Source organism: Rhea americana, unplaced genomic scaffold (assembly GCF_003343005.1).
Source record: "Rhea americana isolate MKP2758 unplaced genomic scaffold, rheAme1 scaffold_336, whole genome shotgun sequence".
Taxonomy (NCBI): Eukaryota; Metazoa; Chordata; class Aves; order Rheiformes; family Rheidae; genus Rhea; species Rhea americana.
This window is the reverse complement of record NW_028186464.1, coordinates 654,517-720,656: the sequence shown is the minus strand read 5'-3', so window position 1 is coordinate 720,656 and position 66,140 is coordinate 654,517. Positions and strand designations below refer to the sequence as shown.

Here is a 66,140-nt window from a genome sequence, read left to right as displayed (position 1 = left end):
GAGGCTCTTGGAGTACAGCAGCACACACAGCGGGAAGCTGCGCGATGCTCGCCTCTAAGCATCGGCAGATAGAAGCGCAAGGGAGGCGCTTGCTCTCGTTTTTGTCCCGGCCCTGGAAAGAAGCACTCTGTGTGCCCAGAATACATCCCGCTGTATGCTGCCTAACGCGGGGTGGCTTCTGAGCATGCAGGCATGCCTAAAAGCAAACTGAGAGGAGACTTTGCCTAAGAGTCATGGAAGAGGCTGTGTATATTCCCTCGGCAGGCAGAATCACTCCTGGTGTGCCTAGAATGCTTCCCTTAGCGCCCTGCTTTGTTTGGAATCTGAATGAGTACAGCAGCACACAGAGCGGGATGCTGCATGATGACTGGTGCACTTCTGTCTTTTTCTCTCACAGCTCATTCTGGATGCCATCTCCAAGCTTATGGATGAATGCAAGGTGATCAGGAGTTGTCAGCATGGATTCACGAAGGAGAAAACATGCTTAAGGGGAAATCTGATAGCCTTCTATGATGGCATGACTGGCTGGGTAGATGAGAGAAGAGCAGTGTACGCGGTGTACCTTGACTTCAGCAAGGCTTTCAACACTGTCTCCCGTAACATCCTCCCAGGCAAGCTCAGGAAGTGTGTGTTGGATGAGTGGACTGTGAGGTGGATTGAGGACTGAGAACTGGCTGAACRGTAGAGCTCAGAGCGTTGTTGTCCATTGCGTGGAGTCTAGTTGGAGGCCTGCGGCTAGTGGAGTTCCCCAAGGCTCAGGACTGGGTCCCATCCAGTTCAACTTCTTCATCAGTGAGCTGGTTGAAGGGACAGAGTGCCTCCTCAGCATGTTTGCCAATGATACCAAGCTGGGAGGAGTGACTGATAYAGTTGAGGGCTGTGCTGCCATTCAGAGATACAAGGGCAAGTGCAGAGTACTGCACCTAGGGAAAAATAACCCTAGGCATCAGTACAAGCTGGGCGCTGACCTTCTGGAGAACAGCTGTGCAGAGAAGGACCTGGCAGTGCTGGTGGATGAGAAGTTGACCAGGAGCCAGAAATGTGCCCTTGTGGCCAAGGCAGCCAATGGTATGCTTGGGTGTAATGGGAAGAGTGTTGCTAGCAGGTCGAGGGAGGTGATCCTGCCCCTCTACTCAGCCCTGCAGAGGCCTTATCTTGAGAACTTCGTCCAGTTCTGGGCTCCCCAGTACAAGAAAGTCATGGAGCTACTGGAGAGAGTCCAGCATAGGGCTACAAAGATGATCAGAGGGCTGGAGTACCTGCCCTATGAGGAACGGCTGCGAGAGCTGAGCCTCTTTAGCCTGGGGAAAAGAAGACTGAGGGAGGATCTTATCAATGTGTACAAGTATCTGAAGGGAGGGTGTCAAGAGGATGGAGCCAAACTCTTTTCAGTTGTCCTGTATGACAGGGCAAGAGGCAATGGGCAGAAGTTGAAGCACAGAAGTTGTGCCTGAATGTGAGGGGGAATTTCTTCCCTGTGAGAGTGACAGAGCACTGGCACAGGTTGCCCACATAGGTTGTGGAGTCTCCTTCTCTGGAGATATTCATGGCCTGCCTGGATGCAACCCTGTCTAACATGCTCTAGGTGACTCTGCTTGAGTGGGGAGGTTGGACTAGATGATCTCCAGAGGTCCCTTCCAACCTTACTGAGTCCATGATTCTATGATTCTCTCCTTCTCCCGCTCTCTCCCACTCCTTTCTTCTCTTCTTTTTCTCTCTTGCTTTTCTCGTCTCTTACCTTGTCTCCCCATCTCTTTCCCTTTTACCTTTCCCTCTCTTTATTTCTCTTGCTTTTATTCATTCTTCCTCTCTCTCTCTTGCTTTCTCTCTTCCTTCTTTTCCTTCTTCTCTTTCTCTCTCCTCTCCCTCCTTCTCTGTTCTTCTCCCCCTCTGTCTCCTTCTCTGTCCCCTTCTATTACTTGCTGTTCCTCTGTCCTTCTGCATTTCTCATCTCCTGCTGTTTCCCTCTCTGCTTTCTGTTTCACTTTTTTCTCTCCCCTTCACTCTTGCTTTCTTTTCCTCTCCCTTTCTCTCTCTCCCTCTCCCTTTCTCTACCTCTCTTTCTCTTGTTTTTCTTTATCTCCAATCTGGCCATCCTTCTCTCTCCCTCTCTTTTGCCCTCTCTTTGCCTCTCTCTCCTTCTTCTTCTTTCTCCCTTTCATTCTCTTGTACTCTTTCTCTCCTCTTCTTTCTCTCATTCTCCCTTTGGCTCTTTCCCTCTCTTTCTCTCTCTTTCTGTCACCTCCCTTTYCTAGTCTTTCTCCTCCCTTTTTCTTTCATCTACCTTCCTTACTCCCTCTCCCTTCCTTGCTTCTCTTCCCATCTTGTCTCGTCTCTCCTCTCCCATTGCCTCCCCTCCGCTTTCCTCTTTCCTCTCCTCTTTCTCTGTCTTTCTTCTCACCTTCTCTCCTTCTCCCTCTCTAGTCTGCTTTCCCTTTTTGTCCTTCTTTCTCTCCCTTCCCTCTTATTCTTCTTGTGCTTTCTCATTCGCCTTTTCTCTCCCTTTCTCTCCCTCTTTCTCTCYCTGTCTTTCTCCCTCTCTCTCCTTGTCTTCTTCACTCTTATCTCTTTTTTCTCTTTCTCTCCCTTTCTCCCTCCTTCTCTGTCTTCCTGCTCCCTCTCTTCTTCCTCTCTTTTTTCTATCTCCCACTTTCTCCTTCTCTCTCCTTTCTCCCTTGCTCYCATTTCTTCTCTTTTCTCTTTCTCTGACTCTTTCTCTCTCCATTTCCATCTCCTCTGGCTCTTTCTCTCCCTTTCCATTTCTTTTCTTCTCTTCTGCCTCCATCTCTTTCTGTTTCTCTCTCTTCTCTCTCCTTGGCTCCCTTCTTCTCTCCCTCTTTTTCGCTCTCTTATCGCTCCCTTCCTCTCTCCTATTCTCTTTTTCTCTTGCTCTCTCTCTCCTTCTCCACGTTTTCCCTTTCCCTTTCTCTCTCTTGCTTTCTGTGCCTTCCCTTCCCTTCCCTTCCCTTCCCTTCCCTTCCCTTCCCTTCCCTTCCCTTCCCTTCCCTTCCCCTTTCCCCTTTCCCCTTTCCCCTCCCCCTTCCCCTTTCCCCTTTCCCCTTTCCTCTCCTCTCCTCGCCTCTCCTTTCCTTTTTCATTCTTTTTTTATTTTTTCCTTTTTCTTTTTCTTTCTTTTTTTCTGCCTCCTTTCTCCCTTTTCTCTATTTCTGCTCTCTCCCTTTCTCCCCCCTCTCTTTCCCTAGCTCACATTATACATCTTTCTCTCGCCAACTCATCTCATTTTTCTTTCCTCCCCTTTTGTTCCTTCCTTCCTCCCTCCCTGCCTTTCTTTCTCTTCTTCCTTTCTCAGTTTCTCTCTGCTTTTCTGTATTTCTCACCTTCTCTTTTTTTCTGTTCCTCTTTTTCTCTTCCTTTTTCTCTCTCTTCCTCTCTCTGCTATTCTCTCCCTCTTTCCCTCTTTCTCACTTCCTTTCGTTCTCTTGTTCTCTTTCTCTTCCCTCTCTCTCCTTTTGTCTCTTTCTCTCACTCTTTCCTTCTTTCTCTCTCCCTTTCCTTCTTTCTCCCCCTTGTCTTCTGGCTCTTTTTCTTTCTCCTCATCTATCCCTGCCTATTTCTCTTCCTTTCTCACACTCTTTCTGTTGCTTTCTCTCTTCTCTCACTTTTGCTTCTTACTCTTTCTTTCTGCTTCCTTCCTCCTTTTCTTCTTGCTTTACCTCACTTTCCCTCTCTCTTCCCCCTCTTATTTTTTTTTCTCCCTCACTCTCTCTCTCCTTCCCTTTCCTTTTCCCTCTCTCTTTCTCCCTCCCCTTCTCTCCTGCTCCTTTGCCTTCCGCAGGGCCCTGCAGCAGTGCTGAGGGGCAGCAGGAGCTCGGTGGCCCTGAGGGGTGGCCCTGGGTGGGCGGCATTGCCAGTTGTGGCTGCAGCAGGGCCGGGCTGGGCTGGAGCTGGTGGAGCCCCAGGGCTGCCAGCAGCGGGGCCGCCAGTGCCCAGGGGCCGAATGAGCCAGCCAGGCCAGGGCGACAGGGCTGGGGGGGGGGTCTCTCCACATGGGCCTGGGAGCCACGGGGACCCGTCCTCACACAGGGCTGCCCCAGGGGGCTCTCGCTGGGCCCTCTGCCTCCCTCCACCCCAAACAGGCACACCCCCCCACCCCGGGCCTCCGTTTTTGCAGTGAAACAGCCAGAATCACCTCTCTTTCCAAGCCCCCAAAATGCAGGCTCCATTTCTGGCCCCAAACATGTGGGACTTCGCCTCTGCTTTTGCTCCCCAAAACACTCCATCTCCCCTCCCTTTTCATGTCCCAAATCCACACGTCTCATTCTCTGTTTCATGACCTAAAAACTGAGGCTTCAGTCACTGCTGCCGACTGCCAAAGCAGCCAGCTACAAGCTCCTGTTTCTGGCCCAAATGCAGGACTTCACAGCCTCTTTTCAGACACTACACAGCCAACTAAGGCTCCATTTCTGCTCCTCAAATGGGCCCAACTAGCCTGGGTTTACAGTCCCAGAAACACAGCATTTAGGCCCCATTTTGGACTCAAAAACGGGGAATTCAGTCTCTGCTCTCAACCAGGAAAACAGATGGTTATGACCCTCCCACCGCATTTCTGAGCTCAAAACCACATCTCCAGGTCTCCGTTTTCAGCCTCAAGACTTCACGACTTTCCCTGCCTGCTGCCCTGGGAGATGGCAACAGAAGCCTCCGTTTTGGGGCTGCAACCTCCGCTCGCCCCTGCCTGCCGGCCCACATGCAGGGCTTGGGCCCCAATCCCCACTCGCCCCCAGGTGCCTCTGGCCCCCCACTGCCCCCACTTACCCCATGCTCCCTCCTCTCCCCAAGGGTTCCTGGGGCTCCTCTCATCCTCCATCACACTCCATTGTCTCCCAGTATTCCCAGTGCTCCCTGGTGGCCTCAGATCCCCAGGTGCCTCCCAGTGTCCCTAGTACCCCCAGGCACCATTCAGTGCCCTCCAGTGCCCCCCAGTGTCCCCAGGCACCTCCTGGTTCCTTCCTCACCCCCATCGACCCCGACTCTGCCCTGGTCTCCCTGCTCCCCCGTGTCCCTGGTGAGGGCAGGTCTGAGGGCACCAGGGCCATGTTCTGGGGGCAGCAGGGCTGAGGCTGGCACCAGACCCCTGCAGAACCCAGACATGGCCACTGCTTTCCCTACGCGCATGGAGCTTTATTGCCCTCCTGCCCCAGGGAGCTGGGGCCCCCTGGCACAGGGTCCTGGCGCTGCTTCCTGCTGTGCGTGGGGGGCCTCGGCACGCTGCCTCCTCCGCTGAGCTGCAATGACGATGCAGGGGGTCACCTCAGGGCTCAGCACCATTTACCCCATGGCCCCCAGTGCCCCACAGCACCCATTTGGGGGTGGCTTCTCCAGCCAGGAGCCTGGGGTCTGTCCGAGCCCTCTCTCCCCATGCAAGTCCACAGTTTTGGCACCAGCATCCCTGGACCAGCACCCACGGGGCCCCCAGATGCCTTCCCAGGCCTTTGGGGTGGGAGCGTAGCTACCATTACCTACCTCTCACCAGGAACGCCAGGTCCTGCTGCTGCAGCCACTCGGCTGGCACTGTGTCCAAGAGGACGCCTGGCACATAGAAAAGGCAGCTCTCAGGGCATGGTCATGGACCCAATCCCCCACCCTGGCCACAGACCCACAGCCCCACCCTGGCTGGGGGGAGGCAGCCAGGAACAGCGCCAGTGCCCAGTGCTGCCTCTGAGCCAGTACAGTGATGGCTGCTGCCTGCGATGCCTGGGAGCTCCCTGTGTAGCAGCTCTGGGATGTGCTGAAGAGCCTCTGCAGCAGTGCAGGACAGTTGGGCCTGGGGAAAGCAGGGACTGGGGCGCTCATCTCAGGCTGCAAACACCCCTCTGTCTGCCCACAGCCTGCTGGCACTGTGGCGCAGTGGCCATGCGCTAGGCAGCCCATCGCAGGGATGTAGGACCCAGTGCAGAGCTCACTCACCAGGTGACTGTAGACCTCGTCCTGCAGCTCGACGGCGCTCAGCCCGGTGCTCACAGTGATGTGCTGCTGCAGCCTCTTTGACCCCAGGAATGGGACGCACAGCTGCAGAGCCACCATACATGTCTGGAAAAGAGCGTCAGGCCCTGTCACAGGGACACTGCACACCTGCCTGGTGTGCTGAGGGAGAAACCTCGCTGCGGCAGTGCCAGTCAGGGTCTCCAGAGACATTGTCAGCCCTACGTGGACAGCAGCAGCACTACAGCTCTGCTGGCACTGTGGGGCTTTCCGCAAGATGCTCTGGGGGTTCTTACATTGGAGATGGCTGGGGCCAAGTCCCGGAGGTGCAGCACCAGGCTGGGAAAGGCTTCCTCCACCTCTCTGTGGAAGAAGGACCTCCTCCCCGAGGCAGACGAGGCCAGGACACCGTAGAGGGCGAAGGCCATGCAGTGCAGGACCTCTTCCTCCTGCCATGGAGAAACCCTGTCTGGCAGGCTGCTAACGAGGCTGCCATGTACAGACCGTGTGGCAGCAGTGGGTTGCTGCTGCAGGGCATGGCAGCGCCAGGATGGCTCTCGTCCACCCACAGGAGAGCGAGCAGTTTCACTTACCGCCCCCAAGAAGGCCCGAGTGGACCTGGTGATCTCTTCAAAGGCACAGCCCATGGCTCTCGCCTTCAGCTGCCCTACCACCTTCGCCAGCACCAGCAGGCTCTCAGCAGCCACTTCCACGCCTGCCATGTCCTCCAGGCCCCAGAACAGCACCTCCACCACGGCCGCCTTGAGCCTCTGCAGCTGCAAAGCCACAGGCACACGAGCGGCTCACTATCCCCACCTCTCACCGGGGCTCTGCACCACTGCACCTAAAGCTGTGCTTCCTAGAGCAAGCCCAGAGCAGACCACAGACCAGGYAGCCCCAGCTTGCACCCAGCATCCCCTCTGCCCCCCTGTGAACATCAGAGTGAGGAGTGTGGTCTTTGCACAGCCTGGAGTCGGCCTCAGCTCATCTGTCCAGGCTCCTCTAGGCCCAGGCAGCTCTCCACCAGCAGCCATTGAGTTTGGGCTGTGCTCAAAGCCCAGCAAAGGCCGTCTCACCTTTGTGGGTGCTCCTATGGCCATGTTTCCCATGCCTCTCATGGCCGTTTGCTGAACCATGCTGATGGGGTCGCATGATCGCTCCCCAAAGGCCTTTAACAGGGGCTTCAGGACCTTCCTCTCCTCCGCTACTTGGTCCTTCATCAGCTGTAATACAGCCACATACAGCTGCTAGCATCAAGACGTGATTCACACCAGGCAAAAAACATAGGAAACCTCTCAAGCCCTGCCCCGCCTGCTGCCTCACCTCAGCAAAGAAAGCCGTGGCTGTGAGACGCAGGTTTCCTGAACGCGAATTCAGTCACGGGAAGAGGCTCTGCACCAGGCGCTGTGAGATGAGCTCTGCGCGGATCAGCATGTTGTGCACAGAGCACATGCAGGCTCATGACACGCAGGATAGTCATGGGCTGAGACGCCCAACGTCTTCCGCTCTGACATGGACGCTGCTCTGCACCACGGCAGAGCTCCCAGGTCCCCAGGAAGGTCTCTGAAGCCCTTTCCCCGCAATGCAATGCAGGGCGCATTCCAGGGGCTCTCACCTCACCAGGAGACACACACCGGTGCTGTGACCCTGGGACTCTGCAAGGGACACCCACGCTCCCCGCTCCTGGAGCAGCTGCAGCCAGTGCTCCTCCAGGCACTTTGCCAGTACCAGCTCCAACGCCGCCACAAAAAGCCTGGTGAAAAAAACGAGGAAATCTCCAGAGGTTTGAGAGGAGATTTCTCTTTAGCACAGCTAAACCAGCTCAGCTGCTATGGAAGCCATTCGCTTGCTCATCGTAAACTTCACCGAGGGAGAGGCAAAGCACCCTTGAAATGACACTCTGCAGTCTCCAAGTCTCAAGCTAACCAAAAACTGGCATTTCTGTCCTTTGTCCTGCCCCAAACCCATGGCCACTAGAAGAAAAACCAGGGTCCCTTGGCTGACTCCATGCCAGGCGCCAAGGCAATTGCCTCAATGCAAAGACCTGGGCTCCGGGCCAACCCCTGCCCCTGCCCTGCTGCTCCTCACTTGCCTGGCGGGTCAGCGCTCCTTGGCTCTGCAGGGGACTGCGCCATCTCCTCCCCCAGCGTCTCACTGACCTGCCCCTGGAGGCCAGGAAGCAGGTCTGGAAGCAGGTGCTGCACCAGTGTCTTGCTCCACAGCACAGACACCACCTAGCAGAGGGCGCGGGTGATTGACAAAGAAATTCAGCCAAGAACCCCCGGGGAAAACAAGGGCTTTTCACACCCTCCACGTCCCCCTCCCTCCCCCCCCCACTACCCTGGGGGGCTTTTTCCATCACCAATTCTCACTGTGGCAACAGCCTTGCAGCCCCGCAACAGGAAACTGTCCTGGCACCCCATACCGCTAATGCTGCCACTACCCAGGCACAGCACCTATGAGGCTGCTTCAGCACTTGCGAAGAGCACAAAACTCCCTTGCGCTGAAGCACCACTTGAAAAGAAGATGCGAGGCAGCACTAATGCCTCTGCTGCTGACTGTACCGTGCAAAGCTCCAGGGCAGCCTGGCTGCTGCCCAGCTCCTGAATGCAGCAGTTGCTCCTGCAGCTGCTTTCTCCAGCTGCCCTGAATACGTCGGCTAAATGCTCCAAGATTTGGCATTCCAGGGCGCTTCTCCYGAGGCTCCTCCACACCTCCACCGTGTCGCTGCAAGGGAACAGACACTTGCCCATGAACCCCTCTCCTCAGGTACCCGCAACGTCCTCACAGGAGCCCAAATGCTCTCCTCATCACCAGCAGCCGGCAATTCCTGGGTCTGGACAGAGACACGAGCCCACTATCCTGCAGTGCTCAGCCTTTCCCAGGGAAAAAACACTTGCTTCCACCTGGGACCCCCACACAGACCTGCCCTGGGGCTATGTCTGATGCCAGAGGCAAGGGTGAGGTCACAGACCTGTCTGTGGGCACGTGCTTCTGTTGCACTGGTTGTTGGTGAGAGCGGGGCAGGAGGAACATCGCCCACAGCACAAAGCGCCTGGGGGTGCTCTGCCGGGTGCTCCGCAGGCAGGTGTCAAGGATGTTCACAATTTCAGGCATCTGAGAGGAGGAAGGCGAGAAAGAATGGCTTGGTGAGTCCTTTCCCCATCCTGCTTCTGAGTCAATAGCCAACATCAGAGAGCAGCCAAAGGCGAATGCAAAAAATGCCTCTCACTCCTCCTGCAATAGCTGCTCTTTGCACTCCCCCAGAAACGTGAGCRCCCAGTGCCCGGCAGCCTGTGCACACACAGGCCTGGCACACAGCAAGTGCTCCATGATAGTGCTCAGGAAGTCTGTGGCCTGGCCTAGGGGGAAGGATTTGCAAACAAGTTGGGGAGAAATCAGAAACACAAGAGGCTACCTTACAGGCTGCTCAGATCCTAAACTCAAGTCCTGACAGCAGCACTCTCACACACACGCACACATATCAGGGCATCTGCTCCTTTYGCCCTGGGCCCAAAGGACAGACCTGTCTCCAGCCTGCTGCTGCATGCTCACGCCACATGTCCCCATGCAACAGCTTGYTCAGGGAATGGCACGAGATGCTGCTGGGAGCAGGGAGACAGGCAGGAGCCTGTCACCAGGCCCCCACCCTACTTTTCAGGGCCACTGACCTTCGCGATGTTGGCAGAAGTTGCCAGCAGAGATTCTGAGGTGACGGCACTGAGCCTCTGCTGCAGGCACCCCATCTCCTTGGTCCGGGGTGCCACGTCTGTGCTCTTGGCTGGAGCCACGAGAAAGGAGAGTCATGTTTGCAGAGAGCCAACCTCTGACCCCACGGGTGGATCGCGAGGATCCAGGGAAGGGCAGCGAAGGCCATGAGAGGCCAGGGCCCCCCAAATGCAGTGCTGTGGATTCACGAGCCTGGCAATGTGCCAGCCACAGAGTGGGACAGCCCCTGGTGCTGGGGAAGACATCCTGCCCTCAGACAGCAGCAAGGACAGGCCCGCACCGCTCTCCTCACCTCTGATTTGGAGCAGGCAGCCGAGGCAGGTCACTGTCTGCTGTCGGGATGTGGCCGAGGTGTCGCATGTCAGAGGCCCCAGCAGTCCCGCCAGGGAGCCGAACTGCTCACAGATGCAGTCGTGCTGCGGGAGCAAGAGGCAGGCAAAAAGGTCACCGGCAGCTCCGCAACCACTAGCCCTCTCTTGGTTGGGCCACCCAAGTCCGGTACTCGTCTGCACAGAGCCCTGGTGCCTGGGGTCCCTGCTCACCCTGTGCTCATGTTCCTCTTTGTATGTGCCCAGCAGCTGGATGCACACCTGCAGGGCCCTCTCCCGCTCGCATGCATGGGCAGAGGCCAACCAGTGGTGCAGGACCTGCCAGGGGCAGACCTGTCTCACCACAGGCATCTTGCTGCCCAATGCCCCTCGCCGGCCCCCTCCCTTCCTGGCCCTGCTGCCTCCATGGCCCCAATGGCTCTGAGTGCCCGGGCCCCAGGGAGGAGCCCTTCCCAATGGGAACTTCCCTGCAGGACACTGCAAGCAGCCTGCAAGGAAGCTGCAGCCAATGGGAAAATCTTGCATGTGCAGTTAAGAAAGGTGTTACACCTAGTTACAGGGAAGCTCCCCTCCTTGGAACAGCCCCGCAGATGGGATCCCCATGGCTCTGCCCCGCTCTGCCAGCAGTGAGGCTTTCCCCATCACCCTGGGGACACTCACCTGCATCACATCCTTGAGGCGGACGGGAGCTAGCTCTGCATGGAGAAGGGCTGCCATGAGCTGGCCCAGCGCTCGCAGGGACACCTGCACACCCTGACACCAGAAACAGGGACTGAGGCCGGGCAGCCCATGCAGATGTCAGCAGAGCTAGCAGCTGCCTCAGCATGAGGTGCCCAGAGCTGGGACCCCACCGAGGGGCAGCCCAGAAGGGCCAGCAGTGGTGCACGTGGAGCAGCTGCCACCATCTCTCCTCTCCCTTCTGTCTGCTCTGGGCGGCGAAGGCTCATGATGCCCTGGCAGCACTAACCCAGGAAGCTGCAGCTCTCCTCCCTGCTCAGATGGGGCTTCAGCTTGCTGCCAGAAGAAAGAAGGGAGAGGAGACAAAGAGGGGCTTACTAGGCGCTCTGCACAGCGAGTCAGAGGATGACTGCCTTTGTCCCAATCCACGGCCCCAGATCCAACACCCACGGCACCAGCCAGATAAGCCAGCTCTGCTGGGACACACAATGATTCCCACAGCCTCAGGGACAGACCCTACCTCAAATACTCCATAGCCACCATGGGCCAGGGGCACACTGGGGACTGCTGGGGCTCCCCCTGAATCACCTCCTGCAAGTCAGAGGGAGAGAGAGACACGTGCAAGGTGTGCAGCATGCAGGGGCACTCAAGAGACTTCTTGCGGGCCCAAGTGATGGGCTCTCCTGCTAGACCCCACAGGCACAGGCCCCAACACACCCACACCCCCTACAAGAGTCCTACAGGAAGAGGTAGCAGATCCCTGGCACACAGATGCACCACGTTCCCCTGCCACGGCCCTGAGCACCAGCACCCAAGCGCCCCATTGATTGGGGACATGGCTTGGGGCCCCAGGAGACCATTGTGCCTCTGAGGAAACTTGCCCAACAGCAGAGCCAAAAGTTCCCCTGCATGACAGCCCCAGCTCCAAGCACTCACCAGCAGAGTCTGCTGAGCACTTGAGGCTGAGCTCAAACCAGGGGCAGGCACCCACAGCCTGGATGGCAAGGTTGATCTCAGTGATGCTCTGCACCAGGGAGAACTTCAGCTGTGCATCCTGATCCCAGGGGAGAAGAACACACTTTGGGCTCTTGCAAGGGCTGAGGGCAGAAAGAGCAGTGTGGCTGAGGGGAATCTGCCTCCAAGCACAGCGCAGGGAGGAGACTGCACCCTCCCGGCACCCAGTGGACTCCACACCTGCACCCCAGGACAGAAACCTCTCCATCCCTGGGAAGGAGCCTCCCACAGCAGGGGAAGCAGCTGTCCCGGCTGCCAGCCAGAAAGACGCCACAGACCCCAGCCCAGGGGAACAGGGCAAGCAGTGCTGGCCCAGCTGCGATGGGAGAGGTATGCATATGAAGGGCGAGGAGGGGCTGGAGCTGGCAGCACCCGACCAGCTCCGCCTCGTGCCCCAAGCACCCACCTGGCAGCCTTCTTGGTAGAGCTGCAGGATGTTCCCCACGTCTCTCTCCACATGGGCCAGCAGCTGCTCCCTGGGGGTGCGCAGTGCCATCCTGCCATACATCACCATCAACAAAGCATGAGCAGCCAGGTCCTCACTGAGTGCCTCCGCCGGGGGTTCGCCGGAGAAGCACTGAGACTTCAGCCCACAGCCCCACTATGTCCGGGACTCTGCGCACTCCAGCGCCTGGAGCTGCCCCATGCCCAACCGGTGCCTCAGCTCCCCACGCACCTCCTGGCAGCTCCCCACAGCGACACCCAGGCCCTTCTGGTGTTTCAAAGTCCCTGTGAACTCCTGCACCAAGGACAAGGCCAGTTGGAAGTGGCTCTCGGCACAGCGGGACACAACTGAAACCATTCCCTGCAATCCAGCAGAAACGGGGAGTCGCTCCAGCCCTGAGGCCTGGCCCTAGCCAGCCCCACCAGCTGTCCAGGATCTTTCCYGAGGGAAACAGCAGTGAACAGAAAAGCAGCAAGGGCTGCAGCAGGGCATGCAGAACCCCTCCACCCTGGGGACACACAGGGGACATGCAGGAGACACTCAGGAAAGCAAGGCAACACAAGGAGACCTCACCCTTGCCTCCCACAGCTCCAGGAAGTTGGCTGCTTTGAGATGCTTCAGGGTCTGCTCTGTCACATGGCTGAGACACCCACACGCTGCCAGGGCCATCCCAAGAGCCTTGTACAGGAACCGCTGCAAGAAAAGAGGACGAGCCCCAGCTGCGGTGACAGCCTAGCCTGGTGGCACGGGGCCAGGTCGCAGTGGCCTCACTGTGCCGGGACACACTGACATGCTGCAGGCAACAAACCTGCTCCCAGGACCAGTGGGGAGAGCTGCCCAGCTGCCGGCTCAGCTCCCGGCTCAGCTCCATGGTCCAGGTCTTGTTCCTGATGAGCTCCAGAGATGCTCGCAGGAACTAGGGTGCAGCAGGAGGTGAAGCAAACACTCCCCTACTCTTGGCCAGGGCCTTTTGCACATCCAGGTGGCCCTGGAGACTGTCAGGGCAGAGCTCCCCCTCGCTACAGCCCGTCTCCCGCCTGCCCCTGCTCTTGTAACCTGCCTCTCACTCTTACCTAATGTGCCACGCGAGACCCTGGGCTCAGCCCATGCCAAAGGAGGCAGTGCCATGGCATGGGGCTGCACCAGAGGGCTCTGTTCTGGCCTTTGGCTGCCTTCGTGCTCAGCCATGCCCACACATTGAGCATGGCTCCTTTGAGCAAGCAGCTCTCATGGCTGGGGCGGGTGCCAGGGGCTCCGGAAGTGTCTGCGCTGCTCTGTGCCCAAACAGGGAGCCCCCACGTTTCTCCCACCGCTTGTCCTGTCCCCTTTTGCCCTATGCAGCTGGGGCCCTGCAGGGATACTACACCTCCAGCAGAAGGTTCTCCCACTCTGCCACCTCACAGCTATTCCTGCAAAGCCAGAGGAAGCAAAAGCCCTCGCTGCTATTTCAGCGAGCACCACAGAAGAGCCGAGGCGGCTCCTTTGCAGTGCACCACCCCAAAGCCTCAGGCCATTCAGCTGGCAAGTGCCGGCAAACCCAGGACATGGGTTGTCCCCTGCCAGGCTGGGGAGCTGCAGGTATTTTGCTGCCCCCTCCGCCCCCAGACTCTGCCTCCCACTGGCACTTTACCTGCCAGGTGCTGCAGCAGCAGGGGGATCTCTGCAGCGCAGCTTGCCCCCACAGATCCATGGACCATGCCGCAAAGTGCCTGCAGCAGCTGCAGGGCCACGACTCCAGGGCCACCAGCCACGTGCGGAGCCACTGCTGCCACCACCTCGGTCAGGGCAGGAGAGAGACGGGCTGGCACCTGCTCCAGGAGCTATGGCCACCCTGCAGGCAGCCAGGCAGGGACGGAGGTCGGCGCTGCCCTGGCCAGCAGCAGACAGCCGATGGCTGCTCCTGGGTGCTGCTGTCCCCCAGGAGAAGCAGGAGGCCCTGACAGGCAGGGGAGGCTTGGACACCCTCTGACATGCTCCTGCCTTCTCCTGAGGTGCTCAGCACCAGCTGCAGCACCATCTCCCCCAGCATCTCCCCTTGCCCCGGCCACAGAAGCTCTTTCCCCGGGGCCCCGCTACTCAACAGCAGGCGAGCCAGCAGGGCCTGGAGAGATGGCAATGGGGCTGCGGCACAAAGAAAGGCTCCATGAGACACCCACCTGCCATGCCCTGCCCACCCCATGTCCCACATTCCTGTATGGGCTGAGGGGACCCCAGCCGCACCGCCTCCTTGCCAGTCCCACTCCACACTCTGCCCTGCACTGCCCTGGCCTCCTGCACGGGGCTGGCGGGGGACACAGGGACGCARGCTGCCCTGCACCCACCTGGCCCAGCACAGGAACCCGGGACTTTCCGCTCCCCACCTTGCTCCTCAGGCTCCAGGGCATTGGGTGACACCTCTTCTTCCTCGTGCTCGGCTCTCTCCCATTTCTCGGCTAGGGCACGCTGGCAGTGGCACAGTGGGACCAGCATGCCCATATACTGGGCAGGCACCACGTACCGCAGCAGCCTCAGCTGCAGGAGTTGTGTGTAAGAACCAGGCCATGCAATACGACGGCATTTCCACCTCTCCTTCCCAGTTCTCCTGTCACTGATGCTTCTCCAGCACTGGACCAGCCCCTCGGCCCTGTTCCTTCCCTAACCCACTCTCACCCTGGCTTCCTCCTCCACCCTCCCTCCTGCTTGCCTCCCTTGCTTCATGCCCCTTTCCCCTCCCTTTGGCTGCCCATTTGGGGAGAGCTGCTGGCACAGCTCACCCCCAGGGCTAGGTCACCTCCCCACTACAAGGGGATGCAGGATCCGCATGGCCCCACCAATCCCTATATCTCATTTATGGGACGCAGCCAAGACATGTGCCCAGCAGTGCCCAATTCAGTCACAGCATTTACTGAACAACCAGGTCTGGCCCCACAGAGCTCAAGCCCAGCTCTTCTTGGCTGCTTCAGTTTCTGTGAGCCACGTGAGCCCTGCAGCATGTCAGGGCAGACATTTGGGCCACTGTCAGGGCAAGGAAAAGTGTCCCCAGACAACAAGTAGCGGCATGCAGAGAATGACTTACTTTGGCCACTGCTTCTGCAGAGAGGTCCAGTGTGCCCAGCACGTGTGCGCACAGGCACTGAACAGCCCTTTCTCCCTGGGCTTCCACCACACAAAGGTTTCCTGTTGCCTACAACACAGAAGTGGGGAAAGGTAGGAAACACCCACCACCGCCTGTCCCCACAGCTGCTGGTGCACTACATGGCCAGGCTGCTCACACACTAGCACTGATGCTGCTGGTCCTGCTGCACCAGTCTCCCCGCTGCCAGGGACGCCCACTGCAGCACAGCACTGCTGGGGCATGGGATGCAGCCCCAGCACCACACTCGGCCCTCACCAGTCTGCCCGAGGCCTGGCTGAACTCACTGAAGATGTGCCCCACCACGTCCCACATCTAGCAGCCCGGGGCAYTGGAGTGCAACAGCTTCCCAATGAAATGCAGAACTGCCCTTCTCACCTGCCAGGGAAACTGCAATTAGCACCTCAGCCCAAAGATCCAGGGGAGTTGCCTTCGCAGAGCTGCAGCCCTTCTGGCTGGGCTGAGATGACGAGGGCATAGCAGCAGCCCTCCCTCCCCAGCCGCTACCAGGCCCTGCCTTTGCCTACAGCTATGGCCTTGCCAAGGTCTGCCCCAGGGAAAGGGCTGCTCTGCCCCCATGGTGGCACTATCCCTGCCCAAACCAGCTCACCTGGGCCTTGGAGTCGCAGCTCACAGACTGTGCCAGCTTTGCAAACAGGGGCAGCTGCTCCCTCATGCCCGGGGCTGCAAGAGACACGGAGAAGTGGGTGCTGAGGCTGAGCTCCCATTCCCAGCAGGATTTCTCACAGCTCCACAGCCTTTTGTACACAAGGGGGTCAGAAAAGTGGGGCCAGCTTGTGACACTAGAGGAAGCAGCAGCATCCCAGAGGGACTCCATTTCTCCAGCCCATGTTACTGACCGTCAGAGTGGACCAGAGCTTGCAGCATTTCCAGGGCTCYGACGCGATCGGCCTTGCTCCCATTCCTAAGTTTGCAGTATAGGAAGACGATCATCCCCTCCAGGCAAATCTGAGCTGTGGAGAAGGAATCACAATTAGAGACCAGCATCTACCCACATGGTCAGGTTTGCAAGGGAGCTGCCAGGACACGGYGGCATGGCGCTGGCTCTCCTCTCCTTACCCTGCAGCACAATGCAGCGGCTCAGCTCTGCTCGGTGCTCTGGGCTGGGTGGCTCCATCTCATCACAGAACTGGGGGAATAAGGTGCATTTCACAGAAAGATGGATCAGCGTGGAGATGGGTGGAAAAGGAACTGCGCTGTCAGCTCTCATCTCACGACCACCTCTCAGAGCTGTGCAGCAGCCAAGGATGCCCAGGCACCCCAGGTCAGTGACACGGTGTCAGGCCTTACATGCTGGTGCATAGCAGCATTGATGGCTACAATCTTAGCTGGGGTATAAGGGTCTGAACACCTGCCAGGGCCTCCAGGAAACAGCCAAGACTCTGCAAGGGGGTGCAGGAAGGAGAGGAGAGCTGTCACCACGAGCCATCCAGAAAGGGAGAAACCAGCATCGCCATGGCCTGAAGCCACTTCAGGGAAACCCCAGCCCTGCATGGTGCTTCYGCCTCGTCCTTCCTGCAGAGTGGCACCGAGAGGTCTCTCTCCCCCATGCAGCCCCGCCAGGATGGCCTTTCCCAGCCTGTCGCCCCCTCACACCTCTCCTCATCACAGGGGCTGGACACAGACCTGGGTGCCCAGGCAGAGGTCCTTGCGTACCCCCAGCCCTAGGAGGCGCAGCCTCCCCTCCTGAGCCGCTCGCCCCAGCGAATCTCCGCTCCCTCTGGGCCTTCTGGCCCTGCTTGTTTCCTGCAGCCAGAGCCCAGGAAGCCTCAGGCCCCTGTTCCCCAATTCTGCTCGAAGGGACACAGCTCCTCCCGGCCCTCTCACGACTCCTTGACACCTCACAGCACCCTGACGGCCCATAACCCATGGCTGTGCCATGCCCCTTGCAACACCTCACCCTGGTCACTCCAAAAGGGTCCCAGACTTCCTGATACTGGTGCAGCAGCCAGAGGAGCTGATCCCAGGCATGCTGGCAGTGTTCCTCTGTGCAGCAGGACACCCAGCATGGCACCCATTGCCCTGAGCACAGCCTACTTGACCTGCCAAGCCACGGGACACGTCATGTTGAACACTGAGGGTCTCTGCAGTGCTCTCTTGTCCCAGACACAAGCCTGCCCTTCCCGCACAGGGGCTTTCCCTTCCCCTTGGCCCCTGAAGAGAAGGGCCTGCTTCCCAGCACAGGAAGCATTTCCTCCTGGCACCCCTAGACTGCCGCATTGAAAGTTCCCAGGATGTGGCCACTTCCCAGCATGGAGGCCCCAGCCTCCGGGCTCCTGGCTCAGGGCCGCCATGGGCAGCTGCTGCTGCCCACAGCTGCAAGACCCCCAACGCTCACCTCTTCCTGCTCAAAGCCCCGACAGCTCCTGCACACATAGCACAGGAGCGGGTGAAAGGCGGTGCAGAGCTGGGCGGCCCCCAGGTGACGGAAGGCACATTTCTCCCACTCGCGGAAGTACGTGTTTATCGTGCTGCACCACTGCTCCACAACTGCAGCACAGGAAGGGAAACAGCATCATACCAAAGTCTCCGGCTGGCAGCAGACCTTGCCCCAGCCCCCACGCCTCATGTAAGCCTGGGCCAGATTGGCCAGGGCTCAGGCTGGCAGCACATGTGGCTTCAGGCATGTGCTGTGCCGTGATCTGGGATGCCTGCAGTGTGATGCTGCCTTGTTTCTCCCCTCTTCCGCCCCAGCACACCTTTTCTGATGACACTCACTGCCGCAGACAGCACCCAGCATCCAGCTGCTGCCCACCTCACTCAGTGAGCCACGTAGGGCTGACAGTGTGGTTTCCGCCAAGGGCATGCACTGCAGGGCTGCAGAGAGGCCAGAGCATGGTGCATTTGCCCTCCGTTGCCTTCCCTCCAGCCCAGCATAGCACAGCCTGCACCACGTGGGGCCAGGCAGGAGTCCCATCTCCCACCCACTGTCACCTGCAGCAGCGGGCCAGGGCCCATACCGTAGCAGGCGGCAAGGTTGTGCAGGGTGAGGAGGACAAACTCCGCTGACATCTCCTCCAGGGCCCTCAGGTGGTCCTGCAGCGCCAACACCACCTCGCACAAGTGGCAGTGGGCCAGCGCCACCAGGACGTCACTAGCAACCATCCTCACAGTGGCCGTCGTGCCCTGAAAGACAGCAGTTGCTGCGTAGCAGCAGCGCTGCCGGCCATCTCTCATGGCTCAGCCTCCTGGCAGGATGAGAACCAGGAGCTTGACTCCCACCGTCCCTCACTTGCACACAGCCCCGCCGCCCCTCTCTGCACAGCTCTGGGTCACCACCGTGATCCCCACAGTGATGTGTCTGCAAGACTTTCTGTAGGACAGCCGGGAAAGGCACCAGTGCTCAGGGTCACCTCCATGATGAGGAGCTCACCTGGCCTGCGTGCAGGTCCTGGCGTGTCACTGCTATGGCTCTGCCCATGACAGAGCTCTGCAGGTGGTTCTTGTCACCCCACAAGATGCTCTCCAGCTGGCAGTAGGTCTCCGCTCTGCCACCCTGGGGACACAGCGCACGTAGCAGCAATGGGACATGCCGCTCCACGGCAGTTCTGCCATGCCGACACTGGGCTGCCAGCACCGCTCAGCACGGTCATCAGGAGCGGGCAAGGATCCCGTGCCTGGGGATGCCAGGGTGCTGTGGGGAGCCCTTGAGCCCCATGCAGTCCCACGGGACGCCTCCACCTCACCTGGGTGTCTTGTAGCCGGTCCAGCAGAGAAGCCACCACGGTGGCAAAGGTAACGATGGTCACGGGGACAGATCCAGCCACCCGCTGCACTGTGCACAGGTCTGGCCTGGGGACCTTGACAAGAGACCTGGAAGGAAAGGAGCGGAAGCTTTGTGTCACTCCGGCAGGTGTGGTGTTTGCCCCAGGTCAGGGCAAACATCTCCCAGCCAGAGCATGGTGTGACAGGAGTGGCTGGCAGAGCCAGCTCTGCACAGCCTGGGGAAGAGCTGTCCCGGCCAGCTTGGGGTCAGCACCAAGTGCATCAGTCCAGCTCTCCCATGCTAGGAACTCGGGTGGCTGTCACTCCAGCAGCAAGCTGGCAGCCAGCCCCACCTTGGAGTGCTCACAGCACCACCATTGCAGCAGGACTCCCTGGACAGACATGCTGCTCCACCAGCATGTCCTCCCACAGGAGTCACAAGCTACTGGGCCAGTACTGGCCTGGGAGCGAGAGGAGACCCACGGGGGCCGCTGTGACCCACAGAGGGCTGCCAGCAATGTGGGGTCAAGAGGCAGGCACGGCCACAGTGAGGACCCCTGCACCCCAAAGATGGCACTGCCCCAGTTCCAGCACTGGCAGTGGCTCCTTGGCCTCCAGATGCTTTGAGCAGTGTCCGTCTCTGAAGGCCTGTCCTCAGCCCTGGCCCCCTCCAGGATCTGCATTCCTGCAGCCCTAAGAGGCCCTATTAATGGACCTGGGCTCACCAGCCTTGACGCTGCACAAAGGCAAAGCAGAGTTGCTCCCTGCCCAACAGTGCACTGTCTCTGCATGTGTCGGGAGACATAGGAGGATGCGTTCGGTGAGCACAGGGCTCACTGGACACATGGACATATGAAACCCATGGACGGGGCTGTTTTGGGACCCCATAGCCAGGGAGATGCTCTGCAAGGGGGCATCCTTTCCCCAGGAACATGGTGTCCTGGCAATTGTTGCTGCACACACAGTGAGGCTGCCCCCAGTAGTTGCTGTGGTGCAATGAGGGAGCGGCCCCAGCCACCAGGGAGGGCTGCAGCTCCTGCCCAGGTCCCAGGTCGTGTTGCCCTGGGAGCCCATTCCCTGCCCCTTTTGCCTATCACCTGCCAGCAGTGCTGCCCATGCTGCTGCTGTCTCAGGCATGTTTCTGAGCAGCTTCCCAGGGGCCTCTGGTCACAGAGAGCTTGCGCTCTCGTTCCCTTTTGTATTCTTTCTCTCTCCTTTTTCCCTCCTTACTTCCTTCCTCCTTCCTTCCTCTCTCCCTTCCTTCCACCTTTCCTTTCTTTCCCTCTCTCTCCCCCTTTCCTCTGTCATGCTTTCCCTCTCTCTTGTTTTCTCTCCTTCTCCCTTTATTTCTCCCTTTCTCTTCCTTCCCCTCTCTTTCCCTCGCTCTCTCCCTATCACAATTTCCTTGTCTTGTTCTTTCTCTCTCTCCCTCTCACCCTTCTCCTCCTTTCCTTTTCTCCTCTCTTATCTCTCTCCATCTTTCTCCTCTATTCTTGTTCTTTCTCTTTTTTTATTCCTCCCTCTTTCTTTCTCTCTCTCCCTCTTTATCTCCCCCACTTCCCTTTCTATTTCTCTCTGTTTTCCACTGTCTCATTCTTTCTTTCTTTCCTGGGGTCCCTGAGTGAGGGTCCCGAATGTGCTCCTGTTTGCCCACAGCACCATGCCAGCTGCCCCAGTCAGTGGGACAGGATGGATGAGACCCAGGCAGTTCCTGTTTGAGCCTCCAGAGGAGGTTTCTGTGTACAGCTGGGATCCTGGTGGAGGCCAGGGAGGTCAGACAGTAGCAGATATTTGAACATCCACAGCCAAAACATGGGCTGAGGACCCCTCAAGAGCGTCCCCTCATGAGCTGGATGGGAGATGGTAGCTGGAAGAGAGTGGTTCAGGCCACGTCTCATGCTGTTGGAGAGCCGCAGTTCTGTTCGGGAGCAGGTTGGGGACTGGGAAAGGAGCTCTGCCAGCACAGCACCCCAAGCCCACCTCTGGTGCTTAGGCACAGTTGATGCCAAAGATCTCAAAAGAAAAAGGGGCCTGCTTCTCTTTCTCAGGCTCCAGAGGGCCAGAAGGGTTGAGCCAGATGCTGGCCCAGAGCAGGCCTAGGCGAGCAGCAGGATCAATGCCCAGGTATCTGCAAACCCATGACCAAGGCCACAAGCTTTGGCAGGACAGGCTTTGTCGASGCTCTGCTGCTTGGCACAGGGCTTGGGCTCCCGAGGGAGTGGAGGGCTAGACTGGCTCCGGCTCCTGCTCCAGCTGACAGACATTAATCACAACTGCAGTTGACATCTGTCATAGCTGCAGCCCTCAGAGCAGAAGAGCATCTTTCCTGCTCTCCATCAACCCCACCAACCCTTTGTTCTTTTCCCTCTCCCCTTTGCCTCATGCTCACCCCATCAGTGCCTGTGGTCCCTGTAGGGCTTTGCAGCCTCCCCCCACCTTGACTCCCAGCATGGCCAAGGACTGCCATCCTCAAGCAGGGCTAAAAATGAGGAGCATGCGAGGCTACTACCAGGCCAAGGAAGACAAGGAGGTGAGAGCCTGCGTGCAGCAGCCATCAGGCACCCATGGCCTGTGCTGGGGTCCCAACATCTCCTGCCCTTTCCCCAAGCCTACCAGACCCCCATGCCACTTGTGGGCTGGGCACAGCCAGGCATTGCAGTGAAGGCAACGTGGGGCTGTGGCCAAACACCTGCAGCTAGGGCTGGGCTTGTGCTGCCGCCATTGGGGGATGAGAGGGAGGCCTGGTGCCAGCACACCCCAGGGTGCTCCATCTCCTGGGGCCATGCCATGCTGCAGCCTGGCTGAGGTTGTGCTGCCAACCCAGGAACTAATCACAAACCCAGGAACTATTGTCAAGAACAAGTTTTGTAATATGTGTTATGCCCTTGACTTTAGCCCCAGAAGACAAGCAAGCACAACCAGAGGACAAAGTACCCCCTAGCACCATCAGAGAATCCTAGAACATTTGCGTTTGGAAGGGACGTCTGGAGATCTAGTCCAACCTCCCTGTTCAAGCAGGGTCACTGACAGCACGTTGCCCAGGATTGTGGCCAGATGACTTTGAAGATCTCCAAGGATGAAGACTCCACAAGCTCTCTGGAAAACCTGTTCCAGTGCTTAGTCATCCTCACAGTAAATAACTTTTTCCTCATGTTCAGATGGAGCTTCCTGTGTTTCAGTTTGTGCTTGTTGCCTCTTGTCTGTCATGGGCACCACTGACAAGAGTCTGGCCCCATCCCTCAACATCATTCCTGCGTATATTTCAACAGCTTGATAAGATCCCCCCTCAGTCTTCCCTTGTGCAGGCTGACCAGTCTCAGCTCTGTTAGCCTTTCATTGTGTGAGAGATGCTCCAGTCCCTTACCATCTTAGTTGTCCTTTGCTAGACTTGCTCTAGTATCTCCATAGCTAAAACCTCAAAGAAATAACTCCAAGATCCCAACATCCATGAAGCCTCGCTGCAAAGTGCTCCTGTTCCCTCCCTGCTTGGCTGTCTACATTGCAGCACCAGGCTTGGCTGCTGCACTGTAGCTTGCCCAGCTGTTGGAGAAAGTGCACCTGCTTCACCTCCGGCAAGCTTAAAAGCCTCTCCTGGAACTGGTGGATGTGGCAGGTCTAGCAGCTCAAGGTGCTTGAACCCAAAGCCTTCACTGGTGTGGTGTCCATGGGGAGCTGCACTGCAGGTGCCCAGCTTGGGGCTCCAGGCTCCCCCAGCATATGGAATAATTAATTGCTGTTCCATGGAGATGCTCCTTTGAGCCTGGCCTTGGGAGTCTGCTTTTCTGCAGCATGGAAGCCTGCCCTCTACCAACAGACCATGGATCACAGCCAAAATCTTCATCTCTCCTCCTCTTTGCACCATTCACAGGCCTCAGTAATCCTTCTGCTCTTTCACCTGAGCTAGCAGAAAGCCCACATTAGGAGCTGAGTTTCCTGGGACCCCAAAACCCAGTTTGCCTGCAGCAGAGTTCTGCTAGACTGCAAGGAATGAGGTCTGAGGAGAAGAAAGGCTGCAGTGCTAGGGCAGGACTCAAGTCTGCTCCATCTGGCCCTGGTCCAGGAGCCCATCCCCATGGCCAAATCAGGCAGTCAAGCTCCTTCCCACCACTCCTCTCCCTTCAGTAAGAGCCATTGCCTGCCCAAGACAGGCCACAGGCACCTTCAGCAGCAGCTGGAGCTCCCCTGGCATTGTCAGTGCTACTAATTCTAGAAAAGTCCAGCCCCTGCTGGAAGATGTTTCTCAGATGCACAGCAGGAACAAACAGTAGTGAGCCACTGCAGGAATGGGGCTGTGCCAGGGCTGGACAGAGGGGCCCAGACTCTTTTCTCCAGAGGGTGGTTCCTGTGCAGTCACATGCCTTCACCCTTTAGTGGGGGGGCATGGGGAAAGGTATGCTGCAGAGTCATCATTGCTCCACAGAGCTTTCATTGCCCCACTGCATTCCCCTCGCCAGGCAGGGGCCTGACTGCCAAGCATGCACCCTTGGCCTTCTGGGCAACCAACAGATCCAGCTTGATTTGGAAGCATAGAGACTTCAAAACTTTCTTTTCAAGAACATGATTTCGAATTTGACAACTCAGGCTGTTTTGTGAGAGGCTTAGTTATCTAGGACTAATTAAGCTGCCTAACACCTTTGTACACGCAGAGTGCCCCATGCAACTTGGCAGCAGTTGTCCTCACTTCACTATTTTTCTGTTCTTTTGACTCACCCTAATCAGAGCAGCCCTCAGGCAGTAACTGCCACAGGCATCACCAGTTCCTTTTCAGGTTGCCTGTTGTTTCTCTTGGAGGAAGGGTACTGCCACAGACAACAGGTGGGTCTACTCACACCCTCAGAAGCTGGTACGTTGGCTTTCACACTCATCTTTAGTTTGTTTTTAATCTAAATACTTACTTGAAGTGCAACTCAGTTTGGCTTAATGTCCTAAAGTGTTTCAGTACTATTACAGTGGTACTTTATTCACCACTTGCTTATCAAAAACACCTCTCAAAGCCAAAAAGCAATCCTCCTGGTATGCTCCCCATTTTTTTTTTTCTTTTCTGACTGGTCCCTTATTTTCCATAGACTCTATCATAAGTATTGTAACTTGAAAGACCCATGTTAGCATATCTTTTAAGCTAAGAGGAGACAGAATGAATGCTCCTAAAGGAAAGCACAGGATATAGTAACATTTGATACAATAATCAAGCCACTTCAGGGTCAGTCTTAAAATTTCAATATTTTAATAAGAACAATTCATACAAGTAACTCACTTCTGTACAGTCATGGAGTACAAAAGCTTCCCTGTCTATAGGTACTAACGCTCAGACTTAAATATATCTACAAACTCTTTACATTGGTCATTGGGAATACTGAGCTTTAACAGTAACATCGTGCTTGAATAAATATTTCAAATATAACCTCTTGGAAATGTTCTCTTAAAAAAAAATCCCTTTCTGTAGATTAAGTTATAATTCCATGGTAACATCAGACATCCCTTTAAGGTTCAAAAATAGCTCTGTGCACAGTTTGGATATCTTTATTGCTTTGCCAACCCCCTAAGCCTCAGAACGGGCCATAACAAGGCTTGATTGTGCCTACCTGTACAAGCAATCTTTCAGTAAGCTTTTCTAAAAGCTTCAGATGAGAACGTTTCCGTGGAAATACCACTTTTATATTGAAATAAGGAGAAACAGAAAAGCAAAACAGAAAAATGAATCAGAAAAGCTCCAGGTTTTTATATAGTGGCATTAGAAAACTAGCCCTCGAGTCTGTAAAGTTAACCATACCATCAATTTGGTTTTGATTAACAGCTGCTTCCAAAAGCAAGGGTTGGGCCAGTTAAATGTTTCTTTCTCAGTGCAAATTATTTCAAAGATAGCTCTCCAGATTTCTTCCAWGGGAAAAAGCCCAACACCCTCATGAGTATTCCAGCCAGGTAAACCTTGGGTCAATCACAATAACTTTGCTGACATTAGAGGTAAAATGATACAAGACAAACAGCTGGCCTTTCAGTCAGCTTTGTGCTAAGCACAAAGTTCTTAGCACGGGCAGAAACTGCTTCAAAGGCTTTTGCCTGTGCAACAGCTTTCCCAGCTACTAGACATGACTGGGGAAAGCAAGAGTATGTTCTCCCTGGGGAAGGAAAGGTATGTATAAAAGGAAGATCTTGTTGTGTCAATAAGAAATGCCCAAATAGAAGCAGGATCTTCCTAAGAATTGCTGTTTGAGGGATGTAAACCCAGTGGACAATGGAGAAGGCTGTGTGAAGTTGAGGTTTTAGAGTATGGGCTGAACAGGAGCCATACTTAGGACCCTTAGTGCGTGAAAAATCATGCGCCTCACCTTGTCACACTCCTTACTAAAAAAAAGGCACATTAACAATAACACAAAGGTTATTCTACTAAAACTTAATAGCAGGTGCTGATGAGGAAAAGCCTCTGAAATAAGTATGAATAACTTATGTTCTTAAACCTGCCTTCCCTGGGACAGTTAAAAAGATGCTAGCCTAAAACTGCCATTCAGGTTCCACCATATTCCTATTGACAAGGTATTCACAATTTGGGAACTAGGTGCCTAAACCCCTTGAACTGTCCAGCACACTTCTCAGTTACTCCATATTTTTATTCCATTACTTGTATAAGCACTACCATCTCCCATTTGCAACAGAATCTACCCCTGGAGACTCTTGTACTAGCAAAACTAGCTGTAGCAACTCAACAGCAAAACAGCAATTAACTTTTCCCCACCAGAGTATTACTGATTTAAAAGGAGGTCTGCAGTTCTGAACAACAGTGACTTTAAAGTGATGGTGGAAAACACAGCACTGTTGATTTATTTGGACCAACAGAAAGCTCTTTAGGTAAGTTTTAACGAATGAAAATGCTGATGGACTGTCTTTCTAAAAGAGGCTTTTGTTACTCTAGCTTTTTCAGCAGAGCCCAAGTACTATTTTTGGTAAAACACTTTTACAAGACAGGTTTTGACCTCCGATTTCCAAGCTTTATGTTGGCTAGAGCAGTTAGAGATGAAGCATGTCCGACTAAGTGTCAAGCTGCACCAAGTTTTACTGAAATGCAGCAACACCATCACCTGTATAGACACTTTGGTTTGCTTTGCTTTCACTTGCCTCATTTTTGCCGCTATAAAGAATCAGAACTGATAGAACGAAACTAAGTCTTTCCAAAGCTTGCTCCCACTTTTATTTCCAAAGAGTGAGCTAGCTCACTGTTTGAGTCTTTGGCAAAAGCAGAGATAAACCAACATTTCCTGAAATGTAATTTAGCAGAAGTTTATTTTTTATGTACAAATTTCTACCCTGGAAAATGTAATTAATCTGACTGAACTACTGGGCCAAGAAACACAGTATCATTTCTCTTGACTGTACATGCGTGCAATCAAATCAACTGCAAATCAAACTTGCACTTTCGTTATAACCTGTCTTATTGTAGGTGCTTCCTTTCCTTGCAGATCACCTAGTGCAAGCCAGATGATCTGAACTATACCAACTTCCAACCTCCTTCTTTTCCTAGGATATAAACTTAATGGGATTTTTGTCTCCTCCACCACCACCATGTTATGAGGATCTAACTTACTTCAACTGGTAAAGCCAATTTGTATTCTGTGTTATTCTACCCCACTTTCAGGAGATGGAGCTGTACACATTGGAGGTGGATAATGAATTTTGCAGGGAAATTCAGGAAAATCCTGTGGATGTCATTCATGTCTAGCTTTGTTGCCTTTTCATAATGTTTCCTAGTTCCCTCAGTAGATTACTGGCAAAGTCAAAGGACTACACAAAGATGTAGCTTCAACTGAATTTGTAAATATCACATTATTCCATATTCACTAAAGCATGAAGCTGTGGCTGAATAGAGTCTGTCTGTGTATGTAGTACTGTCAGCTCACTTAAAGTGGTAGCTATAAGGGCTTCTTGGGGTCCCGGAGTCCCATCTGACTTACAGTCTGTCCCTGTGGTAGAACCACTATCATGCAGTGCAGTCACACCACCTGGGACAGCAGTCAAGTTTTGATAGTGTCCATTTTCAGAGAAAGACAGCAGCTTCTCAGGCATTTTAGGTGACACATCATATTCTTCATCAGGAAGCTCTGTTTTATGACTGTCATCATTCTTAGATGCACCTTCAACAATGACAAGGAAGGATTTCCATGGGGTGTTTTTATCATGTATCTGAAAATAAAAAGTTTGAACATACAATGACTGCCAGGCAGGCAAAAGTTTGAATCTAGTTCATGTATGTGCACTGAAGAAAAGCTCTCTCTTTCCATTCCACATAAGAATCCCCAAACCACTTTGGTATGCATCAAGGCACTGATTAGTTTCCCTTGTGGGTTTTCTTCCTCTGTTTTCTTAAAGCATCAAACTGATCCAGCAGAGAGTTGACCCAGAAAGGGAAGACTCCTATCACTTTTCAGTTGTATCAGGAACAAACCTGTGAGACTGAACAGTCTTCGGGTGTGATCTCTGTGAGCTCTGCCATAATGGGTTAAGAATGGTTTTACTGTAGATGCAGGACTGAACATAAACCACTCCAATATTTTTATGCCAATTTAGGCAAAGGACTATGTGCTAAAACCAACAGAAACTGGACACGAAGCTCCCTTTCAGGCCTGACAAAGTTTACACGTCAGCACCTGGACACAGAACAAGGCTATAGAGCTACAGATTCTTACTGAAGTATGTCGTCTGAGGGTGGACTTGTCAGTAAAGGTTCGCCCACATGCATTGCACATGAATGGCTTCTCCCCTGTGTGTATGCGATGGTGACGCTGCAGTGCATTGAGCTGTGTGAACTGTTTACCACACTGGTCACAGCAATAGGGTCGTTCACCTGAAAGCAAAGCACATCATTAAAGTGATGACATAGATGTATTAAGAGTGTAACAGGGTAACTTCAAGTAACACCTAAACTTTACTAAATGATAAGGCAAACAAAAGCATCTTCAGAAAGCACCAAGATGCTTTTAGAACTCTCACAGTTGGGTAAGTTTTGATGCATCTGGAATAAAGAGCTACTTATAGCTTAAGGGCTAGATTCATAGCCTGCATTAATCTTTGCAACCACTGAAGCCTACATATTTTTTTTGCATATATTTTACATCAGCAGCTGAAATTTTGTCTTGAAACAGAAGTTCTCATTTACATAATATGCTGTGTGAGCACGAATATCAGAACTTCTCATAAACACTAGGTTCTCTCCAAATGTTATAAACTGAATAACACTAGATGAAAGTAAGCTATTTTTCTTACATTATCAAAGTAACATGAACATTTACAAATTGCTGTAGTGCTGAATAACGTGGACTTCGAGCGAGCAGACAAGAAAACCAAAAGCATAACGAAGATTTCAGTATGGTTGAAATTTAGAACTAACATTATGAAGAAACCAGAGTTCTATTCCTCTAAAAGGGACAGGATAAGGTAAAATGTAAAATGGGTAGAAATGTCAGGGTTTCAAATAGTGAAAGTGACTGTTTGCCCCTCCTTCCAGCACTGATACAGAGCTTACATGCTCCAGGCAGCATTAACTGGTCAGTGTTATTGCACCTATAATCACTGTTTTCAGTTCAAAAAACAGAGCAGCAAGTGGAAATGAAATAGAGACTGAAGAATAAATCTGAGTGGGACAGAATGCAAACATGAAAGGTGGACAAATAGAAAAGAAAGAGAGCAACTCTCTGCAGGGCTCTGCTCAGAGCTAAAACGGACATTTTTTTTAGTCACTAATAATACTCTGATTTCTTTTAATGCATGAACATTATTAGCAACATCTGCACAGCTTTTAGAAATACTTCAAAGACCTGCTGCCACAGTCAGCAAGAAATACAGAGAGTACTAAGAGAAGTACATGAAATAATACACTGCATCAAGAATAAAAACTTGCACACAGAACAGAAGTTAAAGAAATGGAAAATCCTAGTCAAGAAATTCCTCATCTRTGTTATGATACAGAGATGTATGTCTGCAAATTATGATGATTTGTGTAAAAAGAAAAAAAAAGAAAGTGCCATTACCTGTGTGCACTTTAATATGCTGGTAAAGTGAATTTCTCTGTGCAAATGTTCTGAAGCAAACTTCACATTTAAACGGTTTGGATCCAGTATGTATTCTGTTATGGTGTTTCAAGTATTCCTTAGAGGCAAAGCTCTTCCCACACGTTTCACACATGAAAGGCCTTTCCCCTGCAGCAAAGGTGAAGAATTCAAACAAAGTAGCATTTGAGAATGCTATTAAACATCAGATGAAAGAGCTGAAAGCTATTTTTTAGATAAAAATGAACCACAGGCCAACTTCAAAAAAAGAGTCTAAATGGAATACAGTAACAAAGACCTCTGTATAAGGCACAGAATTTTCCTACAAGAAATCTGTACAAAATACTCATATTACAAGGGTAACCATAACTATCTACAAGTATAGTAACATCTTTACATAGTATGAGCAAAAGCCCAGTGAGATCTTCAGAGTCTTCTCAGTATATCTGTGGTATTCTGCTTCACTGTCATACTGAATGCAACACTGCGCACCTCTGATGAAAGGCCTCCATCTGAAAGAAGCCAATTTTAGTTAAAAGGCTCTGGAAAAAAACAAAAAAGTGTTCCTATAATTGTATTTCATTGTAATTTAAAGTAATTTAAAGTTAAAGTTTTCTGCCATTTGCATTTAGTTACATGTCACAGATGTAAGGTGGATGCTTCAATGACAAGTCAATTAGAAATGCAGAAGTACCACACAACACTGCTGGTAGGAACGGTCAATTCAAAACAGTGATGTAGACTACAAAGTATACTCTGAAGGACGAGATGTGCCTTTAAAAAAATTCTCTGCAAATCAAGATGAGCCAAGAAAACTGTTTTATGTTTGCTGGGTTAACTATTTCAGGCTTCCCAAGAGAAAAAAAATTTCTCTATATTTCAGCTAGAACTTCTACTGATGGTAGAACTGGGAGAATACCCAAAGCGCCCTCAGTTTACACTTTAGGTACTGAATCCTACTCAGAAGGAAATTTCTTCTCTTCAATAAGCTCCTTTAGCTTTTTTTACTATCTGCCTCTCCACCTATAAGAAGCTGAGATCTGAATAGCCCAGTGGAAGAGGACCCCCAAATCAACCAACCCCCAAATCCTTCCCCAACATTACAGGATTCCACGAAGTGCTGTATAATAGAAACCATGATAACAAAGGTCTTCTTTTAAAAATAGATTGAGAACTCTAGTCAAGAAAGAGGATTTCTGAGACCTCTGAAAAACAGCACATTTTAATTTATTAAAAAATGACAACACATTAAGAAAAAAAATATAGTGGTTATCTGCAATCTTTTTAGAAGTACTCATACAGCTATAAATTAAATAGACCATTAATGTAATGACTTGAAGTATTTTTCTAATGTACAGAGTACTGCTACAGAAAAGCCAGATTTTCTAGAAAAAAACATTTACCTCATACCAGTAGTCTAGTGGTATACAAGTGCCATCAATGATACAACTGATATTTCACTGAAAACTAATTAATGTTTTTAAGGAAATTCTAACTAAATAATTCTTGCAACTTTATTTAAATCTAGCAACCTGAATCAGCATAAACGTTTCTCATAAAATTAGATTTTCTCATTCCTAGACATCATTTGACTACCAAATGTTATCAAGAGCATTTGGCTTCTGAAAAAAAAAAAAAGGATCTGGTTTCACAGCATGTCTGCTCTTATACACAGTGCACTGTGAAAGAAATTCTTACCTGTGTGACATCTTTTGTGATATATAAGCATGTGATTCTGGGTAAATCTGGCACCACATTCATCACAGACAAAAGGTTTTTCACCAGTATGGATTCTGAAATAAGAAAGCAACAGTAAAATACCAAGGTACATGTCTCTCCTTTGCAGCACAATGCAAGTCATCTTTAGTTTGGGGTTGTTCTCTGAAAAATGTCTATGCATCTTCAACAGATTCTTTTTGTCTTTTTAAAAAGACCTTCAACTGGGCCCTATTCTGCATCATGGTTTATGCAATGCCAGGTTTATTTTAATGTGCTGCATAATCCATGCCAAGATGTAGATTTTTTTTTTAATAGGAAAAAGAGACTTTAAGCTAAAAGATAAGTAAAGCTTAGAAAACTTATATGTGTCTAGAAAGACTGAAAGAAAAATGTAACCATCTTGGGATATGAAATAAAGCAATTATCTTTATACAACTGACACTATCAATAAAATATTCTACATTGAGAATATGACGGAAGTGTTCCCTGGCACACTACGACTGCATCTCTTCTGCAGGGTCATCAAGTAGAAATAAGTCACTGGCTACATTTGAAAGCAGTGGCACCCAAAGAGCAGAGCAAAAAGATGTCATTTTTATACAGACATTTTTCTTATTTTCATCTCAAGTTTGCAGTGAGATCTCCTAGGGAAGACTGTGTGTACATGAAAAACAGTTTACTGAACTGTTGTCTATACCAGTGCTTCAGTTTCCTCTATCATAACTTTTCGGTCTATGCAAACTTCAGGAATCTTTCACATAGTGTTGCAGACAGACAACAGTAGGCCAGCTTTCATGGTAATACGTCAAGAAGAGGAGCTTAGACATAAAAATATATACGAAAAGATGAGAAATTCTCATCATGAACTGTCATGAGTTAACCACATTGAATATCTAGGATTTAAGAAACAGGCTTATGAAATATTCAGAGTTGTATGCAAAGAAGGAGAAATGGTATCCTCAATTATGCCAACAACTTATTTTCAAGAAGCACAAAGCAGTCACTTAAGCTTAGAAAAGAACACTTGATGAAAAAGAGATTCTGTATAGCTTCATCAGCAATAATATATGAATACTCTAGTAGCAGTTTGCTACTAGAATAAACCCATTGACTCCAAAAGGCCTAGTGAGACAAAGCAGTGCTTAATGAACTCTCTGTACCTTGAAGGAAATGCCATCTAGGAATATGCTTACACTACTGTACTCTCTTTTTGGATCTCTGAAAAAATAGTCTGAGATTTTGCTTCTGCATCTCTCTCTCTCTCCACGCTTTCTTCATGTCTACAATCTGCACTTTGTTTTCAAATCACTACTTTGGTAGACTGAAGCCAGTGCTGCTCAACACCAAGCAGGATCAAGTCCTTAATGAGCAGAATTTCTGCCTTCATAAAAATGCCTCTGCCATCAACTTCTAAGACCATGCGCTTGTACTTCTAACTTCAGGTCTCACTGGAAAACAAGTGCTACAATTGAATTCATCAATTCTGCTGTGAGTATTATCTGTGCTTTGCTCGCCTGCACAGACAGGTCTGCTTCTAGCCAAATTTCAGCTGTTTTCTATGCTTAGCTCCCCACATTTGGTGATCTAAAAAAATCTGGCCACATGTTAAATCCAAGAATATTTTCATACTTATTGCAAAACATTCTTCTATTAAATTTAGAGGTTATCAATTTAGCTGAAATCACTACAGATCCAATCCTACAAATACCGCAGCATGGCGGCTCTTCTCATGCAAACAGTCCCACTGATTTTCAATAGGTCTCTCATTAGAAAAGTTAACTGTGCACTTCAGCATTAGCAGGGTTGTGGCCCGTGCACTTTTACTTTGGCTTAGGGAGAAATACATCAACTCTCTTAATCTGAAAAGCAGAAAGAAAAAAAAAGCTATGAAAAAGGAAATACTGAAACATTCTGGTCAGTTATATTTTACATCCCCACTTCACTTGAAGGTTCAAGATGTGTTCCAGGGGATTCTGCTTCTCCCCCCAGAATCTAACAAGGCCAGTCAAGTCTGTTCATACCTCATGTGTGTTTTAAGTGCAGAAGGCTGAGAAAATTTAGCCTCACACTCTGTGCACCCATAAGGCTTGTCGCCTGTATGCGTCCTTTCATGAAGCCTCAAGGCAGTTTTGGAGCTCAACCCCTTTCCACACTGCTGGCACTGATGACGCTCCCCACCACCCTCATGAACCTGGAGAATGTGCCTCTTGACGTCCTTCTTCCTCTTGAACTTCTTACCGCAGAGTTCACAAGGGAAGTGGCGCTCGCTGCTGTGGACATGGCGCTGATGGCTTTTTAAGTTGCATCGGTTGGCAAAAGTCTGACTGCAGGTTTCACATCGATAAATGATTTCAGCTGCAATACCATGGCTATGTTTTATGTGCTTGAGAAAACTTTTCTCGTATAGGAATTCCTTCTCACACGTGCTGCATTTGAAGTTACTGCCTCGTTTTTTTTTATGCTCTTCAGATTTTTTCAGGTTTTCTTCTGATTCAAAGTTGCCATCACATTCTTCACTTTCTGGTTTAATGCTGTTCTCTGCTTGCTCCTCCTCCCTCTCTGCATCACACATGCTCTGGTCTTGTTGGCATTTGTTTTCTTCAACAGTAACCTCTTCATTCTTCTGCTGTTCTCTCAGTCGCCTTGTGTATTTCTTTTTAGGGATTTCCACAAACACTTTCCTCCCAGCCAGCCTCCCACTTGCTCTTCTGATTTTGACATAGGGAGACTTCATCACTTCTTTCTTCTTGTCTATTTTCTCTTTTGATTTGGCAGCTGACACCTCCAGAGCTACTCCATTACTAGGCCTGTCTACTGGGGAATCTGGAAGATCCAGAGAACAGTCTGCCTGGTCAGCTTCTGCCTCAGCACTTGCCTTTGTCTCAAGCAAAATGCCTGGCTGAGTACCATTCTCTTCCTCAGAATTCTGTGATTCAGAGAAGTTTTGCAACTCCAACAGCACCGATTCMAGCATCTGCTTCTTTAACTGGAAGCAGGTTTCTGAGAGGTCCAAGCACTTCAGCTTTTCAGCTATTTCTAGCATACGCTGCACTCTGTCTTCTTCCACTTCCACCTTAGCAGTATAGACAAACTCAAGAAAYGAAGCAAAATCAGCAACCTGGACCTCATTCAAGAACACATTAGTTCTTGGGCCATCCATACTCTTCTCATTAAGAAACACCTCCTTGAAAAACTTGCTTGTTGCTGCCAATACAGCTTTGTGAGCAACAAATTCTCCCCTGACACCTTGGTATTCCACGCTAACCGTCACGTCACAAAGGTGGCCGAGGAGACGCAGCTGATGCATTTCATTCAGAAGGTTCATGGGAGAGGACTTGGATTCCAGTAAAACTGCATTACTTTCCATCTTTCTTCTCTCTGCAAAAAAACTGTTAATAACATTGCGCATTAATAATTTGCTACGGAAGCTAACAACACTCAAAGATTTTAGCAGCCAGAAGTCATGTCCAAACTTTCAAGAGCACTCCACTAGACAGTTAGGTACTTTAGGTGCTTGAGCTTAACTGATCAGACTTTCAAAGGAGTACTGAGAAAAGTCTGGCTAGAAGTGTGGAAAGATTTTCAAATATAAACATGCTGTCAGTCAAATGAATAGATTTCTCAGAAGTTAATTTAATGTTAAATCTCAACTATAGCTAAGATACTAGAGACAGACTATTATAAAATGTCATAGGAACAAAGCAAACAGAAAGATTAAAGAAATGTTCTGATTAAAGTATATGGAATTAAGAAATTCTCTTTCATAATCAGATGATAAGAAAAAGGGAAGATTAAGTAAAGGTAAACTGATAAGCCAAATAAATGCTTCTTTAAATAGGCTTTTGAGTTAAGACTTTCAAAAAATTCTAAATGTTTCATAGCATAGAAGACTGCATAATTATATCCTCAAATCACAAACCTAAGAAATCATAAAATTCCTCCAAAGTGGTTTTGTTTTTTTAATTCATCACTCAAAATGAGTTAATAGCCTCTAATTTTTTGAATGCCCATATGTACTCTATAAAGCTTCATCATTTTAACTACTGTTCAAGTTATGTTGTATTTCCAAGTAATGTTTTAAGTTACTCAGAAGTTTTCAAAACAAACCTCTCTCCTGGCTAAGAATTTTTTTTAAATGTCAGATCCCAGAAAAATCAGTATTTCTGTGGGACCTTAAGGAAGCCCTGAGCAAAACCCTTTTCCTTCATAATGTATTCAATTTTACTGTCTTCATAGTAACTGCATATATATCCATTTTGAATCTGAAGAATTTCTTTCCTGTTTCTAAAAATTAACAAGAGTTTCTTTTCTTTATACAATCTCTCCYACAGTAGATTTGAAGTCTTTTACACATGGTACACTAGAAATCTTGCTCAGAAAGATAAAAACAAAAAGGACACAAATGGAACAAAAATTATATTAATATAGTGTTAAGGAAACCATTTTAAGTACGAGATAGAGACATGAGAATAATGTTCATAGCATTAGAAACATCAAATTCACTTTTTCCCCCTGATACTCAACATTGATTTTTTTTTCTTTTGTTGAAATGAGTGTGGACTAAAACTTGAGTTTATAGTAATCTCACATCCTAATATAATTTTCTGATAAAATAGTTCTGATAGAATATTTTCAGGAAGTCCTAATATTTATGCTGTAAAAGACAGAGCCATGAAATACCCAACTTCATGGAGATTAATAGCAGTCATAGAAAATTAATGCTTGATGGACTTGATTCTACAGAAGCCAAAAAGCTATAGGGAGTCTCAGAACTAAAGAGTTCACACACACACACACACAAAAAAAAAAAAAAAAAAAAGCAGAGGAGACACAAGAGAAGTAAAAAAGGTTTTCCCAATGTTGCGCAACAAGTATGTGAGAGAACGGTAAACACAATCCACCTCAGGCACCCAAAACACAATCTTAGATTCTACAGAAAAAGATGATCCTCAAAATCCAAACTTTCCTATTTCCTAACCTTTGATTCTTTAGCTTCATAAACTTAATGCAAGATTTAAGTAGGTCACTCAGCATTATTCTTAATAAAAAAAAAATAAATAAAAAAAATATCCCTTTTAGGGAGTTACACTTACCACATCTAAAATAAAAGTTTTAAGGAGGGGATGAAGAATCCACTCACCTCTTGCCTGTGCCAGCTCAGAGCATGGCAAGGATCTCAGGATTCTTATTTTATTTATTTATTTATATATATACACATTTAAAAACAAACAAACAAACAAACAAACAAAACCCCTCCCAGTTTTGATTATAATTTCATATAATCAGGAATGACGTGATTTGGCTCTTAACTGAAAGGCTGACATTTCTTAATACGTATAAAAAAAGTGTCTAAACTTCATTTCCTTCCTCTACACTTACCTAGATATTTTTCCTTACAGTCATACGACACATTGGTACTTCATGATTTTTAGGGTGAATTAAAACAAGATTGATTATTTCAGATAAAGAATTTAAGAATATCAAAACTTTCCCCTCCCCCTCCTAAAAGACTGCCTTAAACTATTTATCAYGTTATTTCATAATACTCATCTATTTTTTATTTGAACAAACAGAAAAGGCTGTGGTCACATATAGACAATAGCCAACCCCAGCAGGAAACAAGAACCCAAACTACAAACGTCTTCCACTGGAGTGAATGAACTTCCTAACTGTACTCAGCAGGCTATTTCTTTCAGAAGCGAACCACAGACATGTGTCAACAGATGCATTATGCCAGTACGTTTTTATTAACACTGCAAAGCAGAAGCCTCCTGTTCTTCCCACCATGGTATTTAAAAAAACAAAAGCCACTGTAAGAATACATCACCTGCTTACATCACTAGACTTGCACTCTTTTGGAATTTGTTCAAAGAAGAAACAGTAATTCAACACATACAATAAAATATATATTATACTGTGAAGACTTTTAAATCTCAGTTATCTCCAGTGGTAAGTATATTAGGGTGCTGATCACCAAACTGGCAGAATCCCATCAACAGATCTACCTTTATTTACTTACCTTAAAAAAGACAAGGCCTGAAAACCTGCAAAGTAGCCTGCTCGCATGGACTAACCTGCAGAACTGGCATTCAAAAAAAGTGACCCTTGCTTACTGTCAGGCATGATCTACCATGCTACTGTTTCCATCTAAAGGCAAAACTAGCTGAAGGGACAAAAAATAAATTAAATTAGTTAGATTTAAAATTGCCTGTAACCGAAAAGCTTGTCTCTTTCTCTGCAAAAACACTTCCATTCAGTCCAATAGGAGAAATTACTGCTACACACCAACTTGCCTTAGGATTGCTGCAAGTACTCAAGCTGCTATAACGGTACCACAGCAACAGAAGCCACAGGCAGGCTCCACAGGGCGGAAGCAGAAGTTGAACCCGGAAGGCGAAGGWGAGCGGGCTGCGACGTTTGAGCTGACCGGCAGGAGCGCTCCGTGAAGAGCCGGCAACCCCACAGGGAGGGCGGGAGCACGGACACTGGCGCCGGACACTCCCGCAGCCAGCAAGGACGGTGCGCTGCCACAGGGCTTCCTGCAGCTCACGTGACGCAGCCACCTTCCTCCTCTTCAGCAGCCCCCCAGCGCTCTCGCCCCCCTCCCGGCCACAGGGCAGGGCGGCACGGCGGAGGCGTAACAGCGAGGACGGGCGGCGGCTCCAGGCCGGCTGCTAAGGGAGGCCCCTCCCCGCACCCTCCCCACACAAGGAACAGGGGAACGCGCCCCCCCCGCACCAGGGCGTCCGTTAACAGCGTGGGGGAAAGGCCGCCCGCCTCCCCCGCACTCACCGGGCAGCCCTGCGCCCGCCCGAGGGGGCCGGGCCGGGCCGCTCCTCAGCACACAGGCTCCGGGCGGCGGCGGCCGGAAGCGTTAGCGCACGCTAGCCCCACCCGCTCCGACAACGGCCGTTGGAAGGTGGCGGCAGCGACGCATGCGCGGCGAGGCGGAAGTGGCGCGCGGCAGCAGGGAGCGACGGGAAGGGCGTTGCTCGGCAACGCGACCCCACGGCAGCCGCAGCTGCTGCCTGGCCGCCTCGGGCTGCGGTGGGCGGAGGAGAGAACCTGGGGCTTTGGCGTCCCAGGCCCCCTGCCCAGCCCAGCGGCCGAGGATTACCGCAGCCAGAAAGGGGGTATGTTACAAATCGTGGCCCTGGCTTCTCCTTTCCAGAGGTGCTGACAGTCTGCATCACCTGCAGAGTAAAACCATGAGAACCCCATTTCCTTTAGTAGTAGTTCATATTTAGGAGCCGTGCTTGACTAGACATCAGCCATTTTATCCAGTTACCTACCTAATTATTGTCACTGCAATAGTTGCACCTATTCTTAGAAGTTTACCTCTAACTGCTGGGACTTTAAAAATCTCAGTCATAGCATCTTATGCCTGTTTGGGACAATAATGAAACATCTGATTTCAACTTTTTTAAATCCTAACCTTCCAGGGAAACCAAATGGAACTGTGAATCGTCACGCTTTCACACCACTAAAAATACAACAGACACTAAAGACCAAATCAAACTTGTAAATCCTGTGTTCTGCATTACAAGACTAAGCCAGTAATTTGATAATTAGTTTATTAAATATGTACAAAGTACTGTATGTCCAATATTAAAAAATAATATTGAAGAATTATGAGAATATTATGAATATTATGACTTAAGATTGTAACAGAAATTATGTTTAAAAGCTAAACGAAAAGATCACCATATCAACTCAAAATTAAGCGAATAGAAACAACATACACCACAGCTGTATCACCAGTTAAGCACTCTCTAGTCAGTTTAAAACATTCCACAGCAACATTAACAATTTTCATATTTATCAGGGAAAATCTTCTACAATCAAATACAAGCAAACATATTGGTTAGAGGATGGATGTTCATTTTATGTTATGAACATGGCTTTATTAAAAAGACAGTAATTTATAATAACAGAGCAAGCAGTGCATATATATATATACATGCAAACACAAAATATATGCTTTCACGAACAAATACTTTATCATATGATGTATTCAAGACTTTGTAAAAATAAAATTATATAAATATTTAAAATCTTAACTTGCATAAATTCTTTTAATAAGAATTACAAACTTTTTCTCTGACTACAATGTATATAATTTCAGATCACTTGTAAAAGGAAGATACTGCACTATATTAATAGCTTAATGAGGCAGTTACAATAAGCAAAGATTTGAAATAGTTTAGGCTATTATAACATGGAGAGACTGTACAGTTTTCTGGTGAAAAACTGATGTTATAAGTATAAAAGAGAATGATCAGTGTCTTGTGCATTATTAACACTAGATGGCATGTGTTCTACTCTTTTAAGCATAATGCTTTCTGGTTTATAAAGTTTACCTTGGTCAACTGACCAAATTTCAGGTCCTGAGTCTTCACTCATACAGGCTTCTGATAATGTTTCTATTTTGGACCAATTATGGTCTTTTTTGGTTGTAAGATCTATTAAGAAACTTCTCCAGTGAGCATTCCTGTCATGAATCTAGGAAAAAGGGAAAGAAAAAAAGAAAAGAAAATTTTCATTCATAATCTTTTAACAGTATTTTTAAAAACTGAGGATTTAATCAAGCTCAAAATCTAACACTATTAATGTTAACTCTCTGATACTGTGCTTGAATGTGCTAACAGGTAAAGCAAAAGCTGAACTTTGAAAGAGAAGAATGGATTTGTTTTATTAACTCTGCTCTGCTTTTCTGGCTCTGTTGCCAGGAAGTACTTCCAGAAGAAACTAGATCTTTAGTATATGAACAAACCTTAGACTTAAAAACTTGTTATTGGAAAAAAACTTGTATGTTCTCTCTTAGCAATCACTTCAAGAATCCAAAGGTCTCTGAGAACAACTAATCTCAGCAGTCCATTTTTCAGTGTATTGGAACTCTGAAAATATGTAAAATCATATTCATGTACAATATGAAGATGTTGTAAACCATCATGTTATAAGCTTTCTATCTCCAATAAGAGGCATAAAACACCAAAGAAACTTTAGTAATACAAAACATGATAGTACCCTATTTGTTAAATTAGTGGTAAACATTTTAAATAGCCACTATCCTTTCTCATATATTTCCATAAGATTAGATTTTCCTTTGAAGACAAAGATACAATTGTTTTGGAAATGATTGGTTTGACTGCAGAAACTGCTGTGCTCTTGCACTGAGGAAAATTCTGCACACTTCAGAAATGTATTTTAAAAGGCCATACCAAGCTAGTATGTTAACCTCCCAGACCCAATCTTCAATCTCTTATAATTTCCTTTTCATAAAGATCAGAAGTTAAGGACAAACATGAACCCTCAGTAAGCAAAGAAACTTCTTTCAGCTAGAGAAGTGTAGTCCTAAGTTAAATGTCACTACCACAGTTTAAGCGCCAAAAACGTATTTGAGAGGCAGCGTACCAACGCATGTCTCCGCAAGGTGGACATATCTGTGAAGGTTCTCTCACAAGCTCTGCATTTGTATGGCTTTTCTCCAGTGTGAATACGCTGGTGGCGTCGCAGAGCACCTTGTTGCGTGAATGTTTTTCCACATTGTTCACAGAAGTATGGACGGGTCTCTGAAAACAAAACAGGAATCTCAGACTTCTCGGACAGGTTCTTTTGGTCCTGACTTAAATGTACAAAAAAGAGCATTCTGAACTTTTTACAAGAAGTTTGAAAAGAGCAGCATTGGGATAAAGTGGTGTATGTAGGAGGATCCGTGCTTTGGGATCTTGGTTTCTAAAGTTACATTCCTAGTTTCTAGTCTATCCTGGCTGTGAAGGAAAGCCTAAAAACTGCTCCCTGATCTTTCCAGGGAAATAGCAGCAATTACAATAGCTGCCTGTTCTAACATTTTTCAACAGCACAAAACAGGCCTCAGTCTTCTGGACAAGTGTCATCTGGCTTCTGCTCTGACATTACGCTGTCCTGCACTGACTGCCATGCAGGAGAGAAACAGCAGRGGTTTATGGGTCCCAGACTTTTAGCCACCCTTTGAAGGGACCAAGATCAAAAACACTGGCAGAATCAGGGCCTCCTAGAAGGATTCATAGTCCATAAGTCATCTTCCTCATTGTACATTTGGTCCAGTTAACATGTATTCTCCACCCTGTATCAAAAGAGAGAATCCATTTGATATATAAAAATATCTACCTATATATGTACAAGATATGCTATGATACAAGATGATATCATATCCTGATTTAACAAGTCAGGATCAGTATGAACCCTGCTTCTCCTCATCACCTAATTCAAGAAGCTTATAAAGTGGTTCTGGAATAAAAAGATAGCACCCAAACGGAAAAAGCACTTCATATCCAAACTGCCAGTGCTGTTTATTCTCCATAACATGATTTGTTTCATTACCTGCATGGATGTTACTGTGCTGGGCTAGCGAGGCTCTCAATCCAAATGTTTTCCCACAAACCTCACATTTGTACGGCTTAGCACCCATGTGGCAACGCTTGTGGCATTTTAAGTATTCGCTAGTAGCAAAGTGTTTTCCACACACATCACATTTAAAAAGGCGTTCTCCTGAGTAGAAAGAAAGGGCATTCTAAATTCTTTCATCAGTTTCTCCCTGTAATTTTCTCCTGAACAAATTTTAAAAGATTGTTTCCTGCACGTTTATCTCCCTGTTTTTAACATATTATACATTCATATATTTCTCTTCTCCAGAATTATATACTTTATAAGCTTTTTCTAATTTTGTATGCTTTGTTTATCCCTTGATTCTGTCCTTAACCTTCTCTGTGTACTCTGCGTCCCTTGGGGTCTCACTCACTCACTCACTCACTCACCCCTTATTACTGTTTCAGTGCACAGGACTCTCCAGTTCCCCATACTACATTTCTGTTCAATTATGTACTTCAAAGTTGCCTTTCAAATGTCTTTCTCTCCCTGAAAGTTCATTTCTGATACCTGAAGTCTCTCTTTTGAGTTACAAAGATGTATCTTCAATTCCCTGTTAGCTCTTTTCAGGTAGTAACAGGAATTGAGTTTTTATTTTTCCTCTGTGGATGATCTCAGTAGGACCAGAGAGAAGAAACATGGGTGTTTAATGCCTACCTGTATGGGTCCTTTTATGGCCGGTGAGTTTGCCTTTATCAGCAAAGCAGGCCCCACAGTCCTCACAAATATATGGTTTTTCCCCTGTATGGGACCTAAATGAAGTGAACCACAAATAATTATTGATAAAATAGTTCTTATATGCTGTTCATAAAATACTGCATCTGAAATTATATTGTACACATTACAGGCAGCATACTTACATATTTTAAATGAAGGAACTGCAAAGAAGTATGTTCTGTTCAGTCAGGAAATGGAGTGTTTACCTCTATATGTGCTACACTAAAAATTTCTGCAGACCCAGATCCCAATGGGTAACTCTCTGTTGCTTGATAACAGAACTAAACCATTCCTCTTCACTAAAAAAGCGGGGGAAGTTTTAGCACAGATTGTTACTTAGAACTGAGTATGTGTACTTCAAATGGAGTGAAGGACAGTAGCTCCATTAAATTGTGTCAGACCAACTGATGGACAAGTCCTCTAAGGGGACCTCTAAGTGAAGCCACACTTTGCTTCAAGCCATTCCTTTTTTCCCCTTCCTGCCTTAAACTCCAGCTAAAAGACTGTAAACACTACCGTGTTCTGGCTATCAGTTGAGACTCATATTCTACTCTTCTGTGATACTCTAGATATCAATTAATTTTGAGGTACTCACAAGAAACTGTTTGGCCCGCCTCTGAAAGAAAAATGAACCATTGAAATATGGCAGATATCCATTTCATGGGTATTTCTGATCTCACAAAAAAAGAAAAAAATCTCACGGTTTGTTCTCAGCTAATGCACTTCAGTACAGCTTCTTACGGTCAGCAGAGTTTTGTCAGTGAATTTTGGTTTTGGTCCTAAGCTAGCTAAGCTAAGCTAGCTAAACGAGGCTGATCTTGCCTGTAATATTGGCTTTCAAAAAATTAATTGTCACTCTGGTTTCTATTTAGGGGTCTTTTTTACCCCACTTTCTGGCCCTGAAAAAGAACACCTTTTCTTCTAAAGCTTATCGCTCATAGCATAAGCACTGGAGACATAAGCAGGAAGATAACAAGCTGCTGCTGCGTTAAGATAGAAAGCACATCCAGATTGTCTCCAGCATGATGCCAGTAGCAGCTCTCTTGAGACATTCTGAGCCATAGTCTTGGCTTCTGTAAATCCCTCAGCCCCATACTCTTTGACCTGTAATATTTAACTGAGTAGGATGTTCTCATTTTTAAGACTACAAGCACTAAAGAAAGGCAAGCTGTGTTTCAGAATGCATGCTGGAAACCTGATTTTAAACTAGCTCATATCAGGGAAAGTCTGAGCTAGGGATCCTAACATTTCCTCTAAATACTGTGCTGACTTTTCTTATTCCAACCTGGACTGTATGATGGGAAAAATAATGCATGATTTTGAGTTGCTGGGTAAAATGTTGCAAATTAGAGACGACCAGTTACCAAACTCAAACCCAGATGTCACTGCTTTGTTCGAGTTGTTCTGAATATTCAGGTCACATTTTACACTGCGGTAAGTGAGCATAGCTGTTGTTTTTTCAGCTGACAAGTATCTTGATATTTCAGATGTTTTACTTCTACAGAATCAGCAAGCTTCAAAAGGTTTTTTCATCTTTGTAAGAACACCTAGATAAAACCTACTGTCCCCATTTTTTGGGTCTGCAGTCTAATGATGGGATTTCTCTCACCTAATTTAGCCCTCCAAGAGTTAATAAGCTATCTGTGAGACTGTTTAGAAATAGATGGGAAAATCCATGGTATGATTCATATTCTCCTGGAATAGGATGCATTAACATAGATACTGCCAGAGTAATATATCCAATCTAGCTCCACTGATGACGGAGGGAGCCCAGATGAGATGTCCAGTTTTTAAATACCATAGCGGAAATGAAATCCCACACTCAATGACTTGCTCAGAGTGATAAAGTAAGAGCAGGGCTCTAAACCTTGGTCTCTGAGGYCCTAGGCTAATTCTTTGGCCTATGCTGCTTTACATCAGTGACGRCCATCATCTTATTTTGAAGTCTCAATTTCAAACATTTGGTTTTTGCTTGTAAGTTTGAATGGAGAGTCTTTTTCAAAATCCCTACTGAAGTTGATCTAATGACCAGATGTAGACAGCCTTTGCATAGAAGAATTAATTACAGATATGATAGATCAAATTACATTCCAGGATTCCTGTTAGAAGGACAGCCAAGGAGAACAACTCAGAACTGGGAAGTCAGAAAAGGAAAAAGTGATGAAGTACACTATGCATGCAGGATGTAGTAATGGGAGAAGCAGTACTTTAGGCTGACCTGGTATGGATCTTAAGTTGTGATGGTTGAGCAAATTTTGAATGACAAATGCTACATTCGTAAGGTTTTTCTCCTGTATGTGTCCGCATATGAAACACTAGTGCTGTTCGGGAACTGAGGATCTTCCCGCAGACAGAACAGAGAGGGCGTTTGACTCTGCCTTCATGCTTCCGCGTATAATGTGTTCTTACATCTCTCTTTCTTTTAAAAGTAGCACTGCAAAGGGTGCAGGCAAACTGCCTTTCTTCAGTGTGGACACAGGCTCGGTGTTCTTTCCAGCTGTTGTAACTAGCAAATGACTTGCTGCAGATGTCACACTGATAAACTTTACCAGGCAAACATTGATGGACTTCTCTGCAGTGATCCACATACTTTTTCCGGGAAACAAACTGCTCATTGCATTTATCACATGTTATCACATAGGCAGACTTCTTATTCACCCCACTTTTAATTACCTTCTTTATTTTAAAGTCTTCATCTGATTCATGTTCTTCAGCTTCCTTCTCGTTAGAGTATTCACCATTCTCCTCCTCCTCCTCAGTACAGACCTCCTCATTGTCTTTACTATCTTCAGCTTCTGAATACCCTGCCTCATAATCTCCTTCCTGCTCTCCTTTCACATTCGTTTCACCTTCATCTTCTTTCCCTTCTTGATTCCTTTTTCCTCTTCTTGCTTCAGCTTCCTTATATKTCCGCTTTCTTTCCTCATGATCATTGCTACTATCTGCTTTGGTGATAGATGAATCTGCAGGTTCTTCCTCGCAACTGGCAGGTTCTCTGTGCTTTGCACACCTTTGCAGTTCAGCCTCCAGTGCCCTATTCCGTGTCTCTCTGTCTGTAGCTTTTTCACAGTTTGTTGCACTTGGTCTATGAGCAGGTGGAACTACCATCCAATAGACTGGCATAAGTTTCCTTTCTTGTCCAGATTCATGGATTTTTCTGTTAAAACAAACAACAAAGCACAACTTTAATAGGTTTAATTGTTTCACTTCATATCTGAACATCTTGGAGGAAGATTTTTTTCTCTTTAATTGTTCCTCATACCATTTAGGGAATTAACAGCATCTCTGGAGAACCAAACAATGGGAAAATTTTGCAGAGTTGGCCCAGATAAAAATTCAAATGGCTTGCACAAGTTATTTTGCAAAAACATTACTCAAAGAGCAGTTTTCTCTTCTTTCCAGCCCCCCCTGAATGTTATGCTAGACATTTGCTGACAAGACTGCAGAGAAAATTTTAAGATCTTCGAGTTCACCAAGAATGGAAACTTTTGGGTATACATATTTGTCATGTGACTAATAACATAGGATGGACTGTAAATTTTCCTCCAAGACCACAGTAGACAAGACAAGAAGTTAAGGCCTTAAAACAAGGGGAATTTAGATTAAACCTCTACATGGAAAAATAAAGCAGAATTCCTTATAAACAATCTTCTGTTGTGGTTAACTATGTTTACCACTAGTCAGGATGAGGACCATGCACTGCATAGGTTTTAAGAACAAGTTAGACAAACATCCACTGAAATAACATAGGTACAGCTGATACTATCTTAGTGTATATGGATGCATTGTGTGACCTCTTATAGGCTTCTTATGGACTTAATTTCTATGCTTCTGTGACTGGAGATAAACAGATACATTTTTCCAAATATAGTTTGAGGTCCTCCTGGTGAACTTTTGATTATTATTACTTGATTATTACTGGGGGCTTTTGATTATTTGGAGGGCTGACCTGCTGGAAAGCAGCTCTGGCTCTGTGGAAAAGGACCTTGGAGTCCTAGTGGACAACAGGTGGACCATAAGCCAACAGTGTGCCCTTGTGGACAAGAAGCCAATGGTATCCTGGGTTGCATTAGGAACAGCATCACCAACAGGTTGAGGGAGGTGATTACCCCCCTGTTCCGCACCCCCCCCCCCCACACACTCCTGAGCTGTGGTTAGGCCACATCTAGAATATTGTGTGCAGTTCTGGGCTCCTCAATATAAGAGAGATATGGAGCTACTGGAGCAAGTTCAGCAAAGGGCTACTAAGATAATCAAGGGACTGGAGCATCTCTCACACAAGGAAAGGCTGACAGAGCTGGGACTGGTCAGCCTGCACAAAGGAAGACTGAGGGGGGATTTTATCAAGGCGTTGAAATATATGCAGGGAGAGTGTAAAGAGGATGGGGCCAGACTCTTGTCAGTGGTGCCCAGCGATACGACAAGAGGACAACAGGCACAACCTGAAACACAGGAAGCTCTATCCGAACATGAAGAAAAACTTATTTACTGTGAGGATGACTGAGCATTGGAACAGGTTTTCCAGAGAGCTTGTGACATCACCATCCTTGCAGATCTTCAAAAGCCATCTGGACACAATCCTGGGCAACATGCTCTTGGTGACCCTGCTTGAGCAAGGGGGGTTGGACTAGATCTCCAGAGGTACCTTCCAACCTCAAACATTCTGCAATTCTGGGATATCAATAAATAAGGAGTGACACACATGCGCTGTCTTTGATCTCTAGTTACTCCTTAAACAAGCTATTCTGCTTGCCATTCTTGATTTAGAAGCATTAAAAAAAAAAAAAAAAAAACAGTTCTCAAACAAAGAAAAACACAGATTTGGACTAAAGGTCAAAGAGGGCTCGCAAAGTGAAGACTTTTTTGGAAATGAGCCAAATACTGCTTAAGTACAGGTATGATTCTGCATTTACTTGAAAACAGATGTTTCGCTTTAACTGAAGTATTAGGGATTTCATTGCATACCATATGATTTCTCCAGGAGATAACAGACACTGCTCAGCTCTAGGACTTGTTCTTACTAGAAACAACGGTGCTTATGTATAGGACAACAAAGCTGCGGCTTCATCTCTTCATTATAAACTTTAATACCTTGAGAGTAATCTGAAAAGATGAGAATTTTTTCTGGGAAATGCATGTTTGCTTGGTGTTTAATTGAATTAGGTGCATCACTACATGTCTAAAAGTCATGTTCAGCAACACTCCTAATGATGTAGGCAATCACTTCGCACAGTTAAGGATGTTTAAGGCTTCAGCTTCAATGTCAGAAGGAGCCCTAATATCAGATACAACTATAAGAATTAGAAAGTCATCCTCTGGGGAATGAATCTTCAGGAAGTTAGATGGYGTGATGATAAGATTGAGATCTGTGGAGAAGAGAGGAGGGATGAGAAAAGCAGCACATCAGGAATGAGGTCCCTTAGCTGGATACTTCAAGAATTCAAATGCTGTTGAGCAAAGCAGCTTTTTACAGCTCTATCTGTGAATGCAAAAGGTCACTGTCCTCTGCCACTCCCAAGGCCAACTCTCAGCTAAAGGAGCAGGGATCACTGCAGCCTCTGCAGATGGAATCTGCAAACTCAGATTCCTTCATGCTTCACCTTGGGGATCCACACAAAATGAAACAAGGGTATTTTACAGCAGACTGTGAGTAAGAATTCATACTCATTACCTAGGTACAGAAGCAGCCCTTGAAACTGCTACAGAAGTTGGTCACAGATTCCAGGAAGGAGGAAATATTTTATTCCCTCTGAACTATGAGAAAAATCAGCAAGAAAATAAATGAGGAAAGGTACCTAACTCACTCTCCCTTGAGCTCTTAATATTCTGAAAAAGTCTTGGAAAGCAAAGAACATTCTGTTAATAAAGTCCCAATAGAGAACTGGGGGCAGGGAAAGGGGGTCATGTCTTATTAGCTTTGCAAAGAGTTCCTCAGATCTTGCACCCTTTGGTCTAACCTCACTATACAAAGGCAGCTAAATCACTGCCACTAGATCCACTGCACCTTGGAGTGCTGGTCTCACGTAACACTGCACAAGGATGCCTTCAATTGTTATAAGTAACACAAGAGGCTAAATAGCCCTCAACTGACCTTAGGGAAGGAAAGTTTGCAAAGGTGTAAAAAGCTAGTGTAAAGCTATTTCTCACTACTGGGATTTAGTAAATGCCATATAGACCTTATTTTTACTTTAAGCAAAAGTCAGCCATAGCAATGGGGTCAGCCTAAAACAGCATCCAGAAAGACACTGCTTAGATTTACTCATTCAAATGTGAAGATAGCAGAGACTGAGAGTCATCTTCAGTGCAGCTCATTCTGCCTTTCTGCTAGTTCCTTGAAAGGCAGGCAATATTGCTGTATACACGCCTGGTTTTCTACACTCTTTCTCCAGGCTTCAATTACTATTCAGACAAGATGATGAGCTATCTGAACCTGTGGTCTGACCCAATGCTGTCATTTTTAAATACTGACACTATATTCCTTTTCAAGCTATCCATCCTCTGTCCCCTCCCCCATCCCTTTTCTCTCTCTTTACACTCTCCATTTATTCTCTTTGCTACAATAAGTCTCATACCTTCTATGCAATGCAGTGGCTACCAGTCAAATAGTTAATGCTGACATTTTTCCAAATATTAAAGCCTCAGTGAAAATTACAGGGACCAGCAAGTTCTCACTTTTAAACCCTGGACTACAGATGAGGCAAAAAGTCAGAGCTATATCCATTGCACTCAAGACATATTTGGAAGACTTTTTGGCTACTGAAATGAACTAGCAATAATTTTTAGACATTTTTAAAAACAAAGCTGGAATCTAGTAAAACACTCTTATATCTCATACCACACAGAGAGGGTAATGAGACTTTTGACATATGCAGTAGCTTTTGCAGGTCTGGAAATTATTGTGCAATTTCAGCATCTTGTTTTCAGGCAAGCAGTGCTTGGTAAGTCTACAGTAGAAGCTCATGCTACTTAACAAAACAGCATGCAGGATACTTGGCCCATGAAAAACATACTGAAAAGCACCAGATTGCCCTTTCATTTATGAAAAGGACATTTTCTTGCTCATTTTAAACAGATGTCACTTATTCTCAAGCCCCTATTTAAAAACCCATATCTGAGGCTTGCAAAAGATCACCTCAGAGATTTGGTTGCACAAGTCTTCTTTGATTCAATGGGAAATACTTGTCTGAATTCCATATGTAGTTTAGAAAACCTCAACACAGCATTCTGGACTGAAAGTCTGAAGAAGTCCATGGAAAAAAATCTATGTTGATTTCAACACACTTCTAATCAGGTCCAAGGACTTCTGGAATTGAAGCAATCAAGATTTCAAAAACACATCCTGGTGCCTAGAAACAAACACATTTTCATGTGTGTGCACACACATACACAGCACACACATACACAACACACACACACAGAATGCTGTACCTTACATGAGTATTATAAGTAGACCTCTGAGCAAAGCTTGCAGAGCATTGTTTACATTTATAAGGTTTCTCTCCAGTGTGCGTTCGTATATGGACTGTCAGGCCACACTTAGAACTGATAACTTTGTCACAGTATGGGCACGCCTGGGGATCCTGCCTCTTTTCATGTACTCTCCAGATATGATCACTTATGTCCTTCTGGCACTTAAATCTCTTGTCACAGAACACGCAGAAGAAGCATCGCTCATCATTGTGAGCAGAAAGCTGGTGCTGCCTGAGGTTCTGATGACTGGAGAAGAGCTGCTCACATATGTTACAGCTGTACTTGACAGCAAGATTAATGTCATGCTTGAGCTCCATGTGTGACCGATACTGCTTGACGAAATGGAACGATTCATCGCACTTCTCACACACAATGTTTGGTAGGAATTTTGCCACATGCTGAAGTGACTTCCTATGTTCAGTTTTACTGGAAAATTTGGAAATTAAACTGTTTTCATCTTCCCACTGCTCAGGCAGTGTGTTTCTAATTACTATGCAGGCTTCCTTTGAGTCAGTCTGACTTAAGAGAGACTGACTAGCCTCATTTTCAAGACTAATGATGTCCATGCTGATTGTCTTTTTAGCATTTGTCTTGTTACATTTTGGTAACTTTGCTGTCCTAGGTTTTGATTCTGGAAAGGCAGTGCCTGCTTGCTCACGATTTGATGGTTGGCCTTCAATGAGTTCATAGCCAGCCAGCAACTTTTTATGCTTTTGCCCATGCCAAAGTTTTCTCTGCATAGGCATAGCCACAACTTGGGAAGAGTTATTTAGCTTGCAGTCTTCCTCTTGCTGGATGTGAGTCCATTGTGATCCACCATTTTCACATAGCTGACCCTTAAGATGGAGGCTCAAATCTAAACCTTTCTTGCCCTCTGCCTTCACTTCTTCACAAATATCAAGCAAATCCTTGCACTCAAGTCTTTCAGCTATTTCCTTCATCCGCTGCAATTTTTCTGCTTCAATCTCTACCTCTGCAGTATAAACAAACTCCAGAAAGGAGGTGAACTCTTCTGTGTAAATGTCTTGTAGAGTCACTGTGCAATTCTTAGTGTCCAACATTTCATCATGCAGAAAAAGCCCCTTAAAATAATTGCTTGAAGCTGCCAAGACTGCTTTGTGAACCAGAAACTCCTCTTGAATTCCTAGATGTTCTGTGTGAACTGTCACATCACAGAGGTGACCAAACTGGTACAGAGAATGCAGTGCCTGTAAGAGGTTTGAAGCAGCAACCTTGGATTTCATTAGAATCTTCTTCTTCTCCATCCTGCCAGAAAAAATAGATTTTTGAATGTTCTCCCACTTCCATGAGTTATCTTTTCATTCATATATGATATCAATCACTTACATAAAAGGCTCAGTAGAGATCTAATGTGCTCTAATTTCAAATTTACAAACCATAGCAAAGACTTCTATTAAAGTAGCTGCCTTCAACAAACACCCTTGATTATTATCACAGATTTAGAGTTACACTTCAGGTTAATCCTTCAGAGTGAATATTCTGTAGCACACTGGTAACAGCAATGAAATGTATCACAATTGGCCCAGTTTAAAAATGAAAAGTGTTTAAATGAAGAGTGTTTTAACAGTAGAGATCACAACAATTTATAGTAAAAACAAGCATCTTTCACCATCCCTCTTGCACTGATAGAGGAACTGAAGCATGGTATATTGCTTCAAGTTGTTTCCAAGCTCGAGTTAGGAATAGAGTCTATGTTTTCACAGTCCCGCATTCAAGCTCTACTCACTGCACTAAGCTGTTCCTTGTGCCAGAACAGGCAGATAAATCTGATTCATTTTTATTTCTTTTCTTCCATGAAAACAMTCATACCTAGAGATTAATAATTTGTAAGCTTCTACTGTATTTGGTCACTTAAAGAAATATGGACAGTATACAAGGATAAAAGACATCTAGAAATAGCTAGAATTTATTGAGGAGGTAATAGTATTTTATTTGAAAAATATTTCAAAATTGTTTGGTCATTTTTAGTCAACAAATATAGGGCTCAAAAGGCTTCAGACTTCCAAAACCATTTTTTCTCAAACATTTTCAAAAGAAAAGTTTGCATTTTCAAATCAGTTCTTTCACGTGGGTGCTAATGATACAGAGAACAAACTAGAGACAATCAAAGAAGACTTCAGGGCCTTGGGCATGGTGGTCAAGGGTCTGGGAGCCCAGGTGGTCTTCTCATTGGTCCTGCTGATTAGGGGGRGGCATGGGAGGAGGAGGAAAGTTTTGCAAATCAATAACTGGCTACACGGCTGGTGTTGGCAACAGGGTTTTGGATTCTATGACATTGGAACATGGTTTGAAGACCAACAACTGGTGGGGGGAGATGGGATTCACCTCACCAAGCGGGGCACATTTGCCTTTGCCAAGAGGTTAGCCAGCCTAGTAAAGAGGGCTTTAAACTATGTAGGAGGGGGCAGGGAGGGTGTCATACAGACAGGGTAGACAACAAAACACACGTTGGGTTGGGGGGGCCTCCAATGGGTGCATGCAGCTGGGGAGGTACACATGGGACATGGCTATGGTACACCCTTCCCGGGAAAACTGCACCTCTTTGAAATGCCTGTACACCAATGCACGCAGCATGGGGAACAAACAGGAGGAGCTGGAGATCTGTGTGTGGTCATAGGGCCATGATCTCATTGCAGTCACAGAGATATGGTGGGATAGCTCACATGACTGGAATGCTGTCATGGATAGCTATGTGCTTTTTAGGAAAGACAGGCCAGGAAGGTGAGGTGGTGGAGTTGCTCTTTATGTGAGAGAGCAACTGGAATGCATCGAGGTCTGCCTAGGGGTGGAGGAGGAGGCAGTTGAGAGCTTATGGGTAAAGATCAAAGGGCAGGCCAACATGGGGGACACTGTTGTGGGTGTCTACTACAGGCCACCTGACCAGCAAGAGGGAGTTGGTGAGGCCTTCCACAGACAGCTGGAAGTAGCCTCACGGTCACAGGCCCTGGTTCTCATGGGAGACTTCAGCCACCCTGACATCTGCTGGAAGGACAAGACAGCAAGGTACAAACAGTCCAGGAGACTCCTGCAATGCACTGATGGTACCTTCTTGTCACAAATGGTGGAGGAGCCTATGAGGAAGGGTGTCCTGCTGGATCTTGTCCTTACCAACAAAGAGGGACTGGTTAGAGATGTGAAGGTTGGGGGCAGCCTTGGCTGCAGTGACCATGAGATGGTGGAGTTGAGGATCCTGCAGGAAAGAAGTAAGGCAATAAGCAGGACTGCAACCCTGGACTTCAGGGGAGCAGACTTTGGGCCCTTGAGAGACCTAATTGGTGAAATCTCATGGGTTAAGGCTCTAGAAGGAAGCGGGGTCCAGGAGAGCTGGCTAGTATTCAAGCATAACTTCCTCCAAGCTCAAGAGCRGTACATCCCTATGAGTAAGAAGTGCAGCAAAAACGGCAGGAGACCTGCCTGGGTGAGCAAGGAGCTCTTGGCCAAATTCAGACAGAAGAAGAAAATACACAGACTGTGGAAGAGGGGACAGGCTACTTGGGAGAATTATAGGAATGCAGTCAGAGCATGCAGAGATGCTGTGAGGAAGGCTAAGGCCATGTTGGAATTGAGCCTGGCAAAAGATGTTAAGGACAATAGGAAGGGCTTCTTCAAATACATCAGCAGCAAGAGGAAGACTAGGGAAAATGTGGGCCTRCTACTGAATGGGGCGGGGGCCCTGGTGACAAGGGATCCAGAGAAGGCAGAATTACTGACTGCTTTCTTTGCTTCAGTCTTCACTGCTAAGGGCAGTCCTCATGAATCCTGCAGCCTGGATGTGAGGGAGAAAGTCTGGAGAAGGGAAGACTTTCCTTTGGTTGAGGAGGATAGGATTAGAGACCTTCTGGGCAGGCTAGACATCCACAAATCCATGGGCCCAGATGGGATGCATCCACGGGTACTGAGGGAGCTGGCAGATGTTGTTGCCAGGCCACTCTCCATCACCTTTGAAAGGTCCTGGAGAGCTGGAGAGGTGCCTGAGGACTGGATGAAAGCCAGTGTCACTCCAGCCTTCAAGAAGGGCAAGAAGGAGGACCCAGGCAATTATAGGCCAGTCAGCCTCACCTCCATCCCTGGAAAGGTGGTGGAACAGCTCATTCTGGTTGTCATCTCCAGACATATGGAGGAAAAGAAGGTGATCAGGAGTAGCCAGCATGGATTCACCAGGGGAAATCCTGCTTAACCAATCTGATAGCATACTATGATAGAATGACTGGCTGGGTAGATGAGTGGAGAGCAGTGGATGTTGTGTCCCTTGACTTCAGCAAGGCCTTCGACACTGTCTCCCATAACAGCCTCCTAGATAAGCTCAGGAAGTGTGGGTTGGATGAGTAGACTGTGAGGTGGAYTGAGAACTGACTCAAAGGCAGAACTCAGAGGGTTGTCATCAGTGGCGTGGAGTCTAGTTGGCAGCCTGTGGCTAGTGGTGTCCCCCAGGGCTCAGGACTGGGTCCCATTCTGTTCAACTTATTCATCAATGACCTGGTTGAAGGGACATTGTGCCTCTTCAGCAAGTTTGCTGATGAGGAGCGGCTGATACAGCTGAGGGCTGTGCTGCCACTCAGAGAGACCTGGCCATGCTGGAGAGCCGGGCAGAGAGGACCCTCCTGAGGTTCAACAAGGGCAAGAGCAGAGTCCTGCACCTAGGGAGGAATAACGCTAGGCACCAGTACAAGGAGGGGGCTGACCTGCTGCAAAGCAGCTCTGCAGAAAAGGACCTGGCAGTGCTGGTGGATGACAAGCTGACCAGGAGCCAGAAATGTGCCCTTGTGGCCAAGGCGGTCAATGGTATCCTGGGGTGCATTGGGAAGTGTTGCCAGCAGGTCGAGGGAGGTGATCTTGCCCCACTACACAGCACTGGCGAGGCCTCATCTCGAGTACTGTGTCCAGTTCTGGGCTCCCCAGTACAAGAGACGTGGAGCTACTAGAGAGAGTCCAGCACAGGGCTACAAAGATGATCAGAGGGCTGGAGCACCTGCCCTATGAGGAACGGCTGCGAGAGCTGGGCCTCCTTAGCCTGGGGAAGAGAAGACTGAGGGAGGATCTTATCAATGTGTAYAAGTATCTGAAGGGAGGGTGTCAAGAGGACGGGGCCAAACTCTTTTCAGTTGTCCCCTGTGACAGGACAAGAAGCAATGGGCAGAAATTGAAGCACAGGAAGTTCTGCCTGAACGTGAGGGGGAATTTCCTCACTGTGAGAGTGATGGAGCACTGGCACAGGTTGCCCAGAAAGATTGTGGAGTCTCCTTCTCTGGAGATATTCATGGCCTGCCTGGATGCAACCCTGTCTACCATGCTCTAGGTGACCCTGCTGAGCAGGAGTGTTGGACTAGATGATCTCCAGAGGTCCCTTCCAACCTTACTGAGTCTATGATTCTAAGTATTATTCCAAGAAAACAGATGCTTGAGAGCTCTGAGGCTTTCCCCTCTCAACCCATATATGACACCCATACTTCTGGAACAAGAAGCCTCATTTACCCTTGCCTATAAAGCACAATAACAATGCTATGAGCCTTCCTGAGGAATTTAGGTATTTCCATAATAGCAGATGCTTATTAAAGTCCATTATTATTATTCAGCAGCAAATGGTAATTTTAGTATACTTCCACTCTTAAGATTTTTATTAATGAAGAATTACAAGTATGCTTCTACTACATAACTAAGCTGAGAGAAATGATAAAATCAGGGCTTTCGCCTCTTCAAGGCAGAATATTTTATATAAATCCAGTCAATGCATGACACATCTCAAAATAGAAACATTGAACTAGTCACTGTTCGTGGGATTCACTTTACTGAGCTGAAGAGGTCTAAGCTGCAGCCTCAAAAGGATGGCAACAAGGAAATGGTGAAAGCTCAGACTCCAAATACCATTGTCATGGAAAATATCTGTAGGAGTCAGAGACACATAGCACTTTTCTTGGGGGGATTTTTTTTTCTTTGTGAGAGTAGATAGAGCTGTGCACCTGAACTAGTCATCTTGATTCCCTTTAGCTAATGTGAAGAAACTGGCTCCTCTAAGGTGAATCACTGCCTCCCAGTGGGGGTCCACAGTGAAACCACATGGCAGGTTCTGCTTTACTCACTGTGCTGTTCAGAGAGATTCTAGACATCTCCACTGCAACGGCCAACCAATCACTGCTAGCTGTTTTAAAAACCCAAGTTCCTTTGAACCTAAGTTCAAAGCAGCTGTCTTAAATCATTCCATAGTCACCCAGGATGGGATTCAGTTTCCAGAATATTTATCATTTACAATGTAAATGACTCATCTCCGAGCTCATCGCTACTGGTTCCTGTCACAGTGAATGGGCAAAAATGAGCAGTTTATCTGATGTATTTTATGTATTAACTGTAGAATGACAGAAATTATGCTTGCACACCTTTGACTAAACTGCTGTTCTATATGAAGTCAGGCTGCAAGGACTAGGTCACATGTAAACTGTCTACATTTAATCAGATAATCCCACCCTACCCTGCTAAGGACATGATTGAAGCATACACAGCTAGGGGCTTTATTTGTTTGCTTACTGAAGCTCAAAACTGTTTTTACTCCAATGAGTTGAACAGATGTATTCCTGATTAATACTCRAAAAACAGGCAGTAGAACTAGACGCCTTGGGGATATGCAGCTGGACTTGGAATTGACTTTAGCAGCAACACAGACAACATTGAGCACTTTAGAAGATCCCTTCCTTAAAAACAAAACCTCAGCAAGCTAGGAAATAACACATCCATCATAAGAATAACAGATATTTGAAATATTATTCTGTTCCTCACTACTGCAAAAGCTATTTTAGTAAACCTGGGTCTCTGCTTTCCTGGGACAGGATGCAGGGTTTTGGTGCATTGTTTGGTTAAAAATGCACAAGGAGAGATTATCTGAGAGGTGCCACACTCTCCCCACACAATCAGCTGTCTCTAACTTAAAATAACACTGGCAAAATATGGCATGGGCTAGTCCAGTGAAATGGTGAAACACAAATATGCTTTCTTGCTGCAGTTAGTAAAGGTAAGTCAACAGTGTATTTGCATAACCCAGGTATATCAGATAAAGCAATTAACTGTTTGGCATAGTGTGGTCTCAGTGATCCAGCTGTGTTGCTGCAGCATGTTATACTGTATCTATGTAACAACTTCACATTGCCATTACATCCTCCAGATGCAGCGCCCACAGAACAAGGGCTTAATGGAGAGTAGCAATTGCTAAGGCACAATTTCAAGGTTGAGTGCTCACTGAAAACCCTTTTCTCTAGCTTTAGGAAACATTCATCCTTTACAGATTTAGATGTAGACCAGCTCGAGGGAGCACTGTTCTCCGTACCAAAGATCTCACCCTTAAGGGAGCTTGAAACCCAGCGCTGCAGGGAGCTAAACTAGAGGCTGTGCACACATGTGCTCTCTGGGGCTCCAAAAAAGGTGCATGTGAGGGACTTTCATTTCATTAGCAAATGTACAGGGAACCTACATGAATTCAAACAGTGAGGCCCCAATTGTCCTTTGCCTTAAAGCCTGTGTAGTTATTGAGTTATTTCCATGCAAAAGGAGTGTAAAAATGTACAACAGTAAGCTCATACTATATTACATCTTTACTGCATGTTTTATAGGATAAAGTACAGAATTAAATTTTAGGTTATTTCTCTTAGACTTGACATATGCCAGCAGGAATGAAAGTGGCTACTAGAAAAATTTGTATTCTGATAATTCAGTCAATAAAAATCTGGAATACCTGCAGTTACTTCCTTGGTATCCTGATATACACCAACTGTGAAGGAATCAGAATTTGCTTGTAGACCAAGATCTACATATAGACAAAAATGCACTTTTCACAGCAACTCTTCTAGTCATCTGATTTTCATCCTCTTGCTTCATCCTCTATTATCTCAAATCCTTTCCCGCACAAGTTGGAAATCATGTGTCAGGCTCTGAGAGCTTACTTTCTAATCCATATAATCACTTTCATTTGAGGGAGAGACTATGAATTCTGTGACCCAATCTGTACTGTATGGCCCTTCAACATCTCCCTCCCCATCCAGTGGGCTTAATGCCATTCACACAAAAACCTCCAGGGAGTATTTGGTAGCATTGAACTAGTCTAACTGCAGACAATGATGCATCAGTTTTTAATATGTCTATGTGCAACGAATAGCATTTTAAAATCTAACAACAAAGCGACAGAACTATTTATCATCTACAGTGGTAGCTAGCATGATTTGGTATCATCACCTAGTCCTAAACAGAATAACTCTGAATAGTTCCATTGTATATGAGCAATATAACACAATGCCTGCATTTTGGTAGTCTTCTACAGTGTTTATTTTTTGGTCTCTCTGGAGCTTCAGGCACATATGATTTCACAACCTTTAGTCCACTATGGTATACTGAAGCCTGGGAGAACTTAGTGAACTCTTGCAGCCTGTGTGTTATCATCTGAAACTTTACTTCCCTACAGTAACACATTCACTCCTCATGCTAGATAAATAAAAAACTCTATCCCAAGTCACATAATTTTAGCCTTGTGTCTCTCATGGCTAATGTACCCTTCTCTATAATGAATCCAGCGCATGTAAAAAAATAAATCCCATTCACTTCAAATTCCTGACTAGGAGACAACTCAGCCAACAAGTGTTATCCTAATGGCAAAACTTGGTCCACTTATACCAGATGTTACTTTTCCACCACATTTAATTTCCACACAGGCTAAGTAAGTATTTGTTACAAATGAGCATACAAAGCTATTCCATTGCAAAATCAAGTCCAGATGTAGCCACAATCTATACCAGTGATTCATGGCTACATTTGTGAATGCGCAAAAAATTAGAAGCAATGACTAAGAGCTGTAGATTTCTTCACTGCTGTTCCTCTTATTGGGAGTTTGACCTTTGAATGGGGAACCTATTCACCATTTATTACTTTATCACGCAAAACTCATAGAGAAGAGGGAGAAGATAATGACCATAGGAAAGCCCTTTATTGTATATGTATATAGGGAGGAAATATAGAGAAATGACAGTAGAAGACATAAGGAGAAGAAAATGTTGAAAGAAAGGAGGACTGATAAAGTAAGGGAGCATGACAAAAACAGCTATAATCCTAAGGATGAACTCACATATTCCCATCCAGCAATGGATGAACAACACTTCAGTAATAAATGCAATACACAATTTAGTGACCACATTAGGAACAGATTGTGTTGTCTGTATTCACCTATCACTAACAACAGAGAGAATGTCATTAAAAATTGGGAGAAGGGAATCCTCAATATATATACCTACTCTATATACCATAATTAGAAAGAAAATTTGTTCCCCCAAAGCTGGTACTCCTGATCTAGCATAGTATTTTAAATGTCTGTTATTTAGCACATGTTTATAACAGTTTTGTAATCAAGGGAGGCACACTAGGCCAAAACAATCAGCTATAGCAGCTTGCAAATACTTAAGGCTCTGTTTAAGCTCAGCTTACTGTACTTGATCCTCACAGTATTACATCAGACTATACTTTCATTTCTCATCTGAATTACAAGTTTGACATTATATTACAAACATTCCAAAGCACATATAAACTGTGTAAGACGACAAATTTGTCATCAACTTACAGTACCATTAAGTCAATACAATATACAATACTGAGTGACTAAGTTTGAACAGCAAGCTTAAAAGAGTTTTGAGAATACTCTTCCTGTTACAAGCTACTGCAGAAAGCATCACAAAGAATAATCATCTTTTAATCTGAAGGACATTAGTAATTCATAACTTGTGACATTCCAAATAACGTTTTAAAAACTGCATTTAAAGTTTTAAAACTGTATACATCCCTTGGTTTTAAGATTTTCTAATGACCCCATTAGCAGTGTACATGACATGTTCATAGGAAGCGGGTGTGATTTCCACAAGACAAAGTGTCTGTAAATTTGAGCTATGTAGAAACTTAAATACTTGTACTTAACTCAGGGCTCGATCCAGAATACTCTTCCCTATGAGATCCTGTGGTAAATCTCACCCAAATCTGTGGGACAGCTTGAGACCTCAATCTTCCTACTTGATTGGTACAGAACCTCCTTAYCCCATATTCCTCACTGCTGGTAAGTTCAAAGATGTTTACTCAGAAAAAAGGAAACAAAATGTTATTATAGATAAAAACACTTCAGAAAAGTAAGTAAAAGAATAAGATAATACGTGTTGAAATATCCCACAGAAGCTAGAAATTGTGGGGAGTCTGTAAAAATAGCATTACCTAAATTCTATCAGACCAGGATTGTTCATTTCCCAATTCTCATAAATGTACAATAAATAACACAATCACATTATATATTCTTGAGAACAAATGACAATCTTTTCAATAAATGCACAAAGCATTTTTATTTTGCACCTTGCTTTGGCTGGAATTTTTGCAAACTGATGTAAGCTCTATCTGTTGCTTATCATTTACACTGCAGAAGCATACAGGGGATAGCAGTTCACAGTTTGCGTGTGTCAGATGTTATAAAAGGAAACAGTGAATTGACCACTTTGTTCCAAGGACTAAGCAGCATCTTCAAAACGCTTTCAACTCAAAATCTGACAACTATTTCTGATCAGTGAACACCCTCTGTGGGGAGACATAACAGATGCTACAGCATACTTGCAGGCTGCAGAACAAAATGCAGATCTAGAGGTTAATACTGTGGGTATATGCAGAATATAAATTTTACTCAGGAGCAGATGAAACAAGGTACAGGATAAGTTCGTATCTCCAATGGATTAGAAAAGTTGTTTCCTTCCTTGCTCTTTACACTTCATTATAACTTAATGACAAGAAAAGATGCTCAAAGAATTCCAATCCAGAGCAACTGGAATAAGGATGACCAATGTTGCAATAAATCATTTATTTATTGAACCAAACTGAAGGAGATGTTTTATTTTAAGAAGAATTACAGGTCAATCTTGGCTTGAAATAACAACTAATAATAAAATAGGAAAAATAATGACAACATCACTGTTAGTATAAGGCTTAATTCTGTTCCTCCATCTCCAAACACAAGGCACCCTAGACTGCATAATCTCATCTTTGGCTCTCAACTTCATCCACAAACCAAGCATTCCCACAGTTGCATCCTGTCTCTTTTGCCCTCCATCATTATAGCCAACCCAATCTCATAATGATCAGCACTTCTCCTGCTTGCTGTTCTTCAAATATATCAACCTAACCTGGCAGTCTGGTGTAACTAGTTCCTTAGTGGTGACTCAGGATGATTATGAAGGCAGGAAAAGGGCAATGCAGCAAGACAATTGCTCTCTGGTGCTCCACACTCTCCACACTCTCTCTTGGTATTTTCTCACAGCCTTGGAACAGTTCCCTGAGCAGCTCCAGGTGGAGTTCCTGCTGTGGAAAAGATCACTAATCATTGTGGATCATCTTGAAGAAGTTATTGCTCATGAAACCAGCAGTCAAGAAAGAATTGATTATGTGTTAACAACCTTAATAAATATATTCTGCTATACCCTGAAGCTCCTTCTGAAACAAGGCAGCAAGTTGCCAGACTCTGAGGTAATTTCTCCCCAGTGGCCAGTTTTAAGTACAGTATTTTTTCCAAATGTTGTGTTTTATGGCTTTGTAAGTTCTTTCAACTCTTTTTTTTGCCTCAACATTTAAGAGAATTCTCATGTAAAGAGGACTTACAGAAAACATAATTAGTCTAACAAAACCACTACAAAATGCAAAGCATACTTCAATTCAATTATAGTACTTAAAATAAGACTTTTGGAATATGTCCAGCTCTTTTCAGAAGTAAAGCCTAATACAAGTTTCCAAGCTCCAAGAAATTATTCATATTTATGCTGTGTTATAGCACAGTTCTTTTATGACACAAGGAAACAGATAATAGCAAGTCTGTTATTAAAGATAATCGACACAGTGAATGAAAACAGGAAAACTAGGTTTATAAAAACGATAGTAAATAGTAAAACAGATTTTTTTCCTTAGACATTAGCTATTCATATTTACTTTCAAATTTCTACAGGCAGAACCCTTTTGAAATGGAAGCACTTAAAGTGCAGTGGTTTACACACAAAGTATTTGGGAAAACAAACAAACAAAAGACCAGAGAACAGAACTYTTCAGAAGTATGCAATTCAATTTATTTCACATACATATGTCCTGCTTTTTGCAAAGTACACATAATCTAGTTGCCTGATCTCCCCTAAGCCTTAGATCTTAAGTTTCTCTTCAGAGAAGAAGATAGACTTCTTCCTTAACATGCCTCATTTTTCCAGCTAGTGTTCTTCTAAACTCATAAATGCTGCATGTATATGTGCAACAAAGGGCCCTGGCAAGAGTCAAAATGACAACATTGGAAATATTTGTAGTGTTAGGAAAAAACAAACAAACATACTAAAACAAATCAGTGTATCCTTTGCAGAAATCATCCAAACACCTCATTGAGTTGCTGGTGTGGCATAATGGGATGAAAATGTTCCTTTTAATCCCTGGGCTGCAACTTTGCAAAGACCAACATGGATAGCTCGTATCAACAGTGTAAACCCTCAAATTCTAAATGATAAAAAAACACTGAAAAGATGGCATTATACAGTCAAAGCTGCACTACAGTAGATAAAATATTTGAGAACACACAAACTTGCATGAACAGAGTGCAATAAGACTCACTGTCCTAAAATTCTAAGACTTAGTTTCAGTTCTCAAACTGTCCAGAGACTGTGATTTTTTTTCTTGATTTTTGCTTCAGTTATTTTTCCGTGAAATCAAGTTACATTTCCCTGTCCTGCAAAGATACTGTGATGATAAAATATATTAATGACTGTGAGATACTAAGCTACCACGACGGCAAAAGAGGGCATAAAATAACAGCTGGAGTTATCCAGATGTATTTATCATCTGGAAAATTGACTTCATTCACATGAAGTCCCACACAATTCAGGTAAGTAAGTAAGTTAGGTGTCCGTACATCAGAACTCCTAGTGAATAGTAAAAATAACAACTGCACTTCTCCTGCCACAGCTTCTGGCCTATTTGTGTACTGCTATGCATTAGGGTCATGTAATGAAAAAATATTTTCTATACAAAAATTTAAAATTCTATCTTGCTAAAAACACAAAGCAAAACAAAAAAAAAAAAGTACACTACACTAGAGATACAACTGGAAATGCTTGAAATGGATTTGAAATGGTCTTCCCAAGAGAAAAATCATAGCTAATGGTGTGGTAGATAACTAAGCCTTAAAGACAATTGTGAGAAACAGCTAGGCCTTGAGGCCCCTCAGCCAGACTCAACCAGACTATAATCATAGAGACAGCGACAAGACGACTGCACAGTTAAAGCAAAACGGACTTAATTGACCTGAATTGTATCACCAAGAGGCACAAGCAACAAGTAGAGCCAAGTCAAGAGTTTTATGGAAGTTCTGGGGAAGAAAGTACAACCACGGGTCAGCCTAGTACTCCTGGTATGACATCTACTTGGTGCTAGAGACCCCTGCAACCCCCCAGAACAGCCCCTCATGGACTCAATGCACATGTGTAATAATATGTAAACATACAAGCAAATTCCTGGAAAAGTAATGAATACTCAAATTAATTGTAATGAATATGTATGAGCTAAATGAGTCACAGTGTCGAGGAGTGTATGAGGTGGAAGGATCCCCTATATTCCCAGTGCCTATTAAAGGAATGCCTGATTCTTAATGCTACATTYGTGCTATGGAGTTTTATTTTCCGATTTTTGGTAACAATGGCATTTTTTTTAGACAGAACAGCATTAATACTCACATTTCAAGGCCACTCTTTTAATACTCGCAAACAAGGATACCGGACCCAGGTTATTCCACGAATCACTAACAAAGCACAACAGAGTTTGTATGAAGGAGACTTGCTCCTCAGTTTATACTATTTACTTCTGTGCAATCGTTGTAACTTTACATGCACGCCCACCACTTGCAACCCGCAAGGGCCCACCTTACACCCCGAAAGAGGAAACAGCCGCAGCAACCAAAGGTGAAAAGATAAAATGCCGTGGGCCTCAACAGCCACAGCCACCCCCTGCCCCTGCCCCTTCAACGGCGGCCGCCGCCGCCAGCCCCAACGGCCGCCGCGGCCCCGCCCCTGCCTTACCCTGCCGGGCGGAGCGCCCGGCCCCCGCGCGAACCGCCACCGCCCACTCCCGGCCGGGCGCCGCGGRCAGCCGGCGATGGGTGAACCCCCCGCCTGGAGCTCTCGCCGCGCAACGCCGCAGCACAGCTCGAGGCAGCCGGGCCGCCCACCTACCTTTCGCGCGTCGGCCGCTCCGACGAGCTGCCCGAAAGCAACATGGCCGCCCCGGCCTCGCCGCCTAGCTCATTGCCACGCCTCTCTGGACGCCATCTTGAGTGAGGGGAGTCACTAAGGCGGTAGCCATCTTGGATGCGGTCCTCGCCTGTCTCCAAGGTTCCCGTGCGGCCGCMCTTGTGTCTCAGCAGCGTGTCCCAAACGTCTGGCGGCAGCTTTCAGCCTGGAGGCGCTTGTGCTGGGGTCCCCACGTTGCCCATCTGCAGGGCAGCCCCCAAGCGGTGCYCTGCAAGGGGTGAAGGCTGAGGCATCTTCCTGGTGGGGAGCTGCCCCGCATTGCTGTCCCTGTAGCTCTCTGCCAGGGTGCCTTCTCTGGATGAAATGTCCCAGGCAATGTGTCCTGCTGATCCCATCCTTGCTGCAGGCAGCACTGGGCAGCCAGGTCTCTCCTTCCCCTTGCCTAGCACCAGCCCTGGAGTCATCCCCAATGCTGGCTCTGGAGCCTTCCCCAAAACCAGCTCCGTGACCTTCCCCAAAGCCAGCTCCAACTGTGAGGCCTCCAGCTGGCAGCCTTTGCCTCAAGGGGTAGGGGAGCTGTTGGTAGGGAGAGAGATTCCTTGTCCCTGGAGAAAGAAAAATGCCGCAGCCCTCATTTATCCCCTCTGTCTTCAGATGAGTGTGTGATGGCCCCTTGCCTAAACTGACTTTTTGGTATATTTTCATGATCATTTAAATTTAAATTAGTCATTTAAATTAGGCTACATCCTTCACAAAAACATACCTGTAAACAGGGTTTCACTGAGGACCCCAAGCAGTAGTCCTCAGCAGCTTGTTTTCACAGAATATGTGTACATACCTTTATGTTTGTTTTCATACAGGTTTTCAAACACTTTCTGATCCATAAGAAGATACACTACTCAGCCCTGAAGAGGATAATCATCTCTTGAAGAGATCTTCTGCCAGTATTTGAATAATGTGAAACCTGCAGGCTAGGGAATACAGCCAAACAATATAAACTTGAAAAACACAGAGAGCATTATAAAACTAACCCATGAAGTAAATTGTCTTTTTTTTTCTGTTTTAATCAATATTTATTGCATGAAAAAAAATTACACGTGAAATAAAAAATCCCTGTCTCAAGTTCTTTTCGAATAAATGTCAAGTTACTTACCAAGTGAAAATATGCAGAGCAAGGGAGCAAGCAAGCTGTTTAGAGTAAGAAGAGGTAGTAGCCCACACTTTTCCTCCATACACTGTGGAGCACCATCACTGTTTATAGTACATTTACTCTAGTTGCTACAGAGAATGGAAATGACGGCTCTGAGGGCCTAGAAGCTGGCCCCCAAAAGCCATTATCTGTCAAGCTTCAGCCATGATCTCTTTCCATTCAATAAGCTGTGCACATTAGCACTTTTCTCACTGCTCAGAGAGGATCTGTCTGACAGGAAAGAGCCTGTACATCTGCTTTAACATACAACTATGTTATCAGCTCAACCAGAATGTTCCTGCCACTCAGCAACTCCTCAAAGTGCCACATTATTATTTCTGATGATCAGCCTGTTTTCAGTACAAGGTTGCTCAGCAGGATCTCAGAGTCTCTAGGAATTGTGGCCATCACTCAGAATTTTAATTCTGAGTAACTCTTGAGAACAGGAATGTGACTGGAAATACTCCATTTTTTCGGAGGAAAGCAGAAATGATTAGATGGGGGTGATTAACTAGAGCTGGGAATTATGGGTTTAAGTTCCTCTCTAACCCTAAAGACGTGCCGGGAAGAGCAAGGAGCTGTAATGTAGTTAGACAAGTCATGCTTATGTAGATGTGGAACAAAATTAAAACAGAGGTTGGCTGAATCTGCAATGACTTTTCTGAGGAAGCCTTTTCTACAGACTGAGAGCAACATGTGTGATGGCTGTAACACTTAATCTAGTGGGTATCTCAACAGACAGGTGCAGTATACTTTCTGTTCCACTATACACTCTCTATTCCATGGTGTTGCCATATTGGCATGTGCGTCATCTGCACTTAGTGCAAGACAGAAATAATTTGATAGAACATTAAAAAGTTCTGGTGGGAATGGAGCCTGTTATCCTCAAGAGCTGCCCCTGAGTGCTAGCTTACTGTCAGTAAACCAAAATTGGAAACTTGTGATTAATCATCATTCACATTATCTATAAATAGATGAAGACAGTAGGTTAAGGTCAATCTTACTGAAAAATGATGTTAATAACCTAAGAAGAACTTTATCTGTCTCACAGAACCAATGATGTGCACGGAGTCCAAGGTCAAAGCCTGCACAGTAAGGAGCTGCATGTACATCTGCAGTCCTCAACAGCATTTTGGCATCTGTAAAGACAGTCCTGATTTAAGTGTTCTCTTAATTCCGTAGCTACTGGATCAAGAAATGTTTCAGCAACATTGTCACAGAGCTCAGGAACAGGAATGCCCACAGCTCAGCCAAATACTTTGCCATCCATCAGCAGAAATAGACAGCTTCTGATGCAGATTAACTTTCCATGCTCATTCATTCCAAGCCCTACGAATATTTCT

General features: G+C 46.8%; 4 protein-coding genes across 9 annotated transcripts; all 4 read right to left on the bottom strand.

Moving 5' to 3' along the window:
- Positions 1 to 5,484: 5,484 nt before the first annotated feature.
- On the bottom strand, positions 5,485 to 7,058 carry LOC146592326 (protein maestro-like; the record flags this gene model as incomplete). The annotated part of the gene is made up of 6 exons (XM_085311237.1): positions 7,020 to 7,058; positions 6,537 to 6,719; positions 6,240 to 6,392; positions 5,922 to 6,051; positions 5,687 to 5,780; positions 5,485 to 5,552 (listed from the first exon to the last, which is right to left on the bottom strand). Coding segments are annotated over exons 1-6 (661 nt in total), but the record flags the coding sequence as incomplete, so codon positions are not given.
- Positions 7,059 to 7,554: 496 nt separating this feature from the next.
- Positions 7,555 to 19,396, bottom strand: LOC146592325 (maestro heat-like repeat-containing protein family member 2B). The gene is made up of 25 exons (XM_085311236.1): positions 19,344 to 19,396; positions 18,958 to 19,084; positions 18,645 to 18,767; positions 18,232 to 18,397; positions 17,610 to 17,761; positions 16,331 to 16,400; positions 16,111 to 16,224; positions 15,861 to 15,934; positions 15,194 to 15,301; positions 14,460 to 14,649; positions 14,141 to 14,259; positions 12,947 to 13,054; positions 12,712 to 12,831; positions 12,370 to 12,498; positions 12,100 to 12,276; positions 11,616 to 11,733; positions 11,200 to 11,270; positions 10,662 to 10,754; positions 10,215 to 10,319; positions 9,967 to 10,088; positions 9,615 to 9,732; positions 8,918 to 9,060; positions 8,508 to 8,670; positions 8,032 to 8,177; positions 7,555 to 7,696 (listed from the first exon to the last, which is right to left on the bottom strand). The coding sequence occupies exons 1-25, from the start codon at positions 19,394 to 19,396 to the stop codon at positions 7,555 to 7,557; spliced, it is 3,051 nt and encodes a 1,016-aa protein (XP_085167362.1).
- A 4,781-nt stretch (positions 19,397 to 24,177) lies between these two features.
- On the bottom strand, positions 24,178 to 37,653 carry GZF1 (GDNF inducible zinc finger protein 1). Of its 2 annotated transcripts, none has more exons than XM_085311254.1 (6): positions 37,522 to 37,653; positions 32,751 to 34,118; positions 30,709 to 30,803; positions 28,993 to 29,160; positions 27,652 to 27,809; positions 24,178 to 27,148 (listed from the first exon to the last, which is right to left on the bottom strand). In XM_085311254.1, the coding sequence occupies exons 2-6, from the start codon at positions 34,094 to 34,096 to the stop codon at positions 26,792 to 26,794; spliced, it is 2,124 nt and encodes a 707-aa protein (XP_085167380.1). In that variant the 5' UTR covers positions 34,097 to 34,118; positions 37,522 to 37,653; the 3' UTR covers positions 24,178 to 26,791. The 2 variants fall into 2 exon arrangements, with proteins under 2 accessions (XP_085167380.1, XP_085167379.1); XM_085311253.1 differs by lacking the exon at positions 37,522 to 37,653 and adding an exon at positions 37,023 to 37,393.
- Positions 37,654 to 38,795: 1,142 nt separating this feature from the next.
- LOC146592323 (uncharacterized) lies at positions 38,796 to 63,640 on the bottom strand. 5 transcript variants are annotated; one of them, XM_085311248.1, is made up of 8 exons: positions 63,591 to 63,619; positions 63,096 to 63,160; positions 49,282 to 50,589; positions 44,072 to 45,010; positions 41,794 to 41,888; positions 41,092 to 41,259; positions 40,144 to 40,301; positions 38,796 to 39,231 (listed from the first exon to the last, which is right to left on the bottom strand). In XM_085311248.1, coding segments are annotated over exons 2-8 (2,916 nt in total). In that variant the 5' UTR covers positions 63,098 to 63,160; positions 63,591 to 63,619; the 3' UTR covers positions 38,796 to 38,985. The 5 variants fall into 5 exon arrangements, with proteins under 5 accessions (XP_085167374.1, XP_085167373.1, XP_085167375.1 ...); XM_085311247.1 differs by lacking the exon at positions 63,096 to 63,160 and having other exon boundaries at positions 63,591 to 63,632; XM_085311249.1 differs by lacking the exon at positions 63,591 to 63,619 and having other exon boundaries at positions 63,096 to 63,275.
- Between the last annotated feature and the right edge of the window lie 2,500 nt (positions 63,641 to 66,140).